Below are 72,089 nucleotides of genomic sequence, written 5' to 3' on the forward strand. Positions count from 1 at the left end.
AGAGACAAAAGGAACCTAAATGACGTGAACAATGTAATATCTGAACCTTAAAAGCATTGGACACCAAGGTAAATTGGAATAATAGTAGTGAATTCCATCCATCTATAGGGTCTGGGTATATGTTATTGACTATGGAAACACAGAGATAGGTAAGAACCAGCCCCTAACATTAGCTGTAGTGATATCAATGCACATAATGACTCTCCACATGCAGAGAGGAATAAGTCCCCTAAGTGTGTGCACATAGAACAGACGGTCACTAGTGAAGGATGACCACTTGTGAACGATTTCACAGGGAAAGCAGTTAATTGGTCCAGATCCTTACTGAAATTCTACTTTATCATCAATCAAAGGGATGAAAATTAAATCACAAAACCAAGGGTAAAAGACAACAGTCATGGTATTATTTAAACATTTGAAGAATGGCTTAAATGACCATGAATGAAAGATTGCTTTAAAAAATGTGCCATGGGAGTGGAGCTGCTCCCCATAGACTGGTAGCATTGCGCCCCCTGTGGATTGTAGAAAGCCAAGCTGTTGGCCCCTGAGTAACTCTGCATCTGTGGGTTCCTCACCTGGCCATGGCCACTCCCCACTTCCAAGCTGGCTCTGCATTTTGTTTCCCCATGCACACAGTAGCAGAGGTGCTAACTAGCTGGCTGACCTGATCGTAGACAAGACCAACACTTGGGGACAGAAGAGGAGACAATGTAGCAAGCCACTGTGCACAGTGGGTTGACACAACCCCAGGGTACACATACATCAATTTCAACCCGGCTGTATATTTTGCTTTCCTTTGTCACAGGGCAACGTAGGCACCAACTAACTGACCACCCTGATTCTGGACGAGGCCAATGGCTCTTGCCTAGCTCAAGGAAGATATACCTAAACAGATAATGGGGCTAATAAATGAAATGATCAGCAAGTCTACAGAAGACACTAATAAAAATATACCTGAGTTAAACAAAATTATATAAAACACGAATGACCAGCACAGGAAAGATTTAGAATCCATAAAAAGGTATCAAACAGAAATTTAGGAGATGAGAAATTCTATCAAAATATAAGCAATGACCAATGTGACCAGTGTGACCAGTGTGAGGACAGAATGTCAGAACTAGAAGACAGGGTTGTGGTCAGTGACCAGTTAATGAAAGACACTTTAAAAACAATTATAACATGACAAAAGGAGCCAAAGGCTTCTAGATAATGCAAAGAAGATTAATCTAAGATTAACTGAAACTAATGAAATATGCTGAAATAGACTGTACTAAAGGCATTTAAAACACATAGATTATGCAAATACATAGAAATTGAACAATACACCTGAATAATCAACGGATTACTGAAGAAATCACGGAAGAAATAAGACAGTGTCTAGAATTAAACATTAATGTCTGTAGAACATACCACAACTTATGAGGCACAATGAAAGTAATTCAAAGAGGGAAATTTATAGCTGAATGCCCAAATCACAAAAACAAAAGGAAGCCAAATAAATAACTTAGTAATGCACCTCAAAGACACAGGAAAACATGAACAATCCAAACCCAAAGCTAGTACAAGGAATAAATTATAAAGGTCAGAGCAGAAATTAATGAATTTGAGACTAAAAAAACAATACAGAGAATAAATGAATTGAAGAGATGGCAAAAGCATAAACAAAACAGACAAACTTGTAGCTAATCTTAGCAAAAAAAGGAAAGAAAACACCAGAAACAGTTAAATTAAAATAAAAAAGTGAAATCACAGCAGACACTGCAGAAAATACTTGCAAATACTTTGCAAACCTGTATGCCAGTAAATTGTAGAATTCAAAAGAAATGAATTCCTAGATACATATAAATTACCAAAACTGAACCAAAAAAAGGTATAAAATCTTAAACATTCCAGTAACAGGCAATTAAACCTAAGTAGTAATTAAAGAAAAAAACTAACAACTGAGAAAAGCCCAGGTCTGAATGAATTCACTGATGAATTCTGCAAAACCTTCAGGGAAGATCTAACACCTATACTTCTCAGGATCTTTAATGGAATTGAAAGGGAAGGAATACTCCCAAAGTCATGCCTGGAGGCAAGCATTATCTTGATTCCAAAACCAGACAAAAATCCAACCAAAAAAGAGAACTATAGGCCAATCTCTGTAATAAATATAGAAGCAAAGATCTTCAACAAGATATAGACAAGCAGAATGTAACAAATCATCAAAAAATCAGACATTATGACTAAGGAGGCTTCATCCCAGGGATGCAGGGTTGGTTCAAAATATGCAGGCCAACAAATGTAATACATTAAATAAACAGAAGAAGGACAAAAATCACATGCTCATTTTGATAGATGCAGAAAAAGCATTTAATAAAATTCAGTATCCTTTAATGATAAAGAACCCTGAATAAAATAGGTATAAAAGGACCTTATTTTAGCCTTAGTGTCTCAACAGAAAAAAACCTAGCTATTTACATTAACACAGTTGTTCAGCGAATTTGAAGCAAAGCTATGGGAAACTTTGCTACCAACAATATTTCTTTTTTGAGATAGGATCTTGGTAGGTAGTTCAGGGTATCCTTGAACTCACTATGTAGCCCAGGATGGCCTCAAACTTGTGGTGATTCTCCTGCCTCAGCCTCCTAAGTGCTGGAACTACAGATGTGCACCATCACACCCAACACAAACATCATATTAAATGTGGAAAAACTGAAGGTTTTCTTTTCTCTAATATCAGGAACAAGACAAGGATGTACATTATCACCACCCTGTTCAACAAAGTACTCAAAACATTAGCAAGAGCAAGTAGGCAAGAAAAGGAAATAAAAGTGGTAGAAGATAGATAGATAGATAGATAGATAGATAGATAGATAGATAGATAGGTATAGCTATATATGAAGTCAAATTGTTATTATTTGCAGACAACATGATCCTGAAAGACTCCTAGAGTTAATGATCAAATTCAGCAATGTAGTAGGATACAAAATCTACACGAAGTCAATAGCATTCCTGTACACCAATAATGAACTCACTAAAAAAGAAATTAGGAAAAGAAATATCATTCACAATAGCACTAAGAAAAATGAAATACTTAAGAGTTAACCTAACCGAAGAAGTGAAAGACTTCTACAGATGAAAACTACAGTACCCTGAAAAAGATCATAAAAGACAACAGAAAATAATAGGATATCTCCTGTTCCTGGATAGGCAGAAACAATATAATCCAAATGACCATACTCTCAAAATGATATACAGATTTAATGCAATCCCAGCCAAAATACCAACAGCATTCTTCATAGAACTAGAGTAAACAATCCTAAAATTCATATGGAACCAGAAGAAAGTGAAAATACCAAAAACAATCCTGAGTAAAAAGAGAAAAACAAGAGGCCACCATCCCAGGCCTGAAGTTATATTACAAAGATACTATGATAAAAGCAGCATGGAAGCAGCACAAAAACAGACATTTGGATCAATGGATCAGAGTAGAGGATGCAAAAACAACCCCAAGCACATTCCTCTGTTTGATTTTTGACAAAGGGTCCAAAACCATATATGGAAGGAGAGAAAACTTGTTTAATAAGTGGTGCTGGTAAAGCTGGATATCCACATAAAGAAGACTAAATCTAGACCCATATCTTTTACCATGTACTAAACTAATATCAAAGTGTATCAAAGAACTAAATATTAAAACAAAAGACTCAGCCTGCTGGAAGACAAAATAAGTAAAACTTTTGAAGTCATAGGCGTAGGCAAGGACTTTCCAAACAGAACCTCAGTTGCACAGGAAATAGTACTGAGAATCAATGAATGGGTTCATATCAAATTAAAAATCTTCTGTATCACAAAAGAAACAGCCAACAGAATGAAAAGGCAATCTACAGAATGGGAAAACAATTTACCAGCTACACCTCAAACATAAAACTAATATCTATAATATGTGTAAAGAGCTTGAATAATCTAGATCACCCCCAAAATAAAAGACCCAGTCAAAAATGGACAAGTGGAATGAATAGACACTTCTCAGAAATACAAATGGCCAATAAATACATAAAAAAATGTTCAACATTGCTGGCCATTGTTGAAATGCAAATTAAAACAACACTGAGATTTCATCTTACCCCCTGAAAGAATAGCTATCATCAAGTAATCCAATAATACTTTAAATGCTGGTAAGGCTATAGGGGAAAAAGGAACACTCCCACCTTGCTGGTGGGAATGTAAAGTAGTACAACCACTTTAGAAATCAGCAGCGAGATTCCCCAAAAAACTAAAAGAAGAAATTTCATTTGACCTAGATTTTCCCCTTTTAGTAGTTATCCTCCCCAAAGAGTTAAAGACATCATATTACAGTGATACATGCATACCAATGTTTATAGCAGAATAATTCATAATACTTAAATCTTAGAAGCAGACTATAACAGATAAATGGGTGAAGAAAATGAGATATAGACACATAGTGGAGTATCACTTCACCATAAAGAAAGATAAACTTCAATCATTTATAGGAAAATAGATGTTCCTTGAAACCATAATGTTAAGTGAAAAAAATCAGACACATGAGCTTAAACATTGCACAGTTTTTCTTACACGAGAAACCCAAAATATAAATAAAGAGAAAACAAAAGATAGGAAGTAGGAGATAGATCTTTCTCAAGTAGGAAGGGGATCAAAAGAGGGAGGGAAGGAAGAAGTGAAGGAAAAATGGAGGAAAACAGAATTAAGATGAGTTATGTACATGTATCTACTCTCTACAAGGAATGTAATAATTTTGAACTGCATACATGTATTAATAAAAAAATAAAAAAAGTATATGTGCCATGGACTGAATTGTGCCTCACCACCAACAAATTCATATGTTAAAGTCAATACTCAGGAGTTCCCAATGTGAATGTATAGATAGAGGCTCTTTAAAGAAGACAGACCCCAATTTCAGAGCCATATGGAGACACAGGGAGAAAACAGCCACCTACAAACTATGGAGAGATAGCAGAAGAAATCAACTCTGTTTACATTTTGATCTCAGACTTTTAGCTTCTATACTTGTGAGAAAATAAATTGTACTGTTTAAGTGACACTGATCCATGGAACATTGTTATAACAGCCCTAGCAAAAGAATACAATGTGATAAACTTAAAATGAAAGTCAGAATCCTGCATTGACCTACAAATGTATTCAAACCATATTATTGAATTTTTTAAAATACCACAGGATACCACATAGGTATAGAATGGTCTAATTTTTCTAAAATTATGCAATTATATGTATAAATATAGATAGAAAGATGACAAATATTTACGTCGAGAATTCTGTTGGGTTTTTTTTTTCCTTTTTATTTCATTTTCTTGCCTTGGCCCATTATTTTGACAAGCCTGTGAGTGGGTGGATTCAAGTGGGAATAAATATATAGAGCAAGAAAAGAATGTAGCTCAGGGCAGAACCTTGGGGAATGCTGATATTTAAGAGACAGAAGGTGGGAGCTAGCAAATGCAACATAGAAAGATTAGTCAGGAAGGAGAAAAAATCAGAGTGTAACTCCAAAGAAGCCAATAAAGGGCAAGATTTTAAAAGGAGCATGGTGTTAAATACTGTTTAACCCCACAGAGAAGAGCTGCACGGGTGTCTGGCTAGAGAATGTTGCATGTGGAAACTGAGAGGTCGTGCTGTTCTCTGAAAGCATTTGAAGGACTGGGAAGGCCAGTTTGAAGTGTTTGAGGGAAGATTGGGCAGCGAGAAAAGCCATAATAGTGAAAGGAATTAGAGTTCTTCAGGTATAGAAGCAGATTGTCATCATCTTACTCAGAATAGCCTGAGCACAAACCCAACCGTGTTGAGATGACAGTTACCCTAGAAACCCCAGAGGAATACCTTAGCAACATGTACCAAGCTGCTCTGTTCTGCACTGTACCAAAGACGTTCTTGGACCCACTCTAATGGGATCTGTCAACTAGCCTGTGGCCTTTGCTTAATGGGAAAGATGTTTCTATAAACCCAAGGCCTTGACAATGAAATTACTTAGCAGCCCTTCCATAACAGCAGAAGTGAAAGTGATGGCAGCAGCCAGGGTAATTTGCTATTGGAAAGCTTTCTTAATGTGACAAGAAAGCAAGTCATTTGAGAACATGATTTTCTGTCTAGTTTTTTTCCCTTCTAGCCAGGTTCCCTTATGATGAGGACACAGTAAAAACTAAACAGAAAAGGGAGAAAAAGAGGGCATGTGTTTAGTAAGAGTACTTTTTCTTCCTTCAGTCTAGCCAGGTAGACTGAGATAGTTTACCTACCTATATATTTGCATGAATATAAATATGTTCCAAGCAGCATTCTATACAGTATATAGTTGTTTTGTTTAATGTTTACATAATCCTAATTAGGTGGGTTCTATCAGTATCCTCTTTTTACCCTTGATCTTAGCCAAAAGGCTGAGAAATGATATCTTCTTTCTGTAGGTGTGAAAACTGAGGCTTAGAAAATTATGTCATTTGCTTGAGATCATGCAGCATATGTGATGCACAGTGATTTCCTCAGTACTATGGGGTTGGAGGCACAAAATTACTTTAGGTATTCATCTCCCACTGAAACATTTGCACCCTGGTAATACAAATTTGGCACACAGAGTTAATAGCACTAAAAGCAGCGTCTAAATACTGAAGGAGGGGCTGGGGATTTAGCTCAGCGGCAAAAGCGCCTGCTTGGCAAGCGCAAGGTCGTGAGTTCGGTTCCTGGTACCGGAGAAAAACCAAAATAAATAAATAAATAAATAAATAAATACTGAAGGAGAAGAGACAGCTGTTTTCTCCTGGCTGGGGCAACAAAAAGATTCCTAAAAGGAGGTAGCTTTAATATTTCCAACTTGAAGGGTAGGGAGGATTCCTTTTACTACAAGATTGAAACATCTATTTTTCCTTCCTTTGTTTATGTTACACGTCCCAGCTCTTTTCAAATTATCTCTAAATAAGCAGACATTGTTAGCATCCCTATCTTCTTATTCCTATCGTCCTGTCTTTTATTTCCATTTGGGATACTGAAACACCTTAACAGTAGCAGACAGACTTAGACATGGTCAGATGCCAATGCAGGCTCTAGCCACTTTTCTTTGGCCAGATGTCTTGGAATACTGTGTGCACCAGCTGCTATCAGATGCATCTCTTGGGCAAGCAGAGTTCACCCTGGAGGCATTTCTGAGCATAGCTCTGAACCCAGTTGGAAATATTATTAGAATTCACCTTTAATTGTTGTCCTTTACATAAGGTTCTAAAACTATGTCTCTTTAAAGTTGGAGAACGGAGGGACCGAGTGGTCAATTTCAGATGTGTGAACAGGTGGCAAACCAGCACTGATAAGAAGTCCAGGTAACTGGGCATTCTCCTAGCCCCAGGCACCCACAGCTCACTCTGCCTCTCTAACTCTGTGTCTCATGGGTTCAGTTGCTGCACCAGAAGCAGAAAGTGACTGTTAAAATAAATTGATTTTTGAAATAAAAGACACTTTTACATTGCTCACAATCCAGAATCCACACTCCATAATTACAATGATACCATAATCAGAAAGGAAGGGTCACGTTTTTGGAAAGTTTCTTTAAACAGGGAGCAATTTCTGAGCAGCTATAGAAAATAAGCCAAGATACTGAAGAAAGAACTGGGAAAGGTGATGCAAGTCTATAATATTGAAGAAAAATTACAGAGAGTTATTTACTCTTATCAAAGCCAAATTATTTTCATGAGAAGAAAAGAAACCTCAATAACTTATAGGGGGAAAACTCTCAATAGATAAAAAATGGAAATATCTGGCTTCAGTGCCAGACTCTCACATTCCTGACCTACAGAAAAAGTTGAGGTTGTTGCAGCAACTCTTTCAAGCGCATTTAGGATGCGAGGAACTAACTCTTCTCCATTATGTTGTACTGGGGGAATGGAGCAAAGGATGCTATAAAACCAAAATACACGAATCTGCAAACATTTCCTCTGTTGTCTTAAATTATTTAAAAATCTGGATACCTAGGTGTTATTCCTTCCCAGTCTTTTTTCCTCAAATGCTATTTTGATTAATGCTGCCTATGGAAACCATTTTCTTAGGCATGGCAATGGCCATATTTTAAGAGAGAATTATTTATTTGAGCTGTTTTCCCTCATCGGGCTTGGATGACACAAACTCATATTTAACACCAGTGGGTTTGTCGAGGCTAACCCCTGCCCCTCCTCAGAAAATCCTCTAACACTGCCATAGCCTCATTTTCAACTGTTAAGAAGCCAAGAAAAATCACTCTGTTCTCTGGAGATCAGTTTGAAGTCAAGTCCTCAGAGACCGATGGAAAGTTATGGAACATGTGACAAAACTTCAGAAGTCTCCAAATCTGCTTTAGATCAAAGGTCAAATAAAGCAATGAGACTGAGCAGGCACATAAGCATGACACAAAAACTTCTATTCTTGTGAAGGAAAGAAAGAATATTCCCTTGGCATGATGCAGATTTCTGATAACATTATTATTCTTAAAAATGAAGGAGTAGAAAACTCCTACTTCCACCTATGAATCAGTAGTTCATATCAGACTAACTCTCCCTAATATACAACCAGAAAGACAGGACAAAATAATCTCTCCAAGTAAAATAGCTATAGAAACAACTGGGAGTAACTAAAGAGTCCAATTTAATGGAGTTGAAATCCTGGAGAGAAATAAAATATTGAGGTTAGCCAAATAGCTGCCATTACATTTTTCCTCAGAGAATTTTCTCGAGCTTAGAGACAAAATAAACAACTAAGATGATCCAGACCTGCGAGAGTATCCCTGGACTGGGGAGGTAAAAAGCATAATGCATGGCAAAGCAATTAGAGGAACTGAGAGGCCGGCATCCTAAGAAAGGGAGCCCCACATACACCGTGCAATTTCCTGTTGAGGTCTTGCTAGGAAAACAAAAGTTGGACTCTAAGACCTTCCAAAGAAAGAAGAATAGGGACTGGAAAATGGAGGAAAAGGAGAGGGAAGGGATCAGGGACAAACTATAGCCTTCAAAGGCACAACCCGCAATGGCCTATTTTCTCCAATTAGCCCCACCTTCCAAAGATTTTAACCACCTACCATTAGCCTACTAAGCTGTGGGTTGTGGGCACCTCTCTCATCCATGTAATGCTGGTCCTTCTCTGTCATATAGTGGATCTTTATTTGGGTGTGGTGCTTGGGGTTGTAGTATCCAGTGTACATGGAGCTGAGGATTCCAGTGGATGACTGCTTTACAGCCAGTGCATCATTCTTGCAGGTCGGACTCTTCCTTTGAGGGTTTCTTAACTTCTTCACTTAAAATATGCCTCACCATTTCTAATTACTGCCAGCCAGATAAGTGCAGTGTCTCTTATGTCCTGTCATGTTTGTTTCCTTTACAATAAGACTTAGAATCCCTTGAAACCAGCTTCCACATAAAATGTATGCAGAGTTAAATGGTAAGGGTGTCTGTAGAGTATTGGATAAAGAGTAACATGAATTTTACTCTAGGACCAGATTCTAATATAGGCAAGTTGTGGGTAGAGGCGCTTCAGGTACTGTCAGAAGTAGTCTGGTTTCATCTGATGCTGACTCCTGTCTTGGAGATCATCTCTTTTTAGGCAGTGTGTGTGGCTTTCCTGCAGTGTATCAGCCTGGAGAAGCAAAGACGCAAGTGTCCTTTTTACACTGTAAGCAGCATTCATCTCTGACCCTCCTAGAGAGGCAGTGGTACTTTTCACAGTTTGTCCCAAGGCTTCATGACTGCCACCCCCTCCCTTGCCATCAATAATCTCAGAAAGTGCAGGGGCCCCAGGCTTTTCAGGCAAAGGTTGAAGGAAATTGGAAAAGAAGAATATGACTCTGTGTGTGTGTGGAGGGGGCTAAATATCAAACTCAGGGCCTCATGAATGCTAGGCAAGTGTTCTATCACTGAGCTATACCCCCTGCAAGTCAAAAGGCTCTTTAAGTCACTAAGTTCAAATTATAACTCTTAGTCTACATAATTAGTAAAGCAAAAGTAATTAATTTCAATTTTACTTTCATTGAAGATGGATTATATCAAGCTAAACAGACTTCTTTAAACAATTATTCCCCTTTACATTGTGGTTAATTAAATTTCCAACAATATGTTAAATTGCAGTTATATATTTAATACATTCAATTTTCCTTTAAGCTGTTCAAAATGACTACCCTCAGTAGCAAAGCTATTCCAACTACTTAAAGAACAGTAATGAATCTAATAAATGAAACCTATAAATAATTATGAATCAGTTTGTAAATTAAATCAAATTTTGAACTTAACTTAAAATCACATCTAAAATCAATTACCTAATTACATATTTTAAGTGGAATCACAAGACTTGGCCGTCTTTGCTGTAATGTGTCCAATACTCATATTACAAACACATTAAATCCAAATAAACCCAGATTGTCTCAGTGATTGATCTCAAATGCCTTCTTGAACTTCATGCAATGTGAAAATACTATGATTTATTTTCCTTCAGCATCATAGGTAATTCTAAACTCCTGCGTGGTTAAAGACACTGTTCTCCCATTGGGAGAACAAGTTCACCACCCACCCCAAACCTGGATTGTCTTCTCAAGATGCCTTCTCAAGGTGTCCAAAATATTTATGAGTCAGATAGTTGAGTCCTAGTGAAGACTCCACTTCTGAACCTACATTTGTCCCAGGTCATCCTACCCACAGCAGGAATAGGCTGACCCAGACATATATCAAGTATTTTCAACAAAGATGTCAAGAATACACAGTGGAGAAACAGTTTTTTCAATTATTATTGAGGAAACCAGAGAGCCCCATGCAAAAAAAAAAAAAAGAAGAAGAACTTAGAGCTGAGGCTATAGAACTTAGAGCTGAGCCTTCTCCTCAGGCTTCTGAGGAGATATTGGTTAAAGAAAATTTGAGTTATGAAAGAGAAATAAATTCAAGAAATCATTCATACATACAGTGACTACTGATAATAGCAACATATTGTGTACTTGAAAATTGTAGGTCTCACAAATGCTAGTAAATTTTAACTGTTTTCACCACAAAATCATCAGTAGATTAACCCACTCATGAGCTTATAATTTGATAGAATGATTTGAAGTGATGGAAAGGAGGTAGGGACTAGTGAAGGGAATGCCATTACTTTGGGGACTATTCTAGGTCCCTTCCTTTCAGGTTATTTGCTTAGTTCTCTGCCTCCCACATGCCATGAGGTGAGCAGCTCTGCTCCCCCATGTCCTTCCCCCATCTTTCTGCCTTACCACAGCCCCAGGAACAAGGGAGCCAGCTGACCGTAGACTAAAACCTCAGAAACTGTGAAACAAAACATATCTTTCCTCCTTTGTTTCTCACTTATTTTGTCACAGTGATGAAAATTTGACTAATACAGAGGCCATGCAGTGCGTGACACCAAGCATGTGCTTGATAAATGGCAGCTAGCACTGTCTACAGTACATGCATGTTTGATTCTATGTATATGTCCTAGTCAGCTCAAGTACCATAACAAAATACCATAGACTAGGTGGTTTAATCAACAGAAATTTATTTCTCACATCTCTGGAGGCTGAAAGTCTGATATCAGCATGGTGCCCTTGTTGATTTCTGGTAAGAGGTCACTTCCTAGCTTGCAGACAGCTACCTTCTTGCTGTGTCTTCAATAATGGAGAGTCATAGTGGCTGTGTCATTCATTCACATTCCTGAATCCCTGGTGGCTCCTTTTATAAGGGTACTAATTCTTCTATAAGGCCCTCATGACTTCAGCTAACTCTAATCAACTTCCACAGGTTCTGCTTCCAAATATCACCACAATGGAGGTTAGGACTTTAACGTGTAAATTTGGGGACAACGCAAACATTCATTCTACAATGGTATGTTTCTCTGGGATTCTAGTGGATTTGATTTTTTTCAGTATTCCTTGAAAATAAATTCCTAATATGCATATCCATGCCTTGAGGTAGCACAAATAACCATTGCCACAACTATACATGGGTATTTTCTTTTCTTTTCTTTTTTAGTAGTCCTGGGGATGGAACCCAATGCCTCACAAATGCCAGGCCAGTGTTCTACCACTGAGCTACATCTCTAGCCCTGAGTTATCTCTTTTTAAGGAGTAGAATGTTCCTTCTTAGAGCAAGTGGACCTCTCCTCTTCTTCTATCATCTGCTCATCATCCTCTCTACTATCATCTGCTCATCCTCTCTACATTATCTCTACTCCTAAATGGTTTCATAGTGTCCCTATCCATTGACTTCTGCTGGGATTTGGCTAATGGGAGACACTGGGGGACATCAGAGGGCAGGAGGCAGAGCATTTTTTTCCCTGTTCCCTTCATCCTTCCATTACTGGCTCTGGGAGTGATAATATCCTTTCGTGACCACAGCTCCAGCCAAGGATCACTTTTTGCCTGGTTCAGAGGAATCACTGGACTTCAAGATATTGAACCCCATACCACTGATTTCTCTTTGGGCCAGAGTTAATAACAGTTTCCCACTGTGACTTTTCTTTGGATGCTCCAACCTGAACCCCACCAAATCTCTGTATAGAGTCCCTTATTAAAGAGATTTCTGGTGAAGCAGCTGAGGCATTTTCCATTTTTTAGGACTTGCATGCTAGATGTAACTATAGTAAGTTTCAATATTTTCCCATGCAAATTACTTCCTCATGATACTCATGCTCTTGGTTTAATAAAATATTTTCCTGCATTAAAAAACGTTTGTATCTGGTAATCTGAGCAACTTATGTGATGACAACAATTTGCAGTGTAATACGCATTGGTGAATTCCTACAATCCAGCCTAGTGACACTATGTAGTCTTTAATGTTCTTTTAAATTATTATTTTCTTATTCCCTTTAATGATTTGATCAATCTTCTATTCTTATATCTGGTAATCTGAGCAACTTCTTTGAGGATAACAATATGTAATATAACAACCATTGTTAATCTCTATCATTTGGTTTGGAACCCTGTATCATTTTTAATGTCCTTGCTTTGTGTTGTCTGTATTTTGCTATTGTTCTTTTTTGGTGCTATTTTCTTTAAAATAAAAAAATGGAAAAGTACACATGATGTCTAATAGCTATGTTAATGTCAACATTTGTTTAATTAAATTCTCAGAAAACTGAAAAAATAAGAAATTCTGGTGACTTTCCGGCACATATGGCTTTTTCAAGGTCATGATGATAATTGCCTTAAGAGAAATAGTTGTTTTTAGTATTATATAGAAGTGAGACTGAAAGAAATCCAGTAAAAGAAATGCAATTCTTGCTCATGGCTTCATGCATTAAGAAACAGGGAAAATAGTAAGTTAGAAATAGTTAGCACCGGAATTCACAGAATCAAGCTATTGAAGAATCATTTTATTATTGGTCATTTGCCTTCTCATTGTTCTGAAGACAAAGTACTAAGTTTTCTTGTCTATGAGACTCCAACACTTATCCCTCAGCCAATATTTAGGAACTACCATGAGACATATTCTCATCCATCCTGCAGTTTTGGAAATAAGTAAAATAAAATTACTTTCCAAGAGTTAAATCTTAAATCACTTGAATTGGATCCTAACAGAGAAATAAAACATCCCCTTAAACCATCAGTGCCCTTAGAACTGTGTAGGACTTAACTTTGGCTAGACTGAGTATGTCAAATAATCTAAAGCAAGAAGTGTCAGGAGAAACCAGCAAATGTTGATTATCGAAGCTGACTTCAGTGAAACTCCAGAAGTAACCTTGTGGAGGAAAAAATTTGCAGAGCTTGGAATGATCTGATATCTTTACTGTAAGTCAAACACCCCAGCTTATCTCAGACTGATACCATTAAATAATCAATTCTTCTAATTCCCTGAACTTACTAAGAAACATTTTTAGAGTAACGATTTTCTTCCTTTAAAAGCAATACATATTTATAACAGTAACAAGGAGAAAATGGGTCAACTCTAGGGATGCCATTAATGCCTTGATATATTTTTGTCTATGCCACTTCTGACACATGTAAATACACAGACATAGTTATGAGTAGAAATAGAATTGTTTCATCATTACTGAGATGTTTTTCAATGTGCTGTTCATTTATTAATGAACAATGGACATCTTGGTGAGTCAATAAATATACCTCTAATACAACAGGCTGATGGATAAATATTTTTTGTATGTGAGGCAGTGTTATAGTTTATTTAACCAAAGATCTATTGTTGCACATTTCTGCCATTTCCATAATTTTTCAATTATCAATAGCACTGTGAGAGACATCCTTGTAGCATATCTTCGCAGCTCATTGTCATTTCTTGGCATAGATCCTCGGGGTATGTACATACCACAACTTTTAATACATTTTGGAGGATACTATTACAATTCTTCTAATGTTTGCCAATTTTAATAGGTAATAAATCATTATGCTATTGTTTTAGTTTGTATTGTTCCAATTACTAATGGAGCTGAAATTTTTAATGAACTTATTGGACATTTGAATTATTTATTTTTATCTGCCTATTCATCTCTTTTCCCCATTTTAAAAGTTGTAATATCTATCTCCACCTTATTTGTTTATAGGAAACCTTATATTAATAGGGATATTAACTTTGTGATATATACTGAAAATTTTTTTTGTTATTTGCCTTTTAGTACAATATGGTGTTTTGCTTTAATTTCAGAATCAGTAATGAATTTGACTTCAAGTAACAAGAAGCCTAACTCTTGCTTACTTAGCTTCAAGTAATAGTGAACAAAGTAGAATTATTATCTCACGTAACAAAAGTCTCATAGAGAGGCAGCTGCTGGAACTGACTAAGACATTTGCCAACATGAGGGCTCATATAACTTCCTCTCTTGACTTTCTTCTGCTTTTCACTTTGTGGTCACTAAAAGGCTGTTCAAGTGCTAGCCATTAGGTGTGTGTTCCAGGCAGGAAGAAGAGACAATACCAGCTGACTTCTATTTATGTTCCTTTGGCCAGAACTGGACACAAACCACTCCTAACAGCAAGGGAGAGGTAGAAAAGGATGAAGGACAGAGCAGATTAAGTGAGCAAAGTCCATCTGCCATAGAGCAGTTTTAAGATTTCATGTGGTCAAATTGGTTTATAACAGTGATGGCAAGCCTTTTATAGCTCTCAGTGACACAAACAGCCTGCTGCAGCACGTGTGACGTAGGTTCACCTCCACTGGTCTATATGTATTTCTTTGGTTTCATTCTTAGAAAGTTCTTCTCCAACTTCCTGGTGTACCTCAGTACATATTTATCTATATTTTCTCACATTACTTTTACGGCTTTATGGTAGCATGTAATAGAAATAAAATATTCCCCCTGGATATTTGGCTAGCAGTATTCAAACAGTTGTCGAACTTTCTGCACTAATTTGAAATATTCTAATTATTCACCAGGTGTTAGATACATTTGAATCCATTTCAGTACTTAACTTTCCTGTTCTGTGGATCTCATTTTCTATTCCAGTACTTTGATTTTTGATTCATATAATTTATCATGCACTTTAACATTTCAGGCCATGTCTCCTCTAAATACTGCATCCTCTAAAATGCCTTAAACTTTTTTGAATGTTTATTACTTGGATGAATTTTTGAATCACTCTGTCAAGTCTTAAAGATGACCGTATTTGAATTTCAACAGGTTATGAACTAAAGTGATCAGTTATGGGAGAAGGATTGACATCCTGCACAGTGAAGATTCGACGTAATCAAGTCCCCTTGAATGTGGCTGTTATGTTTTGTAATCATCACAGAGTGGGTTCCTTTTTTCTTCTACTTTGTATTTTAATGAGTTAAAGCAAATATATAGGAAATGTAAAGATTTGTATAAGATTTATTTCACAGCCAGCCACTTTCATGGACCCCCAATTCATCCTAAAATTTTTCCTTTTTTCATTGTTTGTCTAATCTGTCAGAGCTTCAAAAAGAGGTTGTCGCAGGCCATTTTCTGTTACCCTGTTTCCCACTATGGTTCTTGTAACATATTCTTCATTACACCTTATTAAATTAGCACTAGACTCATGAGGCTGATTAATGAGATTCTTTTTGTTTTTTTTTATTGTTGTTTTAAAATGTTTTATTAGTACATATTTGCAGTACATAATGATTACTTTCATCGTGGGGAGTTGGTACCTACACATCTTAATTCTTTTTATGATCCATCCCCCACCCTCTCCCCTCTCTCCATGTCTTGGTCCTCTTTCTGTTGCAAAAGAGATTTTTCCCTGAACCTGCTAGCAGTGCTCTGCTAAACAACACCAGATTTTAGAGACAGCCAACCGGAACGGGCCCATGTAGTGTGATGTAAGCTGTCTTAGAAGTTCTCACCTGTCATTCAGAGCAGCAATTTCTTCTCTCTCTTTGGGCAGATGATAATCCAGCTTTTGCTCCAAAAGTCCATGTGATAGGAAACAATATAATGCAAAGTAAGTAGTTCCATTTTGGGCACATTTCAAATCTTTAGGACGTTCTTATTTATGAAGCAAAGTCTATTCCACCTCTTCCTATGCCTCCTGGAAGATCTATCTGCCCTCTTTAGCATCAGTCCTCCAGTTCTTCTCTTCTCTGGTCTAAATATTTTTTTTTCTCAACTATTTACTCCTAGATAACATGCCTAAGATTTCCCACTTGCCTAGTCACCTTTCCTCTGCCACACTTCTTTCTGAGGACATCTTGAAGGTGGCACCAGAAGTGATAGACCTAAGCAGAAGAGATCTTCCAGAGGCAGGTACACAATCATCTTTGCTGTTTCAGCATTATTGCCCACTCAGTTGTCCATGTCTTTGTCATAGAAGTGCTGTAGGCCAAACTGCTTCTTTCCTGCACTTATATTTTCTAGAAATTTGATGTTTTCCTGTTGAAGTTCATTTTTTTTTGCTTCTGATTTTTATTCTAGGCTATCTAGCTAAGTAATTTTGAGGCCTTTTCTCATTCATTACTTGACTGACCCTTCTTGTTTTGTGCCTTCTGTTAAAGGTAACAAGCATGCCTTCTAGCTCTAGGTACCAGCTATCTATAAACATGTTGATATAACCGTGACCTAATGCATCTTCTTGTAGGTGATACATAGGTCACTCTTTGGACCTGGGTGCTCATCCACCTTCAAATTAACACAGCTTGTTGATAATGCAATGGAAGGAAGTACTTTGTGGACAACCCACTGGAAACAGAAGTTGGTATTGCCTAGAGTAAAGTTTGACCATCAGGGATGTGGCCATCTGTGGATGCAGCCAGTACATGGATCAGGGCATACAGGGAAAAGCTAGGACCTGGAATAAGATCTGACACTTGGAGTTGCATGCACAGGTGGAGTGTCAGAACTAACCACAAGCAATATTAAGAAGCATAACAAGGCACAGAACTCTTGGCAGCTTATGGGTTTTGGCTTCTAGCGTGTGTGAACAGGAAAGCAGATGGCATCTGTGGGTATGTCTTCAGCCTGCAGGTGTTTGATGACCTACTCGTATGAAATAATTTACATGAGAAAGGAGCGTGTTTCACCAATACCACCAAAGATGCCAGAAGGGCTGATGCTTTAGTGAGGTTGACAGCCAGAGAAAGAATCTGAGTAGGAGAAAGCAGGATAGTTGCAGGAGCACTAGGAGGCAGAACAGCAGGCTGAGCTGCAAGAGAGAGGAACAGTCAAGACATTATGTGCTGCAGATCAAGTGGATCTGCAACAGTGCATTTCCCATTGGGTGAAGTTGTTAGGTTACAGATGACTGTTCGGGGTCTGGTGGTGACTCTGCCAATCTGCTTTGGCCAGGACAAGTAGATCATGTGACACAAGACAGAAATATCTGCAAGTTGAAGTGCCAATACCATTTTTCTTAGAAGCTGAGGGTGTGGTTGGCATATACATCCTCACACCACATCACAGATCTCTCCATTGCCTACTTTCCCCATAACCACAATACACTCAGTTACTACAAGAGAAGTTGTGTGTAAGGTGGAATGTGTTCTGGAGTCAGGAGTCATGATGGAGCTACTGCTGAGTCTGTAATTAAGAAAACTTGAGTGAAATCCTTCCTGGGCACAAGAATATCAGTGGCATGATCCAAGGTCACTCTCATTTCCATAGGCATACAACTCCACATAAGTCAACCAAATAAGGATAAATATATAGCACGGCTTGAAATAGTAAATCTAAATCTACTGTACATCCATCTATTTTGGTTTCTCAACTCTACCAACACAGAATATGCCTTGGGGACTGCATTTTTCTTCCTAATTGGTTGGAATGAAGTAGATTATTTGTGACCATTTTGCCCTCCCTGCCTCCAGCAAATAACTTCCTTTATTCTCTCTTAGAATATGAAGACTAACTCCGAGCTTGACATGGGAACATGAAACATGATGGACTAAGTAGAAGGAAAGTTCTATGCCATTTGTGAAGTCTGGTCTTTACTATTCAGACCACCCTTCTGCTTCAGACAAACACTAGAGTGGAGACGTCACTGAGTTTAATTCTGACCATGAGCTGCAGAAGGAGGGAGGGTTTACTTTCCATCTTCTAACTGGAATGGCCATACTTCTCCAAACTTACCCGAACCACAGCATTTGGATACTGGAAAGAATCCTAAGGACCTAGTTTACTATTTTCTCAAAATATATTTTAAGATACATGGGCCCCTGAGATACCCCTAAACAAAGGCTTCTGCAGCCAAACAAATTTTAGAATTGTTGCTTTTTGTGCCTTCCTCTTGAAGATACTGAGCAAAAAAAAGCTGTTAGATTTTGTTTGCCAAACTTATTGGGTTACAAACTCTATGTATGTGTATGCACGTGTGCGTGTGTGTGTGTGTGTGTGTGTTTGTGTGTGTGTGTGTGTGTGTGTGTTTCCAAATAACAACAGCTTCTGGAACTGGTCTGCCACAAGACATACTTGAAAAGAGTGCTCATCCTTCCCTTAGTTTACAGAGGAAGAACATACATCCTGTACTGAGAGTCATGAAACCAGGCCAGTTCCGGTTACTGGCAGGGCTGGAACTAGACTCTGGTTTCCAGACAACTATTCTAGGGTCTTTTCCGATCACCTTGAAAAAAAATCATCATTCACGATGGTAGCTCGGATGTATCCCTTGGCACATCATTTTCACTGTCTGGAATTTGAGGCTGCATTTATTTATAGTGCACTCAGCAATGAATCCATCAAATGCTTTGAATGTTTTTAAAAGGGCTCTGGGCCCTGTACAGTTGACCTAAATAAAACACTAGCATCTAGATGGCATGTAATTTACTGTAGAGTGAAATATTTTATCAGGCTCTATAATAACATTCTAAGAGATTATTACTCGATAGGCAAGAGTAAATCAAATGTTTCAAAACTCAATAAAATGTTACTAAAATGTAAGTATACTTCCCAGTGGCAAGTAATCATAGACACTTCTCTGGCAGTGCAGAGTGGAACAGTTGAGCAGCCAATTATAAAGATGTATCTGAAGGTCATGTACATGTTTTCTTTAAATAACATAAATTTGAGTAGTTTGAGCATCCTGGCATTCTTTAGAAGTGACATCTTTCTGACTTGTTTGCTGAATTTGAAAGGTACTTTGAATCTGTACAGATTTTAGTGGTCCTTTAACTATACAATTGGGCTAAGACTCCAGCTCAAAATCCTTCTCTCTTTCTGTGTGTGTGTGTGTGTGTGTGTGTGTGTGTGTGTGTGTATCTTAATACACTGGACATTTAAGATATATCCCCAACAGTTAGGATATTTATAATAAGTTTCTAGCCTTTGAATACTAAGTTATCATGTTTCCAAAGCCAATATTAGCCCAGGAAGTAATTTTTGTGCACCAGAAAATGTATCTCTTCCCCAGAGCAGTTGCAGTCCAGCACCAGAGCACAAGGTTTAGAGAGTAGAATGGAAGTTGGATTCTCTAGCCCCCTTGTCTTTAAACCAGACAGTCCATTTTTAAAATAAGGTGATACATTTTTAAAGTATTTTATTGTTTTTCTTCTTTATTTCTTCTGAAAAAAAGTAATATATATTCTCTGTTTAAATGTTTTCCAACATTATAGAAATCATACTTTACTTGTGAAGGTGAGAAGTAAAAGACATACATTTAGAATGAATATCAAGCACAAAGGTGAAACAAAAACACAGTTTAATGAAATTCTTACTTACTTAGACAATCAAGGGTCATGGTCTATAAGTTCTAATGAGCAAAGGACCGTGTCTCTTTACCTCACAAGAGTAAATCCAGCATCTAAGACCATAAGTGCTTGGTAAATACATGCTAATTGAATGGAAAGTTGATCTAAACAGAATATTGGTCAAGAAAGATTGTATTAATTTATGTGGTCACTCATTTATCATATGTATGAAGAAGCTGCTTTTAAATCATTATATAGTTTACAATCTTTACTATATCTGATTAAGGAAAGATAATTAATAAAATAAACACACTAGGTATTTAATGACACAAGTGGTTGATCTACTTATGATTTTAATCATAAATGTGTGTGTAACATACCTGCTGTGTTTGATACTGTAGGTAGATGGAAATACACTTTACTTTGGGGGAATGTTGAAAGGTTTTCTATTACTGGCATTCCATTTGAACATATGTCATCATATTTGATTCTCAAAAGAGACAGGAACATGGTTAAAGGAAATTTTGTAAGAAAATATCTATGGGCTTTTGAACTATAACAGCTTTCAAAAGGATTTTTGGATGATCATTAAGAGTAACAATTCAGTTGACAGTATAGAAAGAGCTCGGAAAGATACGCAAAGAAAAATTGAAAGGAAGAATCTATAATGGCAACTTTCACTTACTGTGATAAAGACAAACATCATTCAACCTGGAACAGTTACAAAATAGGATTCTAAAAGATAAGTAATGAGATACCGGAAGTGAGTAATGAGTCTCCAGCTTTCGAAGTGTAGATTCAGCTCACTCAAGAAGAATTATTGCAATACTTACCCTTTATATTGCACTGTATTGATTGCAGTGGGGCTTAAAAGTAGCTGTAGCTCTGCAGATCCACTACAGACCCAAGGAAGAAGCCAAGAGGCCTGACAACAGCAAAGTGGGGAAGGCAAATACCACGTGGGCTCTCTGGCTAGCCCAGGTTTTCTCCTACAACAAAATGCTTCTGGGATGATTTTCTTGCTTTCCAAGAATGTTGTTGCTGGGTATCATGCTGGAGAGTTTGATGAGTTACCCTGGAAACCTACATAATATTTCTCTTTAAACCAGACAGTCCATTTTTAAAATAAGGTAATATATTTTTAAAGTATTTTATTGTTTTTCTTCTTTATTTCTTCTGAAAGTAGTAATACATATTCTCTGTTTAAATGTTGTCCAACATTATAGAAATATGTTAGAATGTTGATTTGGTTAACATTTTATTTATTAATGACAAAAAGTAGAAGAAATACAAGAGAAAGTTCACCCTCCTCTTCCCTCAAGGTAACCTCTGTTAGTGATTCAGAGTGAAATCCTGAAGATTTTTTTTTCTGTGTATGTATTTAATCAGGCATTAACTTTCAATGACTTCTGCACTATGTTTTTGACAACCATCCTATAGCAAGGAGAAGTGAAAATGATTTGACCAACATACGACCTTCACCAGATTCTAAAAATAATTCAGCCTCACACGTTAAACAGAGTAATTGAAGTTCCAAAGAAATGTTTTAAAACTGATGGGGAAAAGAGGCCCATCCATGTCTGAAACTAACTAAAGCTAGGGCTATCACAATTCTGGAAACCATAATGTTAATAGAATTTGAAATAGAAGTTACAGGAGCCAAAAAGTTTGAAATAAGAACATGGTCAGAGGCATTGCTGGTATGGACATTCAGCTGACTCAAACAAACACCAAAATAGCAACAGCGTCTGCCTCAGATAAACATGCTTTCCCAGCAGTCTCCTTTCTGCAGTAAGACATTTCTATTACATTTTCCTAAAAGGGAATCATGTTTGCATTGAAATGGCAGTCCTGATGGCATTGTACAGAGCATCAGACCCTTGCAACTTTCTAATCTCTGGTTTCCACACTTGGAAATGCTGTCTTGCTGTTTCATAACTAAAGTCCCTGTCTGGCAAAGAGACTGTGCTCAGAATGCTTGCAAGTCACCTGTTTGGAGTTTGCATTATGAATTTCCACAGAAACAAGTCTAAGTGGGCTTTTGAAATTCCTAAAACAGTCCAGTTAGATTGCTCTCGAAGTCCCTAATTGTGTGCACTGTGGAAATGTGAGACTTTGGGTAGCACTGTCTTTTAAAAAATGTTTTCTTTCAGCGTCTAACTTGGAATGTAGTCCTAATCTCAGAGCCAGGAACTCCCATCCTTTGTGGTTTCACAGGCATCTTAGCCTCTGGAAATGCTGTCTCCTGGGGGCTGGTGCAGAGTGAGCCACAGGAAAGGCCTCTAGAGCTGGTAAGGAACAGGGTTGCAGTCCCCCATAAAATGTCCCTCTCCAAGGAGCTGTCAGTCCCTTCCCTCTGTGAGTGTATCCTACAAAGATCCTCAACATACACACGGCTTACCTAAGGCTCAAGAGTATCTATCTACTGGCTTGCTTTCATTTTTTCCAGTTTTCTATATATTAAGGAAATGAGCAGCTTTCACATAGAACTGGGGACAATGGTTCTTTACTTTTGGGAGTAAGAAGGAAGCGTGTAAGAGCCACATCCTTCTGTATAAAAGCAGACAGAGTCCCACAGGATTTACAGTTGCTCTCAAAATGGAGACAAACTCTGGAGTACAGGTGCTACAACTTCCCCAGATTCTTTGAATTAATGCATGTTTGTGGCACATAATGGGAGACTGGTAAGTGTACATAATACATCTTAATTCTTTTTGTATCCCCTTTCCTCCCTCCATCTCTTGGTCCCTTTCCCTTTTGCAAAAGACTGTCTCACTATTTCCTATTATCTGTCTTTTATCTTTAGGTACTTATTTGCTCTCTAAAGTTTTATTGTCTCCCTTCTGTTCCTTTTGGTAGAAAATAATATAATTCTTAAAAAGTTTCTGTGCTGTTTTAGGGAGACAACAAAGGAGTGCAAGAGCCTGCACTTGTAGAAATGCAAGTTCTCAGGCCCAACTGAGTCAAGGAACTGAGCAGAGAAGTCTGTGTCCATTAAGCCTTTCCAGGGAGTCCAGTGATCAAGCTCAGACTGAGAACCATTGGCACAGAGGGTAAAGAAGGACCTGCTCTGAGATCCTGACTCTGCCCCTTAACAACTTGCAAGCTTGAGCGGGTTAGTCTTTCTGAGTTTGTGGAGAAGATTAAATGATATAATGTATTTGAAGCACTTAGTACAATGTCAGAGTGTCTTGGTTACTTTTCTCTCATTGCTGAGACAAAATACCTGACATCCAGAATTAAAGAAGGAAAAGTTTATTTAGCTCACAGTCTGTGGAGATTTAAGTCCATACTTGGCTGGCTCCAAGGCAGGGTGACACATGGCAGACAGCAACAGTTCATGGAGGCAGAAGACAGCAAAAAAACAGCAAGAGCAAAAGGGAAGAGTGGCGGGAAGCAGCATCTTTCTCTCCCTTACATACGCAAATGATCCACTCCAGGGTGCATGTAACACTCACACCCATGAATCAATCATAAACTCTAGATGCCTGCCCCATCACTGCATGAGGCTTTGGGAGCACATCCAGAACTAAACCATAATACAGAGTTTTTAGTTTTCAATCACAATCTTGCTATAACCCTGTGATTGTGTGTGTGTGTGTGTGTGTGTGTGTGTGTGTATGTGTGTGTGTGAGAGAGAGAGAGAGAGAGAGACAGAGAGAGAGAGAGAGACAGAGAGACAGAGACAGAGAGAGAGACTGGGGATTGAACTCATGGTTTATGCATTGATCTATATCCCCAGCTCTTTCTTTTTTAAGTTTTTATTTTGAGATAGAGTCTTGCTAAGTTGCCAAATTTCTCAGGCTAGGCTTGAACTTGCTATCCTGCCTCAGCCTCCCAGAGTGCTGGGATAACTGGCATGTGCTACCATGCCCAGCCGCTTATAAAGAGAAGAGGTTTATTTTGGCTCAGTTTTGGAGGTTCTGATCCATGATCAGTTAGCCCTGTTCTTTGAAGCCTGTGGTATAGCAGCATATAATGGAGCACGTGGTAGAGCAAACCACTGACATCACTAAGAAGGCAAAGGTAGAGGAAGGGACCTGGATCCCTTAACCCTTTGGAGGCACACCCTCAAGTACCTAAAGAACTCCATTAGCACCCCCTCCAACATTTCACCATTCCCCAAAAGCGCTACTCTGGCAGCCAAGCCTTAGCCCATAGCCTTTATGGGTGTGTTCAACACCCAAACAATAGCAAGCACATATAGAAAACACCCAGGAAATGTTAACAGTTATGGTCACTATTATCTGTGAGTGGAAAGAGAAAGTGTAAGGCCTTATGACCTTCAGCAAATTGGCAGAGAATTTATCGGCTTAAAGGGCCCTTTCAGATTCTGACATTGTGTTTCCAAGGAACTCAAAGGTCAAATACATTCTGAGTGGTCTCATCCATACAGAAACAGAGCAGTAGTTCTTGCTGCTTATCAACAGAACCCTCATGGAGTTTTAAAACTTTACCCTTCCCTGGATCTTCAGAGCCATAATCTCTAGTGACAGAATCTGGGCATCTATAATTTTTTAAATTTTCATAGGCAATGCAGCAAAAAAACCCTATTCAAATTAAAAGTGACAATAATTAAAGCATACATTTATCATTTTTTTTTGCCAACCACTACGCTAGCTTCTTTATATGCATTGTTGCATTTAATTCTTGCAGCAACCCCACAAAGTAGGTACTGTGTTTCTTTATTTAACAAATGAGGGAAACAGAAGTAGAGGCTAAATTACCCTAAGTTCATAAAGCTAAAAAGTAATTTAGGACCTGAACCTAGGTTGGAGGTTATATGAATTTAACGGATGCAAAACTTACTGCATTCATTTCCTCATTCATCTGACAAGCACTTATTGTGCAGGACCAGGTAATATGCTGAGAGCTGGGGAATATAAAAATATAGAACCCCATCTTTATCCTCAGAAAGCCATGCCTTGGAGTGATTAGAAAACAAAAAAAGCCAGACAGACCTATTGCTTTGCTTTAAACAATGTTGTCCTGTGTCTCTGAGAGGTTGTAAAGACTTTCTACCGACTTCTGGCCTCCTCCTTTCAGTGGTCATCGACTGAAGTCATCACCAGCCTCTCAGACTGTGAGGGCCAGGCCTACCTGCCAGTTGCTAACGCTTCCCAGCAGCTGGTGGGCAACCATGGAGCCTCTGATACCAAGCTCTTAAAGTGGGCTTCTGCCCGCTGTGCTCATTCTTGCGGTCTTCCCCTCCCCGCCAATCAAACCGAGGGGACAGAGAGCGTCCCCGCAGTGCTGATAGGGGGCGCTCTTCCAGGATAAAGCCTCTAACCCCCAAGCGGCAATGTTTTGAAATTCCTCAGCAAAGTACAAAGACTGAAGCCTGCTTTTTTGGAACCGTGGGATATTCGCGCAGGGCAAATCTTTGGATGCAGTGTAATGTTGATGAGGAACCTGACCGCTAGGGTCTCAATCTAGGCTCGGATGGGTTCCTAGCTCAATCTGCGACCTCTCACTGCCTCCTAGAGTCAGGTCTGGGTATTCTTTCAAGTAGACAGAATTGTTAAAGTCCTGCAATCGTCATCTTGGAGAAGGCGGTAAACCCTCCCTGGGAGACCGCCTTAGAAGACACTGACCCTGGAGCTAACCTGGGGACACTGCTGCGAGCCGCCTCATCCTCCCGGCCCGCGGCGTCGGCGGCGGCAGAGAGATTTGCACACTGGTAGGACCCCGGGGACCAGTCTTCAGGTTGCACAAGGCGGAGGCAGGGAGGGGAGGGGCGAGCCGCGGAACATTTCTCTTCCGCCTCCCTCTAGCTTCCACCCGGACCCAGTTGGTGCCGGACGCAATAGTGGAAACTTAAACATGGAGGCAGAGGACTCTGGGCCTGTAGAGACCTCCTCTTCACTGGAGGCTCGGGGGTCCACGGACGACCGGCTTTTCGTGGTTAAAGGTGTGGTATAGTGAGGTGCGGCGTCGGAGCGAGCTCACCCAGTGCCCGGGATTGCGCTGGGATGGCATTCGTGAACACAGCCGGCTGTGAGAGCCCTTAGAGCTGGTGGGGCAGTTAAGCCTATCGCCAGGTGCAGTCTCCTGGGCACCGGGACAGGTCCAGTGATCTCCTCTCCCGTGCGTGGCGCATTGCCCCAGCCTCTCTACAGTTTCTTTCATGCTTTGGATTTTCTAATTGTCACGATCTCTCTTTTCCTCTCCTGGAGAAACTTCAAGCCACTGCCCCAGGGGAGTGGGAAGGGAACCTGCGCCAGTTCTCTACAAGAGAGAACTGTGCCTCAGAATGACCCCAGGAGCCAGAAGTCGTGAGGTCACGCGGGTTTCACAGTCGCTGTCACTTACCTTTGGCAAGAATTGTTTAGCCATTTCTCGAATTTCAAAAGTAATTTTGAATGTAATGTAAAATTTGTGTAAGACTTGTGTACATCTTTGTAACGTACCCCTTCTCCCTCAAACTTGGCAGGTGGAATTTTCCTGGGTTCTGTTGCTGCAGCAGGGATGCTAGCTGGATTTGTTACAACATTATCACTGGCTAAAAAGAAAAGCCCTGAATGGTTTAATAAGGTTTGTAACACTGAAATCCATTCATAGGATTGTTATTGTTTACAATAAAGGCAGTTCTTTGCACAAGAAAAGAATGTTGGTGGCTTTTCATATTGCTTTAAGAAGTAAACTGTTTACACCTCGTGGATTCAAGAAGTGCGCAGATTAATTGATTTTGTTTATTTTCTTTTAAAAAGAAAGATGTGCTTGTTAAACTTTAGTAGAGGAAGACTTCCAAAGCTTATCTTGTACATTCATACTTATAGCATGACTTTAAACCTAAATGTAGGTAATTTGCTATTAGTAGTTAGAGACCCCAGTTTTTGTGTACCAACTAGCAAGAATAAGTAATGGCAATTAAATTCTTGATACTGACTGCAAGAGGCATTTATTGCAGTGATGTTAAAATGTTGAAATAAAATTCGTCTTAGTACTGATGAAAACCGTGTCAGCTCCTTGAACACAGGGATCAGGCACTACTGTAGTCCAAGTCCCTAGGAAAATACCTGACATATAGTAGGTCCTCAGTAAACTTTGGTGAGTTGACTATAATCTACTTAGAGCAGAAAATTCTTATGTGATGAGCAGGATTGAACAGTTATTCTCATGTACTTCATTTACCTCGTTAATAAGAAATTTCCTTCATGTTTACTTGTAGTTACTTGTTCTTGTCTTTTGTCTCTGCCCTCCTATCCTATTTGGCTTATTTATTTATGACTTCATCACTTCAACAAATGTTTACTTGGAATATTTTATGTATCAGGCATCCAAGTAGTTAGGTATAAGCGATACAGAAATGAACAATACCTCTGACCTTTAGGAACTGAGGTGTCTGGTGTGGTGGACACATGCTAAATATTCAAATAACTATATAGTTGTAGATCGATGTGTGCTATGGAAGAAAAGTGTTAGGTGAAAAACCATAAATCAGTTGAATTTCCTTCTGAATTATGTGATGACTGATAGACTACATTTAAAATGTATTTTGGGGCTAGGGATATAGCTCAGGGCCACAGCGCCTGCCTGGCAAGTGCAAGGTCCTGAATTCGATTTCTGGTACCAAAATAAATAAATAAATAAAATAAAGTGCGTTTGAATTCCCTGTGAATACTCTGAGGAGTTACCTAGAGCTACCCAAATCACTGCCATGTATCCTGTGGATCATTTTCTCCCTGTAGTATAAGATATTTCAGTATTTTATACATCAATTTAAAAAGAACATTCTGCAGCAGACTGACTATAGGAGATATGAAAATCCAGACATCTTTCATTACAATAAACATTTAAAAGATTAACAAAAATGTAAAACTCTACACATTTTTTAAAAGTTATTTTTCATAAAAATGGGTTTATATTAATTTATAATTGATTGACTATTTTTAAATAAATAAAATGTGAATTTCTTAGTTTTATTTTCTAAGTAAATATTGAATACAATCCACATAGTTGAAAACCTCTGGAGTCCAAGTATAAAGGAATCTTGAGACCAGAAAATTTGAGAACCACTCCTCTGGATATTTAAATATGTTATGTAAGTTTCTGCTTCCCTCTGGGAAATACGGAATTAGGACATCTTATCCAGACTCCAAAAAGTAAATTGATTTGTAGAACTCGGGTTCTGGAGTACACGGTTAAGGAATTACACTGAACAAGCACTAGTTTAAGAATATCGCTTAGGCAGTGTACTTTAAAGTCATAACATTCACAGTAGTAATTATAATACCTAACATCTGAGTGCTTACCATGTGCTACTTTTCTAAGGGCTTTATTCATTTAACCCCTACAAAACCATAGGAGACCCTGATACTGTACATCATTCTTACCTAAGAACAGAAAGTGGGCCACATATGGATTAATCTACTTGCCTAAAGTAAAACTCTCTGCATCTTTGTTTTTTTCTGCATAATAAATGATACCACTTGCACCAATAAATAACAAGTAAACTGTCCACTAGCCTGGGAATCTAAGTATTCATTACAACACAGATTCATATTGGAGCACAAAAAGACTTTAAAGTGACCAACTTTTCAGTGGGAAGCTGCCTGCATTGCTTCTGTTCTGGAAGATAATAATCACATTAGCGTCTTTGTTTTCATTGTCTTAGTTGTCTTATGCTAGAAAGCTGGGAGTTGAAAAGCCATAAGAAGAACTCAGTGAGCATGCATTTTTCTTTGTAATTCTTTGAATAAATAGAAAGAGGAAGGTGTAAGTTAAGGCGGCCAAAGAATTCATGCTTGAGTTTCTTTGATCTGTTAAAATTGACCAAAATTCTTTGTGAGATACTTCTCACACATCAGTTACAAAAATGATTGTGAGACTGAATGAGGTGTTATATGTGTAAATTATGTGTATATATGTCTGTTTGGTTAGAACAATTGAAAATACAGAATTAATGCATGATAAATTAATACTAAACTGTATTAAGATAAAGTTTACTTACCTATAGTACTTTAAATCAGTGCCTCAGTGTAATACTATGACATGGCAAAGCTTTATCAGATAGCTGAGTTATTTCAAGATTCATTTATGTAAACAGATAAAAAGAGCAAGTTGTCATCCATCTTTTTGATATGGCTATAATATCAAATAGACTAGGCATTCTATTTAAAAATCCATTTGACTTAACTAAAATTAATCCCAGAATTATATTGAAAAAAGCTAAAAATATGAAACTTACTAGTTTTGCAGTTGACCTTAAAAATGAACAAATTGCACTTCATAGATTCTCCATACAAAATGTGCATAATAGATTAATTCTTGTCATCTCCTCTCAAGATAAGTAAGGGGTACTCATGGTTTTAGACATAAAGATATTATAAACATGGAGCTTTCATTTGTAAAATAATCTTTTATCTTTGGGTATTAAGTATCATAACTGCAGTATGATTTGTTAAATTCCATTTCCAAATACATGTAATTTAATTTTAATTTTAAAAGGTAATGTGGCAGTGAAAGGAAGTATAGCTTTTAAAATATACATGTATGTTTGTATTATTTATATATATAAATATAAATGGTAGCATTTGTGACTATATCAAAGATCTTTTAAGACAACATTATTTTTGGCAAGTCAGTCTTTTCCTGTAGCAAGTCAGCCAACATTCATTTTGAAAATTTTGAATAGAGTGTATGAATGACATTTTTCCCCAGAGGAAAAGCTTGTGATTAGACTTTTTAAAACTTAAGGATCAATTTTTTTTTTTTTTACTTTTTTAATTTAAAGAGAATAGAAAATAGTAAAAAATTAGAAGTGATATAGAATTTCAAAAAACAAGACAATTTAAATTCAACAATGGTTGTTATATTGCATATTGTTGTCTTCAAAGTAGTTACTCAGATTACCAGATATAAGCATGAAAAATTGAAAGGAACAGTTAAATGCTTATTTTTTCTTTGAGCAATTAAGGATCAATTTTTAATATCAACTTTCCACTAAAATTTATTTTTCAAAGCATGTAGACAATAACTTGTTAATTACAGCTAATTTTCATTTCATCTCACAGTTTATAAGACTGATATTGCACAAATAATAACATGTACACATTTTTTTAAAAAATCTAGGTTAGGCAAAATTCACATTTTATTGTACATATTAATGTGTCATTAAGAGTTATATTCATACATAGTCACCTTTTTAGAACTAGATTTAGTAAAACAAACATAGGTTTATGTAGACAGTAAAAATATATACACCTAGGTGAATTCTGTCCTCTCTAGGGAAATAATAGATTTTTAGTCTGTGTTTCTAAAATAAAATTTAGGCCAAAGCATTTAACTGACCCTTGTAAAATGGTATTTGGTTAGTGCCACTGCTTCTACATGAAAATTCAGGGCAATTAAAAGTCAGTTGATTTATGTGAAATGTATTTGTAGAATCATACTGAAATTAAACAAACAGCTGGGGATATAGTTCAGTGACACAGTGCCTGCCTGGCAAGCACAAGGTCATGAGTTTGATTCCAGGTACATTAAAAAAAAAAAAAGAAATTAAACAAACATCTGAAAAGAATAAAAAGGTACATTATTTTATACCATAGAAAATGACTACAGAAAGATCTCTTGGTCTTGGTCTGGTTAGATCTAAGATATATTTATAAAAAGTGTCAGCAAACACTGAATACCTGCCAGGTCTCGTCATGATGCTGGGCATAGGGATGCAGATCAACAGAGCAGAGGCTTTCTTTACACTAGGAACAGTATCACTGTTATAAAGCAGAAGGAAAGCTTATGCTGGGCACTGTGGCACATGACTCTTAATTGTAGCTACTCAGGAGGATGAGGCAGGAGGATCTCAAGTTTGAGATCAGCCTGGGCAATTTAGCAAGACCCTGTTTCAAAATTTAAAACAAAAGAGGGGAGTAAGGTGTTGCTCAGTGGTAGAGCACCCCTAAATTTGATCCCTGGAAGCCCCCCCCAAAAAAAAAATAAGAGAGAAAAGCTTGTATTATGAAATAGGATGAACACTATAAAGAAAATGTCTATAAAGTAAAAGGACTTTTGTAAAATGTAAATGAAAATTTCTTTCCACATGGAAGACAGGATGTTAAAGATTTGCTATTTCTTATTAGATTAGCTAATTAATGTTCTACTAATGCAAATGCAAGTGCGAATGTATGAGGCTTTGAGAAATCTTGATGAAATGTTCTAAGATTTTTCTGGAAGAATTAGCAGGCACTGTGCCTTGTATACCCATATCTGTAGTTCAGAGGAGCCATGACATTATTAAGTAGCAAAGCTACCATTTGATCTTGGGCTCCTCTGGCCTCCCAGTGTTTCATGTTACTTATTCAGATAGTACTCCAAGCAAGTTTATCCTTTCAGAACAGATTTGTGTTAGCCAAGTCTTTCTGTCTTCATTGCAGGGGAGTGTGGCCACAGCTGCCTTACCAGAGAGTGGGTCTTCTCTTGCCTTGCGAGCTCTGGGCTGGGGCTCACTTTATGCCTGGTGTGGGGTTGGTGTGATCAGCTTTGCAGTCTGGAAAGCTTTAGGAGTTCACACTGTAAGTAACAGTAGTCTTGTAATTCCTTTCTTTTACTTTCTGTTGTCTAAATTTTTCTCGTTTTCAAATTTGCATATATTTTGGTCTCTGTCTTGAAAAGTAATGACCGAGAATGTAACTAAATTTTTGCTAGTATCTAGGCAACTTCTCATTATTATTAAATAATAAATGTTTTTCAAATATAGTGACTAATTCACAGCTAATGTTCATTCTACGTAAGTTGATGTTAGCTACTTGTTTAATAAAATTGTTAATTTGGAACAACTTCCCATACTGTTTGACATCCATATATATAAATACCCTTGTAAAATAAGGCATTTTAAAATTAATTATTTAAATTATTAATATGTTATTTGCATGTTATTAGAAAAAAAATCTTAAGAACCTAAATGTACATGTATGTGTATTTATGTCTACATATATATATGAACATATAACTGGGTGTGGTGGCACATGCCTGCAGTCCTAGCACTTGGGAGGATGAGGCAGGAGGATCATATCGAGTTTGAGGCCAGCCTGGGCTACAAAGTGAGCTCAAGACCAGCCTGAACTGCATAGCGAAACCCTGTCTCAAAAAGACAAAACAAAACATACATATGTACATGCATAACATTTATACTCCAAACTAAAAATCTATACTTCAAGGATTATCAATTTCTTTTTCTTTTAAAATAACTCTTAGGAAGTTCTGTGGACCAGGCTCTTCAGCACAAATGAGAATGGATGGTAGCTTGGGACAGATAGCAGTGGTGAATTTGCTGAAAAGAGGTTCTGGGTATATTTTGAAGGTGAGGTCAGCAAGGATTTGTTATACAGTGGATGTGGAGTGGGAAAGTGAAGTCAAGGATGTCTCCACGCCTTGAACTGAGCACCTAGAAAACAAATGCGGACCAGTGTGTGAGGAGGTGTTGAGGATAAGATCAGGAACCCCATTTAGGACTTACGAGTTTGAGATATTTGTTACATAGCCACATGGAGAGTCAAGTAAACACCTAGATACAAAAGTCTGAGATTCAGGGAAAGGCTCAGGGTAGAAATGTAAATTCGAGACTCATCAATGTATGGATAGTGTTTAAAACCATGAGATCAGATGAACTCACTAAAGCAGTGAGGATAGAAAAGAGAAGAAGAGGTCTGAGAAAGGAGCCCTTGAGTACTGCTAAGGTTTAAAGATTGGACAGTGAGGAAAAAGTAGCAAAGATTCCCCTAACAACAAGGAAAGGAAGTCAGAATGGGGGCTTGGAGTGCTAGGGGTAGAAAGTATTTCAAGGGAAAACAATTGACTGTGTTGCGTGCTGGTGAGAAGTCACATACCATGAGCACTGAACACTCCCTGAGTGTTGGTCATCACCACTGTGATGGTCGTTGGTGAGACAGTGGTGGAATGGATTCAAGAGGATAGAGGAAAGAGACTGGCGGCAGTATGTATAGGAAAATCTGAAGTTTTGCCCTTATATCTGAATATAAGAGTATGTGACATCCTTTTATATTATATCTTCATGTCTAACTAGAAAGAGAACACAAATAACTCCCTGTACGTAGGTTATTAGGCATATCAGCGTGATCTGCACGTCTGAGAAGTCTCACAGAAAAATGAGCCCACTGATGCCTTTCCAAGGGCACATTTATCATGAAAATTTATCAGCCCAAAGTGAAAGAAAGAAATGGGGTCATATCCAGAAAGGGGGAAGGGGTCTGGAATTCTTTTTTGTTTTTAGTAAGAGAGTTAATTGCATATATATGGTGATGGAAGTGATTCAGTAGAGAGGGAGAAAATGAGGCAAGTGGAGGGATTGCTGGAGCAACCTTATAAACATTATTGAGCATTTCACATTTAATTGTAACTAAACATGGACATTCTTTCACTTTTCACACAGATGCACTGGTAGACAAAATATAGTGCTTCTCCTCTGGTCTGACCAAGTTTTAGTTTTAAAGTAACTTTGCTGGCTAGTCAGTAACAGTAAACTAGAGATTAATTAGAATTAATTAATTAGTAAACTAGAGATTAATTAATTAATTAGAATTAATTAGAGATTAATTAGAATAACAGTAAACTATAATTAATTATTAATTAATAGAAAACCTATGATTGGAAGATTTTTGATGACTGTTGCTATTCAGTTTTTCTTGCATTTCTTGCATTGTACCAGACACTTTAGATACAGCAGACTATTTACTCTTCTTAGTAAAAATGTAGCAGATAGTAATAACTCCCATTTTATAAATGAGTCAATTGGAACTTTGGGACTCAGATACTTCACTTGCCTAAGATCATGTAATTTATAACTGGCAGTCAAGATTTGAACCCAGCCTTGAATCTGCAGGAACTAGTTTTTCTTCAACTGTACCACCATTAGCTAAGATGAACATACAGGAGTAAGTGGAAGGGGTAAGGATTAGGGGAGGAATTTGATTATGACATAATCCATACATTTCTTGATAACTTGCCAATTTTTTCTGAGTATCTTCTGTGGGGGCCTCATCGCTCAGCATGATGTTTGATGTCAGTCTGGTATAAGACTGGCTGTTGTTTTCTCGTAAAAGAGAAACCTTCTTTTAAGCTACCTGCAGAAGAAAAATGCTTAGGATATAGTGGCACATGAAAGAAAGTTTCATAGCTATATATATTTATAATAAGAGAGCAGGTATCTGAAAACAAGTGAAAAACTGGGAGGAAAGATGTCTGATAGAAATATCTGAATGAATTATGGGTATATGGATTAGTTATTTTACTTTCCCTTGTTTCCTAAAAGCATACTTTAATAGCAATATTATTTTTTAAAACATTGTGCAAGATTTTATTTTTATTAATTTGTACTGAAAATAAAGTACAGCTGCCTAGGAATTTCCCTGACTACATACAAAATCTACCTGGGGGTCATGCAAACGCTTAGTAATAGTTATTAAGCTGCTTATTTCTGTGAAAATCACAGCCTGTTAGCACTTTACCTTGACTGTGTAGAATTGGTAGGTGATGTTTCCAGTGTTTCAGGTATTTAGTACTGTAGGTAATAAAATGAGTAAAAATTTAAGGTATGAAAATGTGAATAGTTTTTATGTGTCATAAAAATGAATCAATCTAAATGTTCATAGACCAACAAAATTAGGTTATCGTACACTTGAGAATTTAGCTTTGTAGGCTAGACTGTGCTATTTTAGTTTCTAGAACATGAACTCCTTTGTTTTATGGCACTAATTAAGGTTATTACCTAAATAAAATATTTTGGGGACAAAACATTTTATGATTGGGACTACTGAATATAAGAGTATGTGACATCCTTTTATATTATATCTTCATGTCTAACTAGAAAGAGAACACAAATAACTCCCTCTACATAGGTTATTAGGCATATCAGCGTGATCTGCACGTCTGAGAAGTCTCACAGAAAAATGAGCCCACTGATGCCTTTCCAAGGGCACATCTTTTAATTAAAGGCCGTAATGTTTATTAACTTGTTGGTTTGTTCATTGAGAAGTCATTTGTCGGCCTACCCTGAGCCTGTGCTAAGACAGGGCTTCCCAGTAGGCTGTTCTTATCTAAGTCCTTACCTGCTCCCTTTCCTAACAGATTCTTAATGACACTGTTCTGAGGCTTATGGTGAGCAATGTATGGTGTTTAGCTCTGCCTTTAGAAAGCTCCTACATTTACAATTTTGATGATGAAGTTGCATCACTAAATATTTGGGGGAAATGTCAGTTTTCTGTGATCTAGTATAACAATCTTAGAAAATGATGAGCAGAAATGTTCCAAGTATATGACCTAATAAATAGATGAGGTGTTTATTTCTAGATAAATACAAGTATCAAAATGAACTCCAGTGTCAAATAATTGTCAGTAGCTACCCTATATTGTATTGAATCTGCTGCAAACCCAGTTCCCCCCATAAAAGGTGCCACCTAATGGCTGGCCTTGAGCAACTTGACAAAAGTGCCTGTTATTTCCTCTTTTAATTCACAGCTACATCTGCTGGCCTAAAAGAGAACATGTTATAAATGCTTAAATCAGAACTCTTCAATTTCTTAAAAATATTTTCATTTTAGTCTTTCTTTAACCATAATTAGTATGAAATTTTATTTCTCAGAAAATGCATATAATACATTAATAGAAATGTTCATTTGTATTTTATACAGTGGTCTATTGTTTATTCAGAGGTTGCAAAGAAAGAGCTAGTGGGAGCTGTCTCGTTAGCTGACCAAAGCACTAAGTTTCCCCAGGATGGACAATGGGATCTTCACTGCCTGTGTAGAAATCTGCACAGTCTTTGGGTAGCAAGTACAGCTTGCTTGTTCTTTATGGGTTCATTGATTACTTTGAAGTATGATTTTGTCATGTGAATATGTTTAAGATAGCATTAGTCATCTAAGTTGCTGCAGTGGTACTAACTGGTAATTCCCTAATTCTAAAAATGAAAATAACTATGCCTTTTATAGTTAATTCACACATTGCTTAAGAGCAGTGACTTTTTAATTTTCTTACCTTATATTACTTATTGAATTATTTATTTATTATTTTTGGTGGAAGAATTTCTGGAGAAATTCAGCTTGTTTATGGCTACCTTGTCTTTTTTTTCCTTTTATAAGGAGAAATGTCAGATATCTCAATATTTACTGATTGATATGACTGGAACTTCACAGGAGGGAGTATGTTCTCTGCCTGTGGCGCTGTGCACTACGTTCATCCTTGAGGAGGTTGCCATCTCAAAGGACTGGCTGAGTCACCACTGCTTCTCTTTACTGTGGCTGGTATAGAATGTAACTGCCTATAGCAATTTATGCATAACATACAGCGTTTGACCTCATAGGCACTGAGCCCTCATTTGCTATTCAAAAAAACATGAATGAAAATGTTCATAGTCATTCTAAGTTACTTTAAATTATCTAGATATTTAAATTTCAGAATTAATGTATAAATACAGTTTTTTGATTTATTACTTTTTCACCATAGGATAAGAGATATTTGTCTTTATTTACATAGTCAGCTTAATACCTCTATAACAAAATACCTAAGATATTTAACTTCTAAAAGAAGAGATTATTTATCTCATGGTTTTGGAGTGCCCAGTCCATGAACAAGTGCCCTATTGCCTTTGGCTTCTGGTGGGATGATGGTAGGGGTGTACTGGTAGAGAAAAACTGCTTACATCACAAGCTAGGGATCAAGGGAAAGAGTAGACAGGCCAGGGTCCCACACTCTCTCTCAGGGACCCATACCCAATGACCAAAGGACCTCCTATAATACTTGCCTGTCAGAGTTCTACCACCCGCTGATGGAGGACCAGGCCTTTAATATAAGGGCTCTGGGGGACAGTCATGACCCACAGTACATACATTAGTGTTTATTTTCAAAGAAAACATTTAGTGCCTATCTTTTAAAGGAAAAGATGAATTTTTAAATGTAAAAACATATTTTTAAAAAATCAATGTGGAAAAGTACAAAAAAGAAAACAAAATCAGTAGAAATTGCACTGAATTATAATCACTAATGAAAGTAGGAACCCTGTTTCAGACTGTTCTGTATGTCTCAAGGATATAGACTTGTACAGAAATGCCATGTGCCTGCATAGTACTCTGGAAACTTTCACTGAACAGTTGTGGGGAAATCTCACAGCAGAGTATCTCCATCATGTTTAATGACTACATGGTACTCCACTAGATAACTATAATCTACTTAATCCATCTCCTGCCAATGGGACTAATTTTTCACTATTATGCATCAGTGAATCTGTAGACATACATCTTATTGCACTTTTCTTGGTTGATAATTTGTTCTAAAGACAGGAGATGTATGTTGAATCAAAGCATGTTTAAAAAGTGTTTTTTTATATTTATTGGTAAATGGCCTTCCAGAAAACCATGTTGATACTGACCACACATACATGTTTCCTAGCACCTTGGCCATTAGTGGCTTCTAGTACTCTGAAACTTTTGCCAACCTGATAGGCGGGATGTCATCTACTGTTTAAAACTGTGCCTCCCCTGAGTCTCTGCTGCTGTAAAGCCTTTACAGAAATAATTTGTGAGCAGGATTTTGCAAACCTCTCCAGGCCCCATCCTACCTCCCCATCAGCTGAGAGAGATATTGCTGGCCTTGAACTCACTTGTAGCCCAGGCTGGCCTTGAACCTGTGGTGATCCTCTTGCCTCCACCTCCCAAGTGCTGGGATTACAGGCGTTTGCCACCACACCCAGCTTTACTTACTAATCTGAAATAAAGTAGCATTATGTAGTGACTACTAGATCCCATATGTAATATCCTGGAAGTTTTTAACTTTGAAGGTACCTAAGAAGGTAAATAGGCTTTAAGCATTATGTAACTTCATTAGTTTAGTTCAGATTAAAAACAAGTCTGAGTTTTGGTAAATTGTTTCACTGCAAGCAGTTTGGAGTGATCTGCAAGGGAAATCTGAAAAGTAGCAAAAGCAACTTCTGTTTCTGTCTGTTCCTAATCTAATTCCAGTGCTTCAAAGATCTTACCCACTCTTCCATCAGTTCAAGGTGGCCTTGGACTCACTTTGTATCTCAAGCTGGCCTCAAACTTCCAGCAATCCTCCTGCCTCAGCCTCCTGAGTGCTGGGAATACAGGCGTGAGCCACCATGCCCAGCCTATTCCATTTAGTTTTTAAAGGCTACAGTGTTACTGGATGAATACACAGTTATGCTTAAGGTCCTTCTTTTGCCCTCATCTTTTCTTTTTCACAGGTTCCAGTCACTTGACTTCATCCTCACCCTGAGCTCCAGGCTCATGGGTCTGTGTGGCTAAACACTGATGTTGGGGAATCTGCAGATACCATGCTTATTCACCACTAAACCGTCAGCAAACTAGCAGCCTACTCCTGGCTCACTCTCTTTGTGAATGGCAGCATCTTCCACAAAGCTATCAGAGGGGAGAGCCAGGCTGCCAATTCATGACCACACTCTTTCTCACCCTTTCTCACCAAATCTTGCCTCTCCACACCCCACCAGCACTATAGGTAGGGGCACCATCTTGCCTGGAGATGATCCTCACAGCTGCTCTGTTCTCCCTGCCTCCCACCTTGCCTTTCTGCAATCTTTTCTCCACACTACTGCCAAGGTGCTTGAGCCTTCACCTTCCTCAGGCTTCTGTATCTGCATCTTTACTGCTCTACCAGGGATAAAAAGTTCATGCTGCTACCAAAGGCCCATTGCTGCTGCCTCTGCCCATTACCCACGGACTCTGCTGCTGTCATAGCCATGAGCCTTTGCTGATTTCAGTGTCTTCCTCTCTGCCATAGCATGTACAGTCATGTTGTGGTTCTCCCACTTCTAAGAATTCTTTCTTGATCCTCCTTGTCCTCCTGCAGCTACCAGTCCATTTGTCCGGTCCCTTACAGAAAATTTTCCCAAAAGAGTTGTCTGTAATCTCAGTTTCTACTTCCTCTGCTTTCTTTCCTCCATCCAGCTTCTTTCCCTGGTACTATGTGGACAGTACCACTGTCCAGGTCACCCATGTCCTCCTTGTTGCCAAATCCAGCTTTTTCTCCTTTGTTCTTGACCTTCCAGCAGCACTGACCATGATTAAGCCTCCTGTCCACTGCAAACATTGTCCTGTGGTTTTTCAGACACTGCTGACCTCACTGGCCTCCTTTGCTGGCTCTTCTCCCCAGCTTGTTTGTAGTGTCAGTGTCTGGTAGCTTCATACTTAGATTCTTCCCTTCTCCATCTCTGTTCAGTCCTTTGGTTCTCTTGTAAAACCACTGGCAGTTTAAAGCAGTCTGTCCAATGTAGTGACATCCAAACAGCTCTAGCCCTTCAGACTTGCCTCCCAGCTGTACATTGCCCATCTTCACTTGGGTGTCGTGGGACCTATCCAGTGATCACATCCCAGTGTGAACTCTTGATTTCCTTACCTCCTCCCAACTTTTTCCTCCATTCCCCTTCTCCATTTCAGGAACTGCCACCATCATCCTGTTCTCCCCGTTCAAACTAAAAAGCCCAGGCAAGAATTCTTTTGGATTCTTCATTTCCCTCATCCCCTCTAATCCATGAGCAAGTTCTGCTTGTCAGCCCTGCTTTGGAGCACCGCTTGACTTCTCCCTCTCCACCTCCATTCATCTTTGCCTAGTGGATTGACAGTTTCTTGTCTTGTCTCCCAGCCTTGCCTTCAGTTCCCCTAGATTTTTTCTCTCCACACAGCCTATTTTTAAAATATAAGTCAGATCATACTATCCTTTCATTTAAAATCCTTCAGTAGCTTCCTGTTGAAGGAGGCTTACAGCGTAAGGCCTCTCCTGCCTCTCTTACCTCAGCCTGAGTCACCATCGTTGCCCACCCTTATGCTACCAGCCTTGTTCCTTCAGCAGCCCAGGTTTATTCCTGCCCGGGGCCTTCATTCCTGCTTTGCCCAGGAAGCTTCTGTCCCAGGTCCTCAGAGTTTCATCCAGGGTTTCAACCCCAAATCATTTCAGCTCCCCCCAGGAGAGTTGTATTCTGAAATAAAATAGCCCCTTCACCCTCTCTTTCATCAGTCACTCTCTGACGTTATTCTGCTTTCGTTTCTTCACTGCATCTATTGCAAAATGAAATTATTTTGACTATTTTCTTGCTTATCAGTCTTTGTAAAAATGTAAATTAGAGACCTTATTTTTATCTTGTTCATTGTATCCTCATTATACCTATAATAGTCACTTATATGTCGTAGATGTTTATTATTGAGTAAAATGTGTTCATGTTGCTTCCACCATTTCAGGGGCTATCTTTTCTCTGGAGAATCAGCTCCAAGTTCCTTAGTGGTTTTTGAGTCTCTCTGCCCCCTACTTACTCTAACATGCTGCTTCTCAGCTAGAGGCAAAACTGTGCCCCCATCCTGCCCCAGAATATGTGACAGTATCTGGGCACACTTTTGGTTGTCATCTGTCATCTAATAGATAGAGGTAAAAGATACTGCTAACCATTCTGCACTGCGTAGGACACTTGCTCACAATCACCTGGTCTAAAATGTCAGTCGTGCGACAGTTGAGTCCACCTGTGTCTGTCTTAGCCATCTGTCACACTTGAAGATCTGTAGGCCCAGGAGGCTGCATTCCTCCTTAGCCTCTGAGCCTTGCACTTGTCTCTACCTGAGCAGTCTGTTTTACACCTCTGGTCCCCACTGCTGATGCTATTCTTTGCCTAGATGGAGTCTGGGGGCAATTAAAATTTAACTTTTACAACACAGAGTTAATCTGTTTTGGCAGTTTTTCCTGTTAAAGTTAATTTTAGTTTTTATCTCAAGTTGAAAGTAACTTCCATGCACAAACATAATCTTCTTATCACCTGATGTCATCTGGAGAGGGTAAGCAAAGCTGTTGTTTTTGAGAACTACAGTATGATTTACTTAATCCAAGCACAGAGAGCAGGGTGAATTCATTAAATGGCATCTATGCAATCTATGGCCATAAAGTTTCAGATAGGATCTAGGATATTTGGATACACAGTAATGAATTTTCATTTTTTTTCATTATTGTGCTATATTAATATATTTCCTTTTTAAAATAACTAATACAAGTGACTTTTTAGCATTGCATCAAAAAAAATACATTTAGGGCTGGGAGTGTTATCAGTAGTAGACCACTTACCTGGCATATATAACAGCCTGGGTTTGATTCCTAGCACCTCAAGGGGAAAAAAAAGTAGAAAAATGCCTTTAAAGAACAAAAATGCAATTTGGGTAATTTATTTATGTGAAAGCTAACATTGCAGTTCATCTTACAACATATAATTCCATAAGTGAGAGTTCTTCCTAGTGTTGCCTTTTGAACTGATGTTCTTCCTTGGCACCAACTGGAAGGCAGACTTCATGGCCCTGCTTTGTTCTTTCCCCGCCATTCACAGTGCCACTGACAAAAGGAAATCCCTCCGTGCTGTGGGATTTGGAATGTCCCCACCCCAGGGATTACTGTAGTATCTACTAGCAACAGAATTATGGTCCACTCATTTATCTTAAAACTACAATTTGCATTTTATGGTTCTCAAATCATAAAACTTTTTAAATAGTTATGTTTCCATGATGCTCTCTTTGCTTTCAGATCAGCTTATAATGTTAATTAACACTGCTTTTATTGCATCTTTTTTTTCCAAATCAAAGGTTTCCTTGATTTTAGATTCCTTATTTTAAGAGTTCCAAAAAACAAAACATTATAAATAACTTTAGAGGATAAAAATATTCTCTGTCATTGCATATTTATTTTACTGTGTTTCTAGCACTGTCGATTTTGTTATTTTGTGTTTTAACTTAGTAAAGGTTGGAGAATGCTTGCTTGGCTCTGAAAATACAATAGTTGAGGAATTTTTTAGCTTATCCACAGCTTTACAGTATTTGAAATTTATGCATCAGCCTTACTATTCCAAACAGGCATCACTTTTGCCCATTTTTATTCATGTCTGTTGTGAGAACCCTAGCACAATAGGTTCTCTGTCCCTGCCTTTCCATCTTACTCATTTCTTAGTCCTCTCTCTAGCTGAACTCAAGTCTATAGATATTTACTTATCCTTTTCTACCCTTGGCATTTACTAAATTCATGTGCAGAGTTCTAGAAGACCAGGCATATGCTGGTGAATAAGGGTGATCCCTCCTAGAATGACACATTCTTCAATGTTTTACATTTAGTTGTATATGATAAATCCTACATTGGAGAAAGGTACAAAGTATAACAGTGGTAATAGAATTTTAAAAGGCCATTCTGCTTTGACAGTTGGCAAAGAACTGTGAGAGGATGAAATATTGGGACCAGACTCTCATAGAAAAGGAAGGAGGGGGGCTGGTGATTCCAGGTAGAAGACACAGAGTGACTGAGTTGCAGCCATTCTCCATCCAGAAACATGCCGGCTGTCTTGCTTTCCTGCTTTCTCCATACTTAAGGTGTGATCCTGCCATCAGCGGTAATACTCCACTACATTTTGAATAGATAATTTGAGTTTGGCTTTCAGTTCAAAAGGAATAATGAGCCATGTAAGATAGCCACTAGGGAGCTGTCTGGCTTTTCACATCTTTGAGTAGACCTAAATCTACTCTGGAGGTCATATACATCTATATTATTGTAATTTTTTAAACACTGCTTTGTTTGAGGTATTTTCATTTTGGAGAGGTTTTCCCTCTCAAAATTGACTTAGTGTGGCTAAGGGGAAAGAGTGAAGAGGGAGCTATCATCAGATTTCTGAAGAGATTCAAACTCTAGGAAGAAAATTACTTTAGAAGAAGCCATCCAGCTAAGAGTCTTTATGTCCTTGAATTTCATGCTCAAAAGCACTTATCCTGGAAAATTACTTGACTGGTCAAAGGAATCATTATAGCAAGAAGGTGGGAACAGTCATCAGGTTAAAACATTTCAAGTGGGAACTGGGATTTTAAAAATGATAGCTATCCAAAGTTAGTCTTTTTTTTTAAAGGATCCCTGTAAAATGTTGGCTATTGGTCAATAAAGATTATTTTTTAAAATTTGTTTTTAATTTGATGATAGCTACTGGACGTCTCCTTGTGGGGAAAATTCATATTTCCGGTAATACAGGAAACAAGAGTACAAGAAGACTGCAAGGACCCCTCTCAGTGGCATACTCTCCTCAGCCCTCACCAGCTTCTTTGCTTACTGTTCCTCTCTTCCTGGACTGCATTTCGGTGATAGGAAGAGTGATAATAGCTTTTCAAATCCTGAATATAAATGATCGATTTTGTCAGGATTCAATATCATAAAATGAAACTCCTGCTGATTATGAAAGTGGTAGGTGTACCAAGAAGCCCCATTCTGGGCGAGCATAATGTTGTCTTAGAACAAGAGGCAGCAGTTTGGGCAATCATTACATGGTCAGAGTTGTCGATAAGTTGGGAGAAAGGAGCATTTGGGCTGTTGTAGTTTATTGGGTTTATCAGGGTGTGCATTTTGCCAGATGTGAAGTTAACAGTTCCTTGGAAATTTGAAAGGAAATAGTTCACAAGGACTGGGCATAGTGGTGCACGCCTGTAATCCCAGCATTTGGGAGGCAGAGGCAGGAGGATCGCCTCAAGTTTGAGACCAGCCTGGGCTACATGGTGAGTTCAAGCCCATCCTGAACTATGTAGCAAGACCCTGTCTCAGAACGACAAAAAAAAAAAAAAAAAGTTCACAAGGCTGCCCAGAAAAATGCAAAAAAGCTAAGACATATTGATGCCACTTTGTACTAGCAAAGTAACTTTATTTCACTACTTAAGCCAATAATCTGATTTATTTATCGATTAAAAATCTATCATTTCAAAAATATTTAAAAGATTAATAGAGGGCTACGAGATCATCTTTCTACTTGAGAAGTTATTCTTAAAGGAGACTGGATCACAGGCTTTGCTTTGGTATGACAAAGAAGGGACGCGTTCTCCCAGTGAGTATTCATTATTCCAGTAAAACGCAGGCTGCCCCTTGCCCTGTTGTTAAGCACTCGCTGATTTCTCCTGTGTAGGTCATGTGAAGGTAGTGAAATCCTTCCTTAAATAAAAGGCGCTTCAGCTAGTTACACTGGAAGACAGGAACCCATTTATTCCACGATGCTGGGAAATGGTGCGGGAGACTACTGGCAAACAAAATACTGTATGTGCACCTTTGCATGATAAGCTTTAACGTTATTTTCATCTGTAGTTGATAGAAGCAGTCTCATTTGGCATGCAGAGTAAGAGTAGAAAAGTAATAATACCAGGAATCTGTTGGGCTGTTACATATGTTAAAAACAGAAGCGATTACCGGATTGTAAAACTAACTCCAGAGTTCACTTTCTGGAGAGGAAGCCTCTGAACTGACCTAACGACCTAACGAGCGTCAGCCGCAGTCAGCAAGGCCCGGCAGGGGCCCAGGCAGCCGCGGGGGCGGGGTGGAGATCCGAAGTTGCGTCTGCGCAGTACAGCGGTACAGTTCAACGGTCGACGGCTTCTTTGTTTTATGCCTCTACCATCTTGCTCGTGGGTTTGCTACCGCCTTCCTCTAGTCCCTTCCACCATCTCTTGAGTGAACAGCCATGAGCTGCGCTGCAGCCGTTCTGCGGGCCATCCAAAGAGCAAGTACAGCGGGGATGAGCTTCTGGATCTCAGGGAAGGCTCTGCGGCCCCGTCAGGCGGTGCATGTCCTCTTCAGCGGACCCTGGACCTTCACACCTGTGTCCAAGATGGCAACTGTGAAGTGTGAGCTTATGAAGAATTTCACCTCGGAAAAGCCTGTTTGTCACAGTAAAGTCTCCATTATAGGAGCTGGATCCGTGGGCATGGCCTGTGCTATCAGCATCTTGTTAAAAGGCTTGACTGATGAACTTGCCCTTGTGGACCTTAGTGAAGATAAACTGAAGGGTGAAGTAATGGATCTTCAACATGGCAGCCTTTTCGTGAAAATGCCAAATATTATTTGCAGCAAGGATTACCATGTCACCGCCAACTCCAACCTAGTGATTATCACAGCGGGTGCGCGCCAGGAAAAAGGAGAAACACGCCTCAATTTAGTTCAGCGAAATGTGGCCATTTTTAAATTAATGATTACCACTATCGTGCAGTACAGCCCCCACTGCAAACTGATTGTTGTTTCCAATCCAGTGGATATCTTAACTTATGTATCCTGGAAACTGAGTGCGTTTCCCAAAAATCGTGTTATTGGCAGTGGTTGTAATCTGGATACTGCTCGTTTCCGTTTCTTAATTGGGCAAAAGCTTGGTATCCACTCTGAAAGCTGCCATGGGTGGGTCCTTGGAGAGCATGGAGATTCAAGTGTTCCTGTATGGAGTGGAGTGAACATTGCTGGTGTCCCTCTAAAAGATCTGAACTCCGCAATAGGAACTGGTAAAGATCCTGAGCAGTGGGAAAACGTTCACAAAGAAGTAATTACCAGTGCCTATGAAATTATTAAAAGGAAGGGTTACACTTCTTGGGCCATTGGCCTATCTGTAGCTGATTTAACAGAAAGTATTTTGAAGAACCTGAGGAGGACACATCCAGTTTCCACCATAATTAAGGGCCTCTACGGAATAGAAAAAGAAGTATTCCTCAGTGTTCCATGTGTCCTAGGAGAAAATGGTATAACAGATCTTATAAAGATAAAGCTGACCCCTGAAGAGGAGGCCCATTTGAAAAAGAGTGCAGAAACACTTTGGGAGATTCAGAAGGAGCTTAAGTTTTAAAATCCAAAGCCATCATTCTGAAGTTATTGAAGATAAGATAGTAGATAAGTGATTGTACTGTGTATGCCAGCATTTTAGATAAATTTGAATTCGTGAAAGTTGAAAGAGTCCCCTGTTTACTTAGCTCTCCATTTTAAAAATTTAGCATCTTGATGCTGATGGTACTTACCTTTTTACAGTTCTTAAGTGACTGCATCTAAGAAAATACCTAGTTACTCCAGTGTACTATTACTTGCATTATAAGTCTAGTAGGTGCCATCTGGTCTAAAAATAAATAGGATGTTAGTGTGTTCTAATTTTCATTAAATAGGTGCTGATTCTTTCTGGGTTGCTTATAGCTATGTTCATTTATGTACCATTAAAAAAGTTGTAATTTTCTTTACAGTGTAAAAATAAAAGTATATACACAAAAAAAGTGGTTTTTGTAATGGATCCATCTTGAGGCTGCCTTCATACCCAGGGACACACGTCACACAGTGGGGCTGAGGCTGCGTATAGGTTGTATGTATATGCACACCTTTAAAGCTGCATTATTTGGGTTAAGATATGAAAATAATAGTGATCAGATTGTAGCTGTTAACGTTTAATGCAATAAAGTACAAAACTTTAGAAAGAAGCCTGACAGATGGTAGTGACACTGATTTGGCAAGGAAAGGAAACATCCCTAAATTTTGCATTCACCAAAAATAAAATCTGATTTAGTAAAAACATTTTAGAACTGCCCCTGAGAACTGAACCTGTTATGTTCGTTGAATCAAGAAACATTACAAATTGTTCTTATTGAGCTAGGTCTTAGCAGTACTGTGGGCCTTGGCTGTTACAGGCTCCAGGGCCATCCCTGCTGCTCAATTTACTTCATGGTGATAGAAAGCTTTTGCTTTTGCATTGTGCCCTATTGTTAATTGTGTTAAGAATTGGGCCACTTAATGAGTACTTGAAGGATTGTATTCTCAGAAAATTAGTTCACTTTTTTTCCTAAATCAGTTGACTTCACTATAAATTCTAGAATTTGTAGATGTAATCCAATAAGAATTTAGGAGAAAGTAAAGATGCTTTTACTTGAATAGTACTGGTACTAATAACTTAGAAAATGGGAAACTTGAGATTTTAAAATGCATGTTAGCTTTCCTAAAACCACTGAGTACTTAAATTAATATAGTGTGTTCAGACACATCTTTGGATTCTTGTGCATATCAACAGGCTGTCTGCATTTGCACTGTAAATCAAGCCAGTGCTTCTTAGTTGAATGTTATCAAATAGACATAAGACAATAATCTTTTAATTAAAAATGTCCCTTTACATGCTAGTTAGAGCTCTTATACTACAGTATTTTACTGAAACTAAAAATGTTCCGGAAAAAAAAGTTCTGATTCTCCAAGGAACATTGGCATATAAAGGGACTAACTGATGTACTGAGTTCCCTGGAAGTGGAAAGGGTGATGGTTCAGTTGTTCTGGGTGGTTGTGAAGTTTTTAGAGCTTACTTGCAGAATTCCTATTCCTTCCTATCTGGCTCTTGAGATTTTTTTCACTTTGTTTTCAACCAAATGGTACTACAAAGGACATGAGAGTGTGCTTACATCTATCTTATAATTCTCACCATCTTTGTTAGCGAAGATAGACTGAGTTAGGCTGCAGTGAAAAACAGTCTCCAGCTTGGCATGGCTGGCCCACACCTGAAATGCCAATACTTTGGGAGGCTGAAGCAGAAGGATCATCAGGTCTAACCCACCCAGTCAGCTCAGCAAGACCCTGTCTCAAAAAATAAAAACTCGGCTGGGTATATAGGTTAATGCAAAGGCCCAGGGTTCCATCACCTGTACTGGCGGCAAAAAAAAAGCCCTCCTTAAACACACATTATGGGGTAAAGCACCTCTCTTGGGAAGGTAGTCTCCGTATGCTGGGTCAGCACCCCAGGTTACTTTGATTGTGAGGCACTGCTCTAGAAACACAGGTTTCCAGGTTTGCAGTGGAAAGAGACCAGAGGCCTAGAGAATCAGACTCCTGCAGTTAAGCGCTTAGCCTGGAAGTGACACATTTCTTTTGCTCATATTCACTAGTCACAAGGTTATATAACTTTAAGGAGGTAGGAAAGTATACTCCTCTGATCTCCAGAAGTATATGAATACTTGGGAAGCAATCAGTAATATAGCTTATCATACAGTTCAAAATGACCACCATTATAAGGGGTATCTATTATTTGCATCTTCAGTCATTTTTCAGGGAACCCTGGCACAGTAAAAGTTTTAGAGGCATTTTGTCTTTCCTGACTATAGAACTGCAGTGCTGAAGTGGGTGTGGGGGAATCCTGTACATAGGCAGTTGTACCCATGAGCTGTGTCACTGTGGACCAGTTAACCTCTCTGACCTCCGTTTTCTTATAGATAAAATGGTGGTCATAATTTCTGCCATAGAGACTTGTGAAGATTAAGTAACAACACAATGTTTTTCAGTGCCTGATACATGAGATCCCAAATAGTTCACATTATTATTCTGTTCAGTTTATTGTTACAACCTTACTATATCTTTTTCTCCTGGAATTAGTTTTATATGGTCTTATTCTGTTCTATTTTATGGAATTGAATTAAAGATTCTTGGAAATTACCCCTGACTCTGTAATCAAAGGCTTTTCCATCCTATAGAGTTTGGACCCTATACAGTAGGATGCATCCTGTAAAGTAGATCCTATATAGTTCTGTCATCCTGACTCTGGCCCTGAAGTTGGCAAAAAAAATCCCACTACAAGTGAGGATATAGAAGCTAAATGAATAAGCTAGTCAATGCCAGAAACATTTTTAAACTCAGAGCTTTTAATTCTAATAACTGCCTATTAGAATTGATGCTATAAAGAATTTCTAAAATTACTTAAATTGAGGACATAACCTAAGGTTTTAAGTAATTTCTCGGGACACCATGTGTTAAACCAAATGTTTTCAGTTGTTTTTACCTGCCAAAACATGCATGGCAAGTGAGAGTGGTACCCGTATGCACATGCAAGCATGCACAGAATAAGCCCACAGGCTCCACAGTCAGGGCTGGTTTCACTAGCTATGACACTGAACACTTTGTGTAGTTTCTGTAAGCTTCCATCTTCATATCTTTAAAAGGAAGTTAATATTTGCCCCCATTTGTTGTTGAAGGTCAAGTGAAAAAATATGCCAGGCACCTAGTAAAACTGTAAATAGTATCTACCTGGCATATGGGCTATATGGCTCTTTGGGAAGCTACTGTAGTGTGAATGTGTGTAACATTATTAAAGGCCTAATCTTGAACTGTTCTGATATCTAAAAAACAGCCATATCCAATGACTAGTTACCATTCCCAGTTAATCATGACACCCCACTTGAACTCTACTGTCTTAGGTACTTTCTGGTAATATTACACTGTGTCCAGCACTGCCAGACACGAGAACATCAGGATTTAAGACGAGGTTCCCGGAGTAGTGTGCTCATTACTGTCAGAAGGTACCATTCAAGTACAGTCTGTGACAGTACACAGTATCCCTGCTTGTAATGGTGACTCTGAGATCCATAGCATGGAAAAATTGTCTCTGGACAGAGGAAAGGGAGAAGGGAAGACTCTAGAAAAGAGTTTATGGAGTTTGGAAAGTGTTTTAGGGTAACTGAGCTGCTAGTGGACATGCTCAGCTCCACCCTTCCCCATCTTCACCCAGCTTCTTTGGGACATAGAGCAAAGGGACAGTTCTAGGGCAGTAGCTGTGATTATTATGATGGAATTCAGAACATTTATTTTATAACCAAATTGGCTTAACTGTACTTAGCCCCTAAGTCTTTTTTTATGGATGTCTTTAAGCAGGAGAGTATTCTGTTGACTTGTATATAGACTTTCATGATAAGACCATAACCTTTTCTGAACTACTGTACATAAATTGGCACAGGTGGGAAAAAATTAAGGTTTTCATTTACTATGCAAGTAATATAAATAATGAAAGTAATATAAATAGTAAAAGCTTAAAAACCTCTTATGGAATCTCACTGTTTAATGCAACTTCAGACCCTGTTTATAACTTAAATGTGATGTCCACAGTTTGAACATCACAGAACAGGGCTCAGAGGCACTCTTTATCCCATTTTTATCAGCAATTCTGCCTCAGTCCGAGACCCCTATATTCCTGGTTGTGTGGTTTTCCAATGTGATTTGTTCTGCTGGCTCAGCTGTTCACATATGTTCCTAGGAACAGGTAGATAATACAGTCCTTGGGAAATGAGAGGACAGAAGGAAATCAGGCCAAGATTGGAAAAGGAGAACACAATATGCTGAAATTGAGCAGCACCCTTTACTCTCCTACCCTGGTCTTGCCTGTGTTTGCCACTCCCTCCCTTCTTAGCAGCACTGAGAAGGGAGAGGGGTAAATGATGCTGCTCATGCATTGACGATCTGACACCCCATTTGAAAACTATGTCATTAGGCTAAGTTTTAAAAAATGTTCATCCAGACCCTGGCCAGAGAGATGTCTGTTTTTCAGCTATGAGAGTCTATGCACAGTTCCTTATAGGGTTATGTTGGTATTTTGGACAAAGCAGTTCTTTTTGTGGACCATTGTGAACAATAAGACCTGTGTTTACCAACTCCTGCCATATACAAACAGCAATCTGCTGTGGTTGTGACAACCAAAGACACCCCTCATGGCTCCAGTCCCTCCTCCCCAGGAATGCAGTGCTGCTTTTAGTGAGGAATCTCACACAAAGGAGCCATCATAGTACAAACCAGAGAATGGGAAGGAGTGGGGAGAGGCACACCCAGAATGTGTGTGTCTCCGAGATTGGTATCTGCCTTCGGAATGTGCAGACAGGTAGCATAGTCCTCCTACAGGCCACACTAAATGAGTAACCTTATAAATTCCAGTATCAGAATAATTGAACCAAAATGGTAATACAGCTATAAAATAGTGCTTTAATAAACACACCATATTTATACCCATATAAGCTTTATTCTTGGAAAATAATATTGTGATATTGTTTTAGTGACCATAGGTCATAGATATTGAGCACTTACTATATGTGAGGTGCCATGTTTTTTCTCACTTAATCCTCACTAAGAGTAGCAGGCAGGTAGTTACTGTCTTTATTCTGCATATGTAGAAGCTACAGCTAGAGAATAAGCAGTTTTCCCAAGTGGTGGAGCTAGGATTGGCACAAGGGTCTGTCTGATAGCAGAAACTATGCTGCCAACAGTGGTGGTGCAGGGATTGGGTAGATGCTAGGATTTACAAGTCTTGAACAAAATGCAACCCCTAAATTTTAAAATAAGGTGAAGATTTAGCCTCACTTTAAAATAAATAAACACTAACGTAAAACATTAGCCAACTCCCAGATGACCACTCTAAGAAATGGCTTGGACATTGCTGAGGAGTCCAGGGTGCTTTGCAGATCCAGTCAGGTAGATCTGTGTTCTTTGGAAAATATGACTGGGCAGTGGTTGGTGAGGAGAAGTTACAACACTGTAATGCTGCTCAAATAGTATCTTAATAACAGGACCATGAAAAAAGATAGATTAGAGCAATGTTGATGAACCTATGGCAAGTGTGCTTCCACAGGCTGTTTGTATCATTGAAAGCTGTAAAAGGTTTGCCATCATAGGATTAGAGTATGCAAGGAAGATTGTGTAAGGTAAAGATTATCCTACTCCCATAAGTCAGTGTTCCCTTCCCCTCCCAGTATACACCTTAGATGAACTGGGTGCCCCAGGAGAACTGCTACACCGTGTTGACACTGCATAGTCACATCACCCAGCCTCCTGCTCTGACTCGCCAATTCCAGATGAACTTCTGCTACTAAGACTTCTACATAGGTTTCCGCACTGAATGACACATGGCACATGCAAAGTTATCTGCCATCCCTTGATTCATTCTTTATTAAACCCCTACTAAGTGTCTTCTTTCTACTCTTTCCCTCTGGCTCTAAAATTTTAACTTTAAATTGACCTGACTATATTCATTTATTCAGATAGAGGGGCTGGGGATTTAGCTCAGCGGCAAAGCACCTGCCTGGCAGGCGCAAGGTCGTGAGTTCGGTTCCCAGTACCGGAGAAAAAACCAACATTTATTCAGATAGTCAGAAATCCCATCCTCTACTTCATCTTTATATATGAAAGCCAGTGATACATATCCTTCTAATAGCAAAAACCATATCCTGGAGGACTGATGATTCAGGCATGTTACCTTCCAGACTAGGAGTGAAGTTTTATGTTATTTAGTTAATGGATTCATACTTGGGAGAAGAAAAGAGGTATATTCTCTGTTCTGTCACGTAGCTAGTACACAGGCCTCAGTTTTTATTAGTATTCCTTTTGCCCTGTGCCTGTGAGCAGTGAAGTGTTCTCCAGTCAACAAAGGTGTTGCTTCTGATAGCTTTGCCTATTTCTCCCTTTTTGACATTTGACAACTGATTTGTTTTTCTTCTTCTAGATGAAAGACTTTCGAAGTAAAATGCAATCAATATTTCCAACAATTCCCAAGAACTCCAAATCAGCTGTTGAGTGGGAGGAAGCGTTGAAATCTAAATGAGATGAGCACAGATGAATTCCAAAGCCATCACTGCGGAAAGGGCAGCTTCGGAGGCAGCACAACTGAAAAGGGACTGGGAGTGCTTCCTCCCTGGACTCATGCAGACTGTTGACGGCTTCAGCCTCCCCCTGAGCAGGCGGTCTTCCTCTGTGTCTGTGGCTGTGTTGGAGAGGGGCAGGTTTCCCAAAGTTAAGTATTTAAAAATAATTATTGGGGTAACTTCCACACGTGGAGCGATCCCAGAGGAAAATACTTCTGTTTATAAGAATAAACCATGTTTCATACCTTAAAAAAAAGTATATAGTAAAAGTCTGATAGAAAATCTTTATAAGTAGATCCTTACTGGCAGTAAAACCTCAGTGTATCTAAGTTAAGTTTTCAGAGTCTTTCTTGTCAATATACAACTGAGAATTTGGAAAACCTGTTCCTATTGGCCAGATTTCAAAGAGCCAGGTTCAGTGGTGAATCCAGTGCAGCAGGGAATGGTTCTGGATCATGGTCCTGAATGCAGGCTGACTCACAGCAAGCACACATGTGCCAGTTACTTACCTGCTGGTCTCATTGGGTGGCGCTATAAATTCTTACACTTGGGACAGAAAGCCAGTAACAGATTAGGATAACTTGAAAAGGTACAGCTGGGCTGAAATAATAATGATGATAATCAAGGGCATAAAAGACATTTTTTTGAAAATTGGTTCTGGGTCCCGGAACACTGACTATTTGTAGTTTTGTCTCAGTTGATGTAGTAAAAACAGCTCAGTTGTCACCTATATTAAATATTTTAAACCAGAAAGTCACCTGAGTACTGAGTGTCAATATTGTCACCTCCTGTTTAGTTAATTCTTATGTATCCAAACCTCTCATATACTCCATGATCTCTTCTAGAAAACAGATGGAGAATTATGTTTCTTTTTAAAAAATTTTAAAGAAGAAAAATACTTTTAATATGTTAGTATGGTCAGAGAAGTAACCTGTGATGGAAAATCAGTTGTGCAGTTTCTTTAGAATTGCTTAGGTTCTAATTAGTCAGCAATCAGGTTTAATAAAGTACATTTGAAATTTCTGTTATAATGAAACCTTTTAGTTTTAAGGAACAATTTTAAATGAAATGTCAAGTGCATAATGTAACATTTTTCTCTAGACCACATTACCCTGTTAAAATTGCCATATTGTTAATTAAACATGTGTAATCAGTGTCTGGAATCCACATGTAACCTGTTAAAAAGCTAAAACCAAAAGGAGAGGATTGTGAACTTTATCAGCATATGCGGGTAGCAAAAAACTCTTCACCCATCCTTCACTTTTAACTAAATCTCTGTGAAGAAAGTATTTCTGACCTGGGAATGTAATGAAGGAATTCAGGGACCAAAGTGAATTGTGTTTGAGCCCAGGCTTTCGCTAAGAGAATGGGTATAACCTACAACTATTTCTGTTAGGATCTTGATTTTTCATTTTCCTTAGATGGAGGTGGCCTATTGATTTTTAAAAGACCTCTCCTTGGTAGGAAAAAACAAATTCTTAGCTTGCTAGAGTGATAAAAGGAGAAATGGAGTCCTGCCTTGTAAGCTCCTTGAGGATAGGGACTCTCTCTCAGATCATGTGGTCTGTAGCAGCTCAGTCCCAGGAAGGAGCCAGTGTCATGGTAGGCAGGCCATGCTCCCAGGCCCTGGCACAAATAAGTCTGAATAAATGTGCACTGGAGGATTGAGTGCGTACTTGCTTGTGTGGTGTGCCTAATACTAACAGAACCCTGCTCTTATTCTTGACCTCTGTTGTCCTTGATAGATGGCAGGGGTCCAACTCCCATAGAAATGGTCAGAGGGAAGGGATGTAGAGGGAAATTTGATGGGGACAGCTTTCCTGATATAGGTACAAAGCATAGGCTCCAATTGCATTTTAAAAGCAAAAATAAAGTACCAAAGATGAAAATTCAAAGAGAAAAGAAGCAATGTGACTACATGGTGTTTTTCCACTGTCAGGACTCACATATCAGAAGATTTAGTCATTTGTCTATTCCTTTTATACCAGAGGCATATTGTTAAATTGGTTAATGGAAAGGAAAAATGTTTAACAGATAATGTTATTCTTTATGTGAAGTACCATCTGTGTATTGAGTTCTGAATGTTCCTGGATATGGAAGAGAAGAAGTGTTATGGAATTTCAAGTTTGCCTTCTTTGCTGTCTTTATCTTGGGTAGAGTATGACAAACATAATCACATTTATCTCCTGGAGCATAAAGAGTTTTAATCACCCTATTAACCAGGATGACATTTTTCACAGACTTAAAAAGGAATAGAACAGACATTATCTCCCCATAAGCAATCCATTTCATGGAGGCTGAGCACTAGAAATGCTTTAAAGGAGGGCTAACACTGCCATTTCCATTTCCTGTCTAAGCCAACATGAAGGAGGCTTTTGGGAAGGATGTGGCTTTGATTAGGTAAGTGTGAAGCTTTACCCTTACAATCTCAGTGTCCAAAAGAGCTGTCAAAGACAGCACACGAAAACATGGTGAGCAGAGGAGCGACTTCTGAGATCTTGGGATTCTTTTAAGGCAAAGTGTACATCCTGGTTAGTTATTGCTGCCCTGTAACACAGAACCACCAGCTGCTGGTTTGTTTGTTTGTTTTTTCCACCAGTACAAAACTATGATTTCTGAACAATCTAGGAAGGAAAATAGGGGGTGGGAACTGCCTCACCACGTGACTGCAACCTATCACTCAAAGAAACATGGATTCCAGTAGTATGGCGAGTGAGCAGATGTCCTAGCCCAGCCAGTTGGAGCAGGCCGTAGGTAATCCTCTATTACGTCCTCATCCCGACGTGGTGACACACAAAAGCTGCGCCTGCTCAGTCAAAAAGTGGAACCTAATCATCCTGCCTGTCATACATTGTGTTTGATTTCACAGATAGTATGAGACTGAGCTTACAAATGAATCATCACAACTTAAGGGGGAAATAGAAGAAATAACGGGGGCCCATAGGGACAAAAGTAATTAAAATCCATTGAATTTAGCTATTTCACTTGGGAAAAAATTTAATCTGCTAGATTTGGTTTGCAGAGAATGTTGTTTATTTTCACCTTACTTTGTATATCATTTTTAAAACAGATAGTTAAATACAGGTAAAATATAAAAGTATTTCTTCAAATAGTTAAACTTCCGATGAAATTTAGTAAAAATACATATTTCATAGCATTTTATTATGTTTAAGTGGGGTGTTTTCTTTTCTGCCAAAAGTCACCAAATGACACAGCAAGTATTTGGGATTCTGCTGGTGTCAGCAGGATTGTCACAGGCTGTGGTTTTGTGAGCACGGAGGAGGAGGAGGCGGCCAGCAAACATCTCTTACCAGCAGAGACACGAATCTTTAACAGTGAGTGAGGGTGGTAGCAAATTTTGTCTGATGGCAAATAACTCATTCCATTTTGGAGAAAATTAGAATCCCAGTTACCAGGAAGTACACGCAGTTTCAGTATTAGCAAAGTGATTTAGGACCCTAATTTATATTTCTTACATCAGCTGGATCGGGTCCTCTGGCTCATTACCATTTGATGAGGCATGATTATTACTTAAAAACGAACAATAGTAAAAAATGATCAAGTGCATATAATATGTAATATATTTAATATAATATACTTAAATCCATAAGGGTAAAAGTCATTCTTAATGGACTCTTCTAAGAAGCCAAATCAGGCAAACAAAAAACTTGGCACATTTCCTAACCCCTATAACCTGCTGGTCTGAAAATGTTACAAAAATCAGTCTTCACACTGCCCCTGACATCCCAAGCTTAGGGTGGTTTTCCCGGTTTGCAGCCTGATAGGTGATCCATCCAAAAGGGTGTCCAAAACATGTGGCTCTGGGCCTTTAGTTTCCAGCTCTCCAGCATACGTGTACTGCTTAATAAGTTGACAAAAGCTTGTAAAGGAAAGCTTGATGTTAACCCTCCTTATAGAATCATGCCCTGCTTTGGAGGTTGACCCTTTGCTCTACCAAGCCAGGTAATAAGAGTATGTTTATTTTATTACTACCAACTGTCTTCTCTACTTGCCCCTGTGGCAGTGGTTGAGTCCCTCTGTGTCATCCTTTGAGGGAGGCCCACACATTGGACATCCTTAGATGGAAACCATCCTAGGGTTACTGGGGTGAGCCAGTACTGCAGCCACCACCTGTGTCCTTGTTTCCCTTCAATCTATGGTGACTTCAGCTACTTGGAGATCTTCCTGTAGTTGAGATCCAGGCAGCAAAGTTAGGAATTCTAGTATAGTGAAATAAGACCTCTTGTCAAAAGATAAGAATTACTGAGGAAAAATCTTTGCTGTCAGCTTGCTTGTGGGCCATGCGTGTCTGCTTCCCTTTTCATAGATTTTTATTACAAATGATTATAGTAAAATATCTGTGGAAACAGCACATTATCAAGTGTCACATTATCAAGTGTCCTGGCTCCCTGTTTGAGTATGAGACTATTTTATGCAGCATAATCATTTCCCTGTAGAAAGCAGGTAGGTGGGACCACACTGTCTGACTTGGCTCTCCAGTGGTTGGTAAAGTTACACTTTTACCTACCAAGATGTGGCCCTGTCCATCAAATCCTCTTGCATCTCAGTTTTCTCTGTCTTTAGAAATAACTCTGCTTCCCAGGATGTTCCCTGGGAGCTGTGGAAATTTAAGCTGGAACTAGAATTAAGATAGATTAGCTTAACTTCTCAGTATTCCAAATATTACTGAAGGAGCAGGAAGTGAGGGCTGGGTTCAAAAGCTCTGGGTCAGGTGAGACCTTAAGAAATGCCTACATTCATCCTCAGGTTGTTCTTTCAGGGTCAAGACCCAGCCACAAACCTAGGCTGGAGGGCAGAGGGAGGGAAGGAAGCGGGGAGGAGAAGGAGAGGAAAGAGGATCCAGTATCCAAGCAGCTACATGTCAAGTACATCCAGGTCCTGGTGAAGCCACCATTTACATCTTCACTCATGCTGCCACATCCACTCCAATACTAAAGAGAATGATACATCACAATGATGAAAAATTAGTTTTTAATATTTCTTCCCCAGTGGGGTGGGTGTATGGAGTCTTCTAACCCCTAGGTCTGTGACAAATAGTTTAAAAGTTAAAAGCCATCAGGTTTGATCCTAACATTCATGAATCCTGACCTGCCAAACAAGAATAAACAGATGAAGATCCTTATATGTTCTTCCAAGTGACCTTGTATGCCACTAAGGAGTAAGGCAGCCTTGCCCAGCCCCCTGGCCTCTGAGGGTTCTCCCTGAGAGCAGAAAAACTCCCTGAGCCTCATTTTGAAACTCTGCTCTTCCCCTATATTGTATTGGCAAAACCACCTAGAACTTCTCTGGAGTAGAGCGTTTTGTTTTATTCTCTAGAGAACACGAATTGAAATTTTACTCTGAGAGTACTTAGGATCAAGAAGGGCACCCAGGAATACCTGAACCAGGCTACCTGGTCACAAAGTTGTTAGTCAAATAAATTAGACAAATGAACCAGCCATCTGATTCCTTTGAAACTAATACGCCCTACAAAGACTAATAATTCCACCCAATCTCCCCAATTTGTGCACTTAATGTAAGCCTCAGCATTATATCTCCCTCACTAGTCACTAAATCACTCTGAGCTGAGTGCCATCACACATTAATTACCCAGCATGACAAGCCCCCAGGTCACCTGGCTTCCTGGGTTGTGTCTACTGGGAGGCAACAGGAGTTGTTAGGAAAGTTCAGCTGCCAGGTTAATATGGTCCCTTCCAGTGTGGGATCCACACTCCGTGCCTGGGCAGTAAGGACTAAAATTAAAACCAACTTTCTCAAAATACACCGCAGGCTGAGAGTCTGCTAGACCCTGGGCCTCCCTGACCGGGCAATGGCTTTGCTTCCCGTGGCTCCAAACTCCTAAATTACTAGCTCAGTAAGTGTTCAGTGGCTCCAGAGCAATGCAAATCCAAGGCTTGGGGCTGGGTGCCCAACGACGCTGTTCAGCAGCGATATCCAGTACAGGCCAGCGACAGCCAGGCCGCAGGGAGGCAGAGACGGTTCCAGGAGCTCGGTCAGCCGGATCTTTGGGAAGCTTTAGCTCCAAGTGCTGCCCTAGAAAACATCAGGGTTCCCCTGAACTCTTCCTGGACCTGGAGCAGATATTTCCAAATCTTATTTATTTTCATACCCATTGTAATAGTCTGTTCAATTCTCTGATTCACCAATAAACATTTCTCTGCAACTTAAAGTACTTCATAACAAGCCCACCATTATCACCATTTGAACAGCTCTTCACAGCACGTGGCACCTGTGCAAGCTGGCAGTCTGCCCCGAGCCCCCCTCTCCACCCCGGCCTCCAGGTCTCCTCCAGCGCCGGCCTCAGCCCCCAGCCAGGACCCCCTCCACCCAAAGGCACACTACTGACAGCCAGGGTGACTTCAGGCAAATGATGCTGTGCAGGCCGTTGCCTTCAGCTCTAAAATGGGCACAGGAGCTCCCACGTTACCATGTTGGTAAGAGCGCTGAAGGAGATAAAATGTGTGACGCAGTGGGCAACTCGACGGGCCTTCCTGCCTGGTGCTGCCATACTGGAGTTGAGATTAGTCAGGTAGCATAGACCCTTGTGCTCTGGGGTCCCTGGTGGCCCATGAGGTTGCCCAGTGCCCTGAGCTGCTGTAGCTGGGCCAGGGGCCACAGTCTGACAGTCACTGCCCTATTCTGTTCCCTTCTCTGACGATAGTGCTTGCTATCACCATGTCTGTCCCAGGGATGTGTCGCACTGACAGCCCACCGGCTACCATATCAACCTTCTCAGGCTTCTGTGACTCACTGCAGACTCACTTTTCCCAGTGAGTGTGTTCAGGGCGCTGACATTACATCAGACGACCCACACCCTGGGTACTCCACACTTGGTCTTGGGTGTGTGCAGGACCCTCACTTTCATCCAGGCATCAGAGGTGGGGGAGCCAGACGGAGGGCACTACTGCCCCAGTGGATCCCCCTGCGAGCAAGCCGAGCAAAGGGACCAACAGCAGAAGACCCTGAAGACTGGTTGTGGAGTCCATGTGAGTGAGCATATAGGTGGCCTGCGGGTCTCAGTCCACAGGTGGTCACAGAATCTTAGCTGACTGAGACTCTGGTGTGGCTCATGACCCTGGGAAGCCAGGGGACAGTGCAGGTGAGAGCCCTTGCCTCACAGCCCAGAGCAAGAATGACCTGGAAGGAGGAGAGGAAGGGGTTATGGAGGTGGGTTGAGTTGAGGGGGTGGGACACAGGTGAAGAACTCAGCCTGGTTGGGCTGTGCAGAGGAATCAAGTCAGAAAAGGGGGGAAGGGCCAGTTTATAAAAGGCCTATGCTGGCTAGAGGTTTGGGGTTTGCCTGTAAGCATTGGGGAATACAAAGTTCATTACATTTTCTAAGCTTGTGACATGTGGTGTTAAGATTTTCTTCCAGTCTTTTATTTATCTACAGCACAATTATTAAGTGGCTGGTTGTGCTAGGTGGGGGTGGGACATGCACAACGGCCTTCTTGTATCCACAGCAAAGAGGAACAGACACTTTGTGAACAACAGAGGAAGGCCAGGAGCAACACATCACCCCAGGGACCTCAGGAGGCACAGGGCTCAGCCGGATGACCAGAGGGACCCTGGCTGAATGGCTGGGAACACTGAGGGGTGGTCAGCCCCCTATAGATCTGGTCCTCACTTTTCTTTTTTAAAAGAGAGAAAGTAGCTGGATATGGTGGCAGACGCCTATAATCCCACCACTATCGGAGGCTGAGGCAGGAGGACCACAAGTTTGAGCCCAGTCTAGACAACTTCTCAACTTAGTGAGAACTTGTCTGAAAATAAAAAATACAAAAGGACTGGAAGGTAGCTCATTGTGAGGCCCTGGCCCTAAATCCCCATCCCCAGTGTGTGTGTGTGTGTGTGTGTGTGTACACATATATGGGAGAGAGAGAAAGAGAATGAAAGCAAATGGCAGAGCTATAAGCGACCAGCTGCTGCATTGTCTCCCTACGACGAGATGTTGGCCTGACTTGAAGGGTGGCTGTGGGTGACCTCAGCTGGGCTCCTTCAGTCAGATGGTAAGAGCCAGGCCACATGCTTCCTGTAAAAGCCATGGAGGCAGGGAGGTCAGCCTGCATCCAGGCAAGGGGACCAGGACCCACAGGCAGCAGAACCTCAAGGCCTCTTGAGCAGTCTGGAGTCCCACTGGGAAGGAATCAGGTAAGACCTATTAGGGAGCAACAGAGTCTGCTCCAGTTCATAACAGCAGTGGCACTTGTGTATCACTATCTTCAGGAGCGTTCAAAAGCTTCACATGTATTGTCTCACTTCATCCTCCCAAAGCCCCATGAGGTAGATATGTACTATTGTCATCCTCAGTGTGCAGAGCAGAAAACTGAAACCTGGAGAAGTCAAGGGACCTCTCTCAAGGCCACATGGCTGAAGTTTCCAACAGGTAAATAGCTGGCACAAGGTCATGTGTCTAATAAATGTCACAACCCAGAGAAAAATCTACATCTCCCACCATGCCCAACCATGCCCCATTTACCAAGACAGACTATGTGAGTTGCAGCTTTATCCCCAAATTCTTGCCAGGGGCAAGAACACAAACAGAGGTCCAGGCATCTAATAGTTCTGTGGAATGGTTACAAATCAGACTAACAGGTAGATAAGTAAAATATGCCTAGTGTCCTTTGACAATGGTAGCTTCCATAGTCTGTGAGGCCAGGCTCAGATGTAGAACCCTTCAACCCACAGAGGCTCCCAGGACAAAGCACACGGGTGGAGCTGGCCCCATGCAGGGCCTGGCCCTTTCTCCCTCCTTGGCTCTAGCTCCATCCTGCACTGCATGTGTGTTATGGATATGCAGACTACAATCCAAGTAACCCCCCCGCTACACACACACAGGGGTGTGCGCCTCTGTGGGACGGGGCTCTGAATAAGATTCCCCAGGGAAGAGGCTCAGCCCCAGAAGTGAGCCTGAAGTGCATGGAACACGAAATGTAGGGCCCTGTATCCTTGGGGGTCCTTCACTGTTAAGGGGCGGAGGCAGGAAAGCAGAGCCCTCTGCAGTGAGGGGCCGGTCCAGTCTGGAGCAGGTTGGGGTCCCAGCAACACCCAGGGCCTCTCCTGCCACACTGGCTCCTGTGCCTGCTGCCCTAGTGTGGGTGGAGAGAGCAGGACCCTCCCTGTCGTCTTCCTCAGAGGCCTTTGTAGGAGTCACCAAATGAACACAGAGCAAGGCCCCCTGAGAGTCCCTACACAGCTAATCCACTGCTTTACAGCTATATTTTCTATACTCAGATAATGAAAAGTTCACCACTCTGAGCATTTCCATCTTTGCTTTAGCTACTAGAAAGCTCAGCACTGAACTTAATCTTGAGCCATGTTGCTTTTACTACCTTCTCTGCTTCCTCCCCCTTTGAGAAATTTCCATTTTTCTCTTTCCATTTTAGAAAACTTTTTGAGTACATGTCTTTTATTGGAAACTGCCTCTAATCTTTTTAGAATTTGACAGGGTAAAAATTATAAATAAAAATAAATGCTACTGAAATTTTACCACTGTAGCTTTCTTGTTCCAGGAAGTATCTGAAATCCTGACTTGGAATTTGGGATAAATTCAACGCAAAACATCTGTGACCAACACAGTTTTTAGTTGTTTCTATAAATGAGCCTGGCTTGCTATAGGCATGGGGTCATTTCCCAGGGTGAGCACTTTGTAAACACCGACCTCAGGTAGGGCTGTTTGCAACATCCCACTTTTGCCATAAGCAAGCATTAGTCAACCTTTGGGGATTATTCCTAGCTGGCTGGCAACAGCTGGACCCAGAGGTTGGGAAATGTAGTCACTTCTGTTTGGAGAAAAGCAGTCTTAGAGAAATTACTAGTTAGCAAAAGTCATTTTTTTTCTCCGGCCATGAAAGGGATCAGAGAAAAGGCAGGCACCCCAACTGGTTGGAAGACAGAAGAGTTAAAGGAGGATCTACTGCCACTGGGATAACTCTAAAGCAGCTTCTGGTGTGGGCTGAGCAGAGACCCCTGGCTACTCAGTGTCAGGACAAAGGAATCTTCTCACCTAAACTGGGGGAAAGACACACACAAGTGACAGTGCATGGATAACTTTGTTGCACACTCACTGTATCAGTCAGGGTTTTACTAGAGAAATAGATATAATATAAGATACACAAATGTGTAAGAAATTACAAGATTGGCTTATGACGGTCAGCCAAAGAGCTGGATGAGGAGGCGTGCAGAGGGTGTCTGCACACTGGAGACCGAAGGAATCCGTCCAGGGTCTGGAGCTCACTGCAGTGTTCCGTACAAGTCCGTATCAGGAGGCTGATGAGTCTGTGATGGAAGGCTGATGAATCTATGCCAGAAGGCTGAAGGATCCAAGGTAGAAGCAAGAGTCTGCACTAGAAGCCAAGAGATGACTTTCAAACTGCAGGTGAAGACTGGAGCTTCTCCAAAGAATGGAACTCCTCTGTCCTTCCTCATTTCCCTTTTATATCATCTAGGTGATGATCCACCCTAGGGTGGCTCCTCTGCACCCTAGGGTGTAGAATTGCTGAGCCAAGTTTAGTTAAGCTTCTAAACTTCTCAAGTTGACACAATCAATCAACCACTACACACACCTTTATTTTTTGAATATCCTATGAGATTAGTTTATCATTTGATACTATTGATATTTAGCAGTTATAACAAAAAATTGTTTTGTTCAAAAGAAGCTGCAAACACAGACACACAGACACATACTCCACTGTCCCAACACATCTGGTTCCTTTAAGCCCCTGTAGGTCCCCTGTATCCCATCCTGACTACCACCCAGAAAGGGAGCTCGGGTCACAAAGGTCACTCAGATGCTTGGTTCTGAGCCTCCATTCTAAATTCCTCTGACTCCAGTTCAGCCGTGATTCTGGCTTGCTGTCCCCTAAGCTCCCTTTCCCTCTTCCGTTCCTCTGGACACTGCATCGGCAGTGTCGGCAACATGGTCCTGGTTAATTCACCAGACACAGGACATCCTTCCCCGAGCTCACCTGAGCTCCTCTAGGCAGACCTACACTCTCCTCCTCCACCAAACCACACGAGCAAAGCACCTGCCACCTGCAGAGGCACCTGTGCACCAGTCGGGCACATCCCGAAGGATGAATAGCCCTCTTTAAAAAGCTGAGCAACTGGATTTACAAAGTGATGGCCACAGTGATAGCGGCTGAAAGGGTGGCATTATTTTCAATGTGAACAGTTCCGCCAAAGCATTTGTGCGTGTAGATGCACTTTTCCCAGGCAGTTATCGCCGGGCACTGGAACTGTGGTGGCTTTTTAAACTTCCTTATATCTTCTGTTCTCTTTCGCCCCCTCCCCAGTGGACACGGCTTACTCCAAACTAGAAAAATTGATGGAGCTCCCTTCTTTTTTTAATTTTGAGAAGTAAAAATAAATCATTACCTACAGTACGTGGGCTGATCTAAAACTCCATGCAATCGAGAAGTGCCTACGTCCCAGTCTCGCCCCGGGGGAGCAGAAGTGCCCCACATCCTCCTTGCGGTTGGTCTGTACCAGGCTCAGGCCGCTCAGCTCGAGGGAGGTCCCCGAGATCCTATGGTGTTCTCTGCACACCTGTGGCAGAGTCCACAGCCCTCCTTCCAAATTTCCGTGCCTACTCTAACCGTGCGAGCTGTGGCGTCAGTTGCAACTCTACAAAAGATCTCCAGGACCGGGGCTGGGGATTTAGCTCAGTGGCACAGCGCCTGCCTGGCAAGCGCAAGGTCATGAGTTCGATTCTTGGTACCGGAAAAAAAAACAAAAACACAAAAAACCAAAAGATCGCCAGGACGTGTGATCTTTGGCAAAGGGGTCTTTGCAGATGTAACCAAGTTATACGAAATTATAGAAGGACTACAGTCCTTTCAAGCAGAGAACAGAGGCAGGCATGAACAGGGACAGGGACAGCGCCACGCAAGCACAGGCAGAGCTCAGCGGGGCCCCCAACAGGTGCTCTCCGGAGCCTTCTATGAGCAGGATCCTGTGGGCACCTTGACTGGACTCAGCCTCCAGCACCACGAGAGAATAAATATCTGTTAAGCCAGCGGGTCTGTGGCGCTTTGGCGAGGCGCCCCCAGGAAAGCGACACTATGCCCTCCTGCAGCGCCCTCTGCCCCCTGGTGATCCGAGGACACTCTCCAGCGCCACCTCCTCCCGGAGGCCTCCATCTACCTCCCCACGGCCTTGGGCTCGTGACGGTACTGCTTGTACGGCGGGCTGCGCCTGTCAGCACCAGGTCCCGGAGGAACCGAGTCCGTATCTGGTTGCCCAGGGCTCGTCCCGGCTCAGCCCTGTGCTCACAGTGCCGGGGGTCGAGCATTCACCCCACTCGCGCTCCGGTGAGCCATCGGGCCACGCAGCCAGCTTCTCGCGTCCCTCGGACGACCCACGAGGCCCTTGCTACTAAACGAAGCCTACGCCGCCACCCTGTCCCCTGTCACGCAGTCCCCCTGTTTCAGGGTTTTCAAGGGCACCGAGCGCGTACGCGTCCTCATAGGAGCAGGAAGCGCGAGGAAGTGTCGTTCGAGCTTCTGCCAGCAGAGGGCGGCAGAGTCGCGGGCCAGCGGCCGCTGCGGTCTCTTCCGCGGGGCGGGGGGCTGGCGACGCCGCGGCGGGGACAACCAGGCTCGCGGTGACCCGATAGGGGGCGCTGCCCGAGACCGGCAACTCGGGCCACCGGCGAGCGCGGCCCGTTCTGAGGCGGCGAGGACACTAGCCACCCTCCCGTCCTGTCCCCATCAGAAGCCACACGCAGCCCCGGCCCACCAACCTGTGCTAAAGGTGTGGTCACGGGCCCCGTGGTCACTTGTGTCGCGCACTTCGGCCAGGCCGCCTTTGGGCAAGGAGCCCTAGCCCGGTCCGCCGTGCACTGCGTGCACCGCCCTGCGCGCAGCCTACGCGGTCGCGACTCAGGTCCCGCGGAGGACCGCGGCTGCCGGGGGCACTCCTGCCCCGTCTCCCTCCTGGGCTTGCAGGCGGCACCTCTCGGAATTCCTTATTTACACCCTGTCCGCGCCCCAAACTCTGGACCGTCACTACAGAGGGACGCCTGCCCCACAGGAGGTGCCAAAACGGAAATAGCGGTGTCCCTGGGAACTTGGGTTTCATGTGCCTTCTAAAGCGTTTACTTTTTTGAATGGCTTTTGCTTTTCTTGCTACAAGTTAACCGTGTGTTCGAGGTGGAAAAATGAGAAAAATGTAAGATTAGAGCATGAATGGAGTCACCTGAAATCCCAGCTCCCTGCTATCAGTAACCATCCTGATATTTGCAGCATCTTTCCCCTCTGCACATGTGTGTGTGTAATGTTCGTTTTGTATGTTATTATTTTATATTATCATCTATTATATATTATTTAATATCACAGTTCCCCACCACTTCCTCGCTGCTCAGCATCTCCCACCCAGGAGCAGGCAAGGAGAGCTGTTGCCTAGGCAGAAAGAGGGTAGGGGGACCGACAGGAGGCCCTGTGGATGGAGAGCTGTCCCTGATAGCCTCCGGGAGCCTTGTGGGCACCTGTCACCCTGTGTTGCCTGGGCTGTGTGAGGTCTGGTCCCTAGCTGCAGCCCCCAAGGCTTGATTGTGGCCTTCTAAAGGACACTTTAAAGAAGAAAATCCCATTTCTGTCCTTTCCACCACTCCCTGCCAGCTCCATCTGTAGTAGAAACAAATTTACAGGATTGTCTTTTCTGCTGTGATTTTATTTGGACACATCAGGGAACACCACTGCTCCTTGGTGCATCCTATGAGGAAGATGTGCGTCTACATCGGCAGTTCTCCACTAGAGGGGTCGGGGTGGAGGGAGGAGGGCAGTGCCCACTGTCCCCACCCCTCCCTACCAGCATGTTAGGTAGTGCACAGAGAGAATTTCAATATCACAGCTGGGGGGTGCAGCTCATATGTAGTGGACAGAACATCCTGCAGCATATGGGAGAGGCCCCAGAAGAATCACCCCAAATGTCAGTAGTGCCAAGATTGAAAAATCCAGTTCCTCAACATCCCACCCCTCCTTTGGACCCCAAAGCCTGGAAGCCGTAGCCTGCCTGCAGCATGGCCCGAGGGTCCATGGCCTTGACCTGTCACTCTCAGGCCCTGTTCACTAGCCCAGGACATTAAGGGCTGGTGACAAAGACAAGTAAGACATTGCAAGCCAGGGAAGGGAGAGTCACTGCACGACTGGTGTATGGGTAGAGAATGAATGAGGAGCTGGGCACCCTGCTTCATGGTGCGTGGGTTCAGGTGTTGGGGAGATGCGCCTTGTTTACGAGACTTACCTTTCCAGGTGACTCAAGACCACCTCGCTAAACTTGATTTCAGCGGTTTTACAGTGGAGTCCCAGGCTGCTAGAGCTCAAAGAGCCCTGGGACATTTCCTACAGCGACAGTCTCTTTCCCCAGGTATGGACACAGGCTGCCTCAGCACCTCCATTTCTTCATCACTAAAATTATAAATAATAACGTCTCCCTGTTGCCAACCCCACTGGTGCCTGGGGCCCTTCTACACGCATTATCTGTAATCCTCACAGCTGCCCTGGGAAAGGAGAATTGCTCATCCTACTTCACAGGTGAAGGCAGCCAGCCTGCCAGACTCCAGGACACTTCCCTGAAGCCACATGGTGAGCAGAGCTGGTTCCAGAAAAGGAAGGCACCTGCGCTTCCCTCTCCACTGGGTCTCAGGTATGGCTACCCATCCAAATCATCATCGTTTACAATACTGATGCCAGAGATTTTGCTGTAAGTGTTCCAGCTGCGTTCTGGCTCCTGAGATTTCAAATGCTGCTCATAAGGGTCTAATTGCAGCAGAGTCCAAGAACTTTGGACCTGAGCTCACCTCTTTCAACTATTCATAGATACGGTGTGAGGCCAGGGAAGAGTCTGTTTCAAGGATCGTGGAGACTTTGGACTAGCTTCCTGGCAGCCAGCTCATGCTTTGTATGTATGTGTTAGAACCATTGGGTTAGCTTCAAATGAGCGTTCTTTCCATCTAATGCTCCAACATGATGCTCCCACACGGTCCATTTGAGGCTTATACTTCCTGGCTACTCTTTCCTCCCTGAATATTTGGAAAATTTAAATATCAGCGATAATATACTCAAGGACCATGGGGAAAGGGTCTGTCTCAGAGGCTGAGAGCTGCATCCCCAGGCCTAAGAGTGTGAGGCCATATCTCTCCCAGGAATATTTGCATTTAAGCAAAAATTGAACAATGGAAAGTCCTTTTGATGAATAGTATACCAGAAGGTGACATTTCAAGCCACATGTGAAGGTGCACACCTGTAATCCCAGCACTCTTTGTGGGTGAGACAGAAGGATCACAAGTTTGAGCCCAGCCTGGGCAACTAAGTGACTTAGCAAGACCCTATCTCAAAACAAAAAATAAAAAAGGTCTGGAGTTATCGGTCAGTGTGAAGGCCCTGAGTTCAATCCCTAGTACATAAGTGACAGAAGGGGCAGTGACCAGCCTGGGATGATGGGCTGGTGTCTCTGCCTTCTGGGGCTTCAACTACATAGGCCTCCCACACCTTTTCTCTTCAGTCTGTTTGTTTATTCCTTTTAAGAAGCAAGGCTCCAATCTGAGACAAGGAAACTAACATACTTAAAACTTTAAGCAGACTCTTCTCCTGAGCTGGGCATATTGTCTGCATTTTTGTCTAACTCTGAATAGTGAGAGACCTTTGACCTGCACAGGTCAGTGGCATTTTTAGACGAGGTCACTCAAATCTCAGAGAATGCTAGTGGGCACATGTTCTAGCTCTGACTTGGGGTTCCTGTCTCCCACTCCCCAAACTGTCCCACTCTGCTGCTGGCCTCTTTCCTTGGGCCACTGCTCAGGTCAGCTCGTTTCAAGCCTGGCCTCTATGTTCCGGCTGTTCTGGATTTAACCCATCCCTTGCCTAGAGCAGGCAATGTTCCTTTTACCTTGCAACTTCATGTTTTCTAGATAAAGCTCCAAAATTCACATCTCTTGGCCAACCCTATTTTACTCAACTTGTTAAGTGGTTCAGTATGTCTGTATTGCTCTATTTTTACTTTGTTTTTATCTCTTCACATTCTTCAAGGCCTACTTAGATGGGAATTTTTATATTTTAAGAGGTTGGATCCATCCTGCAAGTGTTTATGTGTGTATATACCTGCCTAGGATCGCATGAGGCTTTACATGGTGGTGGGAATGTGGTGGTGATGATGATGTGGGGATGGTAGTGTTGTTGGTGGCGATGATATTGTAGTTGGTGATGATGGGGGTGAGAGGGCTGATGATGGTGGTGTTGGTGGTGATAGTGTTGCTGGTACAGTGGTTGTGATGATGTGGTGAAGATGGCATTGTTGCTGGCGGTGATAATGGTAGAGATGAGAGAAGTGGTGCTGATGGAATTGCTGTTGATATGTTGGCGGTGATGGTATTGGGGGTGGTTGTGATGATGTGGTGTTGGTAGTGTTGCTGATGTTGGCAGTAGTGAGGGTGGTGATGACAGCGTAGTAATTGGTGGTAGTAACAGTGGAGAGGAAAGGTGCTAGTGGTGGGGCTGGTGCGGATGGGTTGCTGCTGTTGCTGCTGTTGTGCTGGGTCTGTAACAGACCTCCAGATCATTTTCCCCACCTCCCTAACTCCCCACCTGGAAGGTATGACCTGAAACGACTGCCGTGTGGGATGGTGTACCTGCACGTGGACTTGAGTGCATACGTATCTGGCTACTTTGGCTTTAGAGCCTCCAAAATTTACAAAATTCAGTTTTAAAATAAAAACAGGGTTAAACTGTTTGGACCTCCTACATTAGAAAGGATAAATGAACCACCCAACTGTAGTCATAGGCAATTAACACGATTCTGGGAGGACTTCAGTGCAAGATAATAGAAACGCTGATTAGAAATGAGCCTGGGCTGGCGAGGGAGGTCACAGCAGTCCCTGAGCTCTGTAGGAGAAGCCAGCACTTGGCTGTTTGATGCTAGCTGCTTTGAGACATGTGGGTCTCTTCCCACACCAGCCTGGGGGCAGGAGGAAAGGGTGGGCTGAGCTCACCTTTCTGTGTAGTCCCTGCAGCTTCACAAGGAGAAAGTGGCTGAAAATAAACCTGCAGATGGGCAAGGGAAAGGAGGACAGGAAGGGCAGGGAGGGAAGGTTCCTACGAGAACAGGTGGAAAACAGCACTGACCTGGAAAGGAACCACGGACAGGCAAGACTGAAGACAGCCAGTGACACTGGGGGCTGGGGCACCACAGCCGACTGGGTTTCTGTTCTCGCTCCTGCAATGAGGAATCTCAAAACCCCATGCTGGGGTCCTCAAGCAGCACCCCTACTTTGCATATCTGCATTCCAATTTTACCTTCCCCTTGATTTTGTTTTAACCACTCTCCTGCATCCTTTAAATATATTTTTAAGCTTTGGGGTTTGCTTTTTCATATCGTTCTTCCAACAAGTCTGACTGTGAATCAAAAGACCCACAAGCACACTTTGCTTCACACTCTGAGCTTCTAGCACGAGCTGGCCCAGCGCACCAGGCGAGTCGGGGTCCAGTGGAGCTGGAACATTCTTTGAGAGCCTTCTGGGGTTTTTCAGCACCTGCAGGGTGGCTGTGCCTTCTCTCCAGTCTGGCCCATGGTCACAAGCCTTGGATCTTTTTTGTCACATCCCTGATGTTGGTTGGGGTGGGAACATCTGCTTTCTGGACCTATTCAGGTCTCAAAAGAATTCTCTGTCCTTAAAGTTTCCATCATTCTGAGACATGGGGGATTTTATCTTCTTGCTCAGACAGTCCGGGTGCGTGGCGCACCTCTACTCTGCATGCCCCACGCCTCAGAGTACAGAAAGGGGAACAGCGGGCAATGCATGTGACCCGCTATGGCCATTGCTGTGTAGAGTGTGTGAGAGTGAGACTGTGGCAGTTCACATGCTCACATCTGAAGCCACAGTCTGACGTCTAGGCAAGAGCACTGGTCCCAGCACAAGGCTGCTGGTGGCAATCCTCCTCCTCACGCTAGGTGTGTGATTGGCTCTGCCTTTCTGAAATCACAGCCTCACCTGTCAGGTGAGATGAACTTCATTCATGAGGCTAATGCAGGTATTTAGAGAGATAACAGATTTACTGTGCTTGGCTCAGTCCTAGGAGCAATGTAAATTATGGGATGATCATTATTACTATTATTGTTGTTGTTATTATTATTTCTCTCGGGCAGCTGTCAGCCATTGGCTTAAGAACCTATTGGAGAAATGACACCATTAGTGCTTTGATCAGGGTTCAGAGTAGGGGCTGTTAGAAAATGCAAAAGCCTGGTGACCGGGAAATTTACCCTGCGTGACCACACACTCAGATCTCACTGCCCAGGAACCTGTCATCAATCTTGCCAAGCCCTGTCCGCATAGGCATCATGGAGCCGATGCTGACCAGTTTTCTGGTACAGAAAAGCCTAGCTCCGGGCTTAGGTGAACAATGATCTCTGCAGGCTCCTTTTCCTTACTTGTTTGCTTCTTGTGCCCCCTGTAGTGCCCATGGTCCTCCTGTTGGTAGCTCGCCCTCTTCTCCTGAACACCTTTCTTTACTTGGGAACATCTCTGCGCTATGTGTCTCAACTTCTTGGCACAGAACGCAGGACTCCCATTCGTAGCTCCCTTGGGCTGGGACTCAGGCTCCATCTCCAGGCGCCACTGTCAGCTCAGAGGTTGGACACTGTGCAGGATCAGGCGCAGGGGGAGGTTAATGCCCCCGGTTTGGTGACCACAGTGGTTTGGGCTGCTGAACCACAGCTGCCTGGTCCTCTTCTGTGGAGGGCTGACACTGGTGACCAGCCTTGACCTGTTTCCCCAGCCCTCTCCGTGATCGGGTACATTGCCTAATACACTTGAATAATTCCCTGTCTGCCTAAACTTGTCAGGGTGCACTCCACTCCCAGAACCAAGGCAAGCCCCAGTTTACCAAGACATCCAAGCACAAGCTGTTATCTTCACCAGTGCACACGCATCTCCTCATTCTGTTCTCATGCAGCCTTGGGTAGGAGCCACTGACTTAAAAGATCAGGTCAGGCTGTTTGGGACCAGTGTTGAATCTTCGGGGGAAACAGTCATTGTTTTCACCCTCCAACCTAAAATCCACTGCAGACTTTGCCTGGAAGAGGCCAGACACTGAGACGGGCACTAGGGCTCATGGGACCACAGAAGTGCTCCATGAGACGCAGAATAGGCTGGATCCCAGCCTCCTCCCTCTAGGCCTAGAGCCAAGCAGATCTGGAGCAGGAGGTGCAGGACCTCAGAGGGTGGCAGAGAGGAGTGTGCACCTACTGGGGCCACCAGCCAGGGTGCAGGGAGCCAGGTCAGACCCTGACCTGGGTTGGGTCCCATCTCCAGCTGCCTACCATCGCTATCCAGCCCCACAGAGGACACCGAGCTCAGAGGACACTGCCTGAAGCTGGGTGTGTGTGGGGGCTGCTTTCGGGGGTGTTGTCCCAGCTCCTGAGTGTGTTAAAGCATTCGAGCTGCACCCAATTTTTAAAAATAATTTTATTTGAAAGAAAAAAGCAAACAAAATTTCAAAACAAGATTTTAGGAGGGTAACAATGGACCTAAATGTTACAGCACTCAATTAATTGCATCTTCAGAGAGGCCAGGGCCAGAGCACCAAGGAGACAGCCGTATGTTCTCATTTCCTCTCCTTCAGGTGACTCTTGTCTCCAAATAAAATCACAGGATGTTCAACTCTTACTGTGAGCAATATTTATCATTTCCCGAATCACCTCCTCCAAGTCAAAGCAGCATCCACATTCAGGAATCTGAGAGTTTGTGCTCTTCTTTCAGTTATCCACTCATTTATTTAATGTGCGTTTCTTGAGCATGTGCTCTTGCTGGACACTGCCTCTCAAGCATCAGTGAACT

General features: G+C 41.2%; 2 protein-coding genes across 2 annotated transcripts; both read left to right on the top strand.

The window, feature by feature from the left end:
• Window positions 1–25,812: 25,812 nt before the first annotated feature.
• Tmem242 (transmembrane protein 242) lies at window positions 25,813–54,361 on the top strand. The gene is made up of 4 exons (XM_005390538.2): window positions 25,813–25,950; window positions 26,473–26,573; window positions 31,415–31,552; window positions 52,099–54,361. The coding sequence occupies exons 1-4, from the start codon at window positions 25,863–25,865 to the stop codon at window positions 52,195–52,197; spliced, it is 426 nt and encodes a 141-aa protein (XP_005390595.1). The 5' UTR covers window positions 25,813–25,862; the 3' UTR covers window positions 52,198–54,361.
• Ldhal6b (lactate dehydrogenase A-like 6B) lies at window positions 43,635–46,087 on the top strand. Its single transcript, XM_005390536.2, has one exon. The coding sequence runs from the start codon at window positions 44,527–44,529 to the stop codon at window positions 45,670–45,672; it is 1,146 nt and encodes a 381-aa protein (XP_005390593.1). The 5' UTR covers window positions 43,635–44,526; the 3' UTR covers window positions 45,673–46,087.
• Window positions 54,362–72,089: the final 17,728 nt, after the last annotated feature.

The sequence above is a fragment of the Chinchilla lanigera genome, unplaced genomic scaffold (assembly GCF_000276665.1).
Source record: "Chinchilla lanigera isolate Chin_1 unplaced genomic scaffold, ChiLan1.0 scaffold00038, whole genome shotgun sequence".
Taxonomy (NCBI): Eukaryota; Metazoa; Chordata; class Mammalia; order Rodentia; family Chinchillidae; genus Chinchilla; species Chinchilla lanigera.

What these genes read in the sequence shown, in the direction of transcription:
- Tmem242 (XM_005390538.2), top strand. Translation starts at nt 25,863, where the DNA reads ATGGAGGCAGAGGACTCTGGGCCTGTAGAGACCTCCTCTTCACTGGAG. An exon ending in CCGGCTTTTCGTGGTTAAAG is followed by an intron (nt 25,951 to 26,472) that starts GTGTGGTATAGT and finishes CAAACTTGGCAG; the next exon opens with GTGGAATTTTCCTGGGTTCT. An exon ending in GCCCTGAATGGTTTAATAAG is followed by an intron (nt 26,574 to 31,414) that starts GTTTGTAACACT and finishes TCTTCATTGCAG; the next exon opens with GGGAGTGTGGCCACAGCTGC.
- Ldhal6b (XM_005390536.2), top strand. Translation starts at nt 44,527, where the DNA reads ATGAGCTGCGCTGCAGCCGTTCTGCGGGCCATCCAAAGAGCAAGTACA.